The sequence below is a fragment of the Pelophylax lessonae genome, assembly GCF_965119305.1.
Source record: "Pelophylax lessonae genome assembly, chromosome: 8".
NCBI classification, from domain to species: Eukaryota; Metazoa; Chordata; class Amphibia; order Anura; family Ranidae; genus Pelophylax; species Pelophylax lessonae.
Window position 1 is genome coordinate 97,022,049 of NC_138775.1, and position 72,089 is coordinate 97,094,137.

The window sequence follows — 72,089 nt, forward strand, 5'->3', positions numbered from 1 at the left end:
AAGGGCTCTGTGACAGGCACAGAGAGATCGGGTTTTCAGCTTAGCTGAAGCTCATGATCGCTCTCTGCCTGTGTGACAAAGACCCGCCTGCTTTGTTTAAAAAAGCAGGTGGATATTTAGTCAGTTTCTGTGAAGAGCGCGGGAGGCCGGCGGTGATCAGCCGCTGCTCCTCCCATGGTCTGACTCCCGCTGTGTCTAATCACAGTGGGAGCACGTGCCGCCGAGACCACGTTCCCATAATCATGTAGATCTACGTGATTATGCGGAGCCGAGCCATCCTGCCACAGTAAATCTGCGTGTGGCGGTCAGCAAGTGGTTAATGTCTAAACTGCTGGCAACAAAAGTGAGTACATCCCCAAGTGAAATGTCCAAATTAAGCCCAAAGTGTCAATATTTTGTGTGGCCACCAATATTTTCTAGCACTGCCTTAATCGTCTTGGGCATGGAGTTCACCAGAGCTTCATAGGTTGCCACTGAAATCCTCTCCCATTCCTCCGTAATGACATCACGGAGCTGGTGGATGTTTGAGATCTTGCACTCCTCCACCTTCCATTTGAGGATGCCCCACAGATGCTCAATAGGGTTTAGGTCTGGATTCATGCTTGGCCAGTCCATCACCTTTACCCTCAGCTTTAGCAAGGCAGTGATAATCTTAGAGATGTGTTTGGGGTCGATATCATGTTGGAATACTGCCTGCAGCCCTGTCTACCGAAGGGAGGGGATCATGCTCGGCTTTAGTATGTCACAGTACATGTTGGCATTCATGGTTCTCTCAATGAACTGTAGCTCCCCAGTGCCGGCAGCACTCATGCAGCCCCAGACCATGCCACTCCCACCACTATGCTTGACTGTAGGCAAGACACACTTGTCTTTGTACTCCTCACCTGGTTGCCGCCACACGCTTGACACCATCTGAACCAAATAAGTTTATCTTGGTCTCATCAGATCACAGGACATGGTTGCAGTAATCCATGTCCTTAGTCTGCTTGTCCTCAGCAAACTGTTTGCGGGCTTTCTTGTGCATCATCTTTAGAAGAGGCTTCCTTCTTGGATGATAGACATGCAGACTAATTTGATGCAGTGTGCGGTGTATGGTTTGAGCACTGACAGGCTGACCTCCCACCCCTTCAACCTCTGCAGCAATGCTGGCAGCACTTATACGTCTATTTCCCAAAGAAAACCTCTGGATATAACGTTGAGCATGTGCACTCAACTTCTTTGGAAGACCATGGTGTGGCCTGTTCTGAGTTAAACCGCTGTATGGTCTTGGCCATCATGCTGAAGCTCAGTTTCAGGGTCTTGGCAATCTTCTTTTAGCCTAGGCCATCTTTATGTAGAGCAACAATTCTTTTTTTCAGATCCTCAGAGAGTTTTTTACCATGAGGTGCCATGTTGAATTTCCAGTGACCAGTATGAGAAAGTGAGAGTGATAACACCAAATTTAACACACCTGCTTCCCATTCACACCTGAGACCTTGTAACACTAATGAGTCACATGACATTGGGGAGGGAAAATGGCTAATTGGCCCAGTTTGGACATTTTCCCTTAGGGGTGTACTCACTTTTGTTGCCAGCAGTTTAGCCATTAATGGCTGTGTGTTGAGTTATTTTGAGGGGACAGCAAATTTACACTGTTATACAAGCTGTACACTCACTATTTTACATTGTAGCAAAGTGTCATCTCTGTGTAATTTTTTGTCACATGAAAAGATATAATATAATATTTACAAAAATGTGAGGGGTGTACTCACTTTTGTGAGATACTGTAGCTGTACAAGGGAATGTAAGAAATTCTTCTTCACATGATGTATAAAGTGATCGCAAATTCACTGGGCTAAGAGAAAAAAAAAACACTCCACAAGAAAATAAGCTCTAGCTATTTACCTATTAAAAATTACAACTTGCTCATTGCACTAAATCAACTTTGTTATGTGTGGGAAGCTTTTATTTATTTAACTTATTAAACTGAAATATGACTGCTTGCTTTGTATTCCTACTGTGCCCTGTCCTGCTTTTAGGCCCTGTTCACACCTGAGCATTTTTCAGCTTGTAAAACGCTTATCTTTCATTCATTTCAATGGCCCCTGTTCACATAGGAGTGTTTTGTTGCCCTGAAGCAAAATGCTTGAAGCTCAAAAAAGTACATGAGCTTTTTTTTGGCAGATTACAAGTGTTTTTGTTAGATGTCAATGCTTGCTTCCAATCACCTGCAAAAAACACCTGAAAAAATGCCTAAAAAACGCCCAAAGAAAAACGCCTGAAAACAATACGCTCAGGTGTGAATGGAGCCTTAAAGCTGAACTCCAGGCAGATAGAAAATTCACAAATTATTGCAGCTCTGTATTTTTATTAAAAAACATCCAATGTATTTTTTAAAGGCAAACAGTGTAAGTACCTGAACTTGACCTGGTAAAATAATTTGCACTGTACAGCAGAGCTAAGACTAGAAAAGGGAAATCAGTAAAGGAGTGTTCTGCAGTGCTTGTGTGCTTATAAGGGACATAATGACGGGGGGGGGGGGGAGCTGAAGAGCAGACAGAAGAGCCCATCAGGTTGCTACTTCTTCTTTCCCTGTCCAGTCCAGTCACAGGCTACGAGAGAGACAATATCTAAAATTAATATTTAACGGCATCAGAGAAAAATTAGCTCTCTTGCCTTGCCAGACAGGGCTATGTCAGAGTTAAATAAATCTCAAAACTGGATAGACAGAAATACAAATATTTTTGCAGGTAAGGCAGCCCTGTCTATTTCAAACTGTTTATTTAGCTTGTTTACCAGAAGTTCACCTTTAGTCCCCGTTCACACTAAGGCGACCTGTAAGGCGACCTGGTCGCCTCACAGGTCGCCGTAGGTCGCCTTCCATAGGGAAGCTGCGGACCCGTTCTAATAGGAGCGACACAAGTCGCTCCGACTTAGAAAAAGGGTCCGGAGCTTCTTTGGGGCGACCAGGAGGCGACCGCCATAGACTTCAATGTTATGAAGTCCGCGCCGGCCGCTCCGAGGTCGCCCCTGGAAGTAGCGTCGCTCGTATGTGAATGGGGCCTTAAATGTACCTGTATATAATTTGAGTTTCTTCAAAAACAAACCAAATCACAATAACTACATTGTTCAAAAATATGACAAAACTTACCAAGCAAAAAGACAAATAACATCAAATTGTAGTCTGAAGGTTGTGTTTCTGGACACCTTTTAAACTATCCCAGTTACAATAAAGGAATCAGCAAAACTAGCCATTGATTATTTAATATATATAGAGCATTTTATTTTGCAACAATTCCTACATAAATAAATGTTCAACAAATATACAAAAATAAAAGCAGACATCTGTTCAGGACACTTAATACACTCTCCGCATCTTTCTGGTCATTGTTTAAACCTCAATTCTCACCCTAATTTTCAGGCTGGATTGCACATGTATACACTTTAGTACCTTGTATTCTTAAAAAAAGGAACACGTAATGTGCGTGTTACTGAAACGCACAATACCACTCCTTGCAGTGCTGCCCCAATGCACTTAAGCAATGTGTCTGCACTAACCATGGAAGAGGCTCTTTTTTAGGGCCCTGTGTTGATGAGCTTTGACTTTTTGTCAATAGCATCAGTTTGAGACACTTCTGAACCCAGTCAGAACTCACTGGCAGGTTGATTTTGACCTGCCGTGAGCTCCTTCTGACCAGGATTTGACCTGCAGTGAGCTCCTTCTGACCAGGATTTGACCTGCAGTGAGCTCCTTCTGACCAGGATTTGACCTGCAGTGAGCTCCTTCTGACCAGGATTCGACCTGCTTCAAGCTAAGTTTGCATTTTGCAAAACCCATCTGACCAAACAAAAGCCTGTCCACAGGCCCTTAGTGATAAGTAGATTTCAATATCTTTGCTGCTGAAAAGTAAGCAGCCTGGACCTCCCACAACTTACAATATCAGTTAGCAAAGATTATATAACATAGGTAAGGTATAGTTTAGGTAAACATTAATTTTTCATGTTATATTAGGCATGTTTCTATCCACATGATTTTAGGACCCTTTTGTGATATATATTAGGGCTACGAGAACAACGTCCTCATCATTATTCCATGAAAAAATATAGCATTTTTCCTGGCTATATCAGTTATTGTAATATTTCTTTGGCTATTCTAGAGTAAATCTGACCAAATTTGCGGGGTTCCGATTATTCTGTATATAAATTATAAAACACTCTTACACACATTCCCACTATTACATCAGTCTGCTGATTTCTCTTTACTGTCTATGAAAAACTATTACTACTGCTATAATAGCAGAGATTAAATTTGGTGACAGTAAAGTTCCACAGCACACACGTTGGTACAATTTGGCCATCATTTTTGTAGAACTTATTGTGAAAAGTTACTCCACAATTCTGGAACACAAGCAAACATAAAACGAAGGGCCCTTTCACACGGGCGTTCCGCATGTCCGCAAATCATCCTATTTTTTTGCGGATGATATACGGACATAATGTATGTCAATGGCATTGCGGATGTCCGCTGACATCCGATTTTCATCCTTTCAGTTCTGTTCCGTTTTTTGGAACAGAACAGAAACCTATTTTTGTTCCGTTTAAAAAACGGAACGGATGCAAAATCGGATGTCAGCGGTGTCATCCGCTGACATCCGCAATGCCCATAGACATACATTATGTCTATATATCATCCGCAAACAGATGGGATGATATGCGGACATATGGAGCGGATGACACAAGTGTCGTCCGCTCCGTGAAAAAAAAAAGTGCCGGAGCGGATCGCAATGCGGTCCGCTCCGTGTGAAAGAGCCCTAAGGCAGGCCAATCACTGTTCGAATCTTGGCCGGTTCAGCAGGACGGACTGAATGTACCAAGTTGATCGATTGATTAACTTTGGTACAACCAGCATTCCAGGTTTTACCTGCAATTATCGTTAGCAGCTGCTATAGCCACTAGCAATAATCACTGTCTTCTCCCGATGGGGATGGCTTCCTGCATCAACACTGTCTCTGTTGATGGGGTAGTCGAACCTGTGGTTGCAGGAAAGACATTTGCTCCATGTATGGCCGGCATACATGGTTCAAATCTCTGCAGGTTCAGCAGGAACCGGCCAAGATTCGTTCCATTAATGGGCAGGCTGAATGTACCGTGTTGATCCATCGATCAACTTGAGTACAACCAGCCTGCTGGATTCTCTCGTGATCATTGCTAGCGGCTGCTATAGCCGATAGCCATAATCACTGCCTTTCCCGCCTCCCCCCTGCCAGGAGCAGACAATTACTTGGCAGAAAGGATTCCCCTGTCAGCACTGTATGTGTTGATGGGGGAACCGTGCAAATTTCTTTCCTGCAAAGAAATTTGTACCGTGTATGGCCTGCCTAAGTCACTATAAGATCTGCAGTTTACAAACTGCTGTACAATGCAAGCAATGTCAACATAGCCAGCTTGTACATCATAAATTTTTAATCCAACCTGAAAATCTCTCAAGAGTACATTCAGTTTGTCTATGTGACTGCTATGCATATTTATCTGTGCAATTAAAGCAAGAGAACCTCTCTACCAGCTTCCTCCACAACCTCAGGTAAACTCTTTAATGCCAGAGGAAAAATGATGTTGCATGCATTATTTTTAAGCAGCCGAGTGTTTTAAAGCAAGCTGCCTCCTTTTCAATCATCAACTTTAGAATGTTCTATTTAACTATGCATATTCTAATTTAGATGGTAACAAACATACAAAAATCTTCACCTTGCTACTAAGTCAGCAAATAACATGTAAAAACAACTATGTTGCTGGACAATTAACACAACATTCAATGCTGCTAAAATAGCGCTGAAGAGCTGAAAAAGAGCAAGTTTTATCATCATGTTTTAAATATGCAGCTACAAATAAAATTGTACAAAAAATAAGAAAACATTATGGATTCGTCACAGGCTCCTAGGTATACCTCTGTGTGACTCCTCCTGATTAACCCAATTTATTCTGAGTATTATATATTCATTTTGTAAGCAAATTTCTAATTCATGTAGGCACCAAGGAATATTTTAAAATCTTGCTTATACAAAACCAACTTTAGTGGACAACAATCTATAGTAAAATTATATAAAGGGATACTAGACAAATACATACATTATTACTTTTAAGCAAAGATGTGCAGCCTTTTTATAACAAGTAGCAATTTATACAATATAAAATAAAACAATCACATTTCATCAAAGGTAAAATTGAAATTCTGAGTCTGAGCCTGGGCAATAACACAGCATGCTGCTTTTAAACTACAAACTAAAATACATATTATATATATATATATATATATATATATATTTATATATATATATCTATATATATATATATATATATATAGATATAGATATATATATGTATAGATAGATAGATTTATATAGATATAGATATATATATCTATATCTTTTTCACTTACAGCTACCTGTTGAAACAGATGGCATGAAGGAAATCAGGTACATTAATCTCAGCACGTTTTCATGAAAAAATCCCATATTGCGAATAGGACATAAAGTACAAACAAACTGTAAACAACTACCGAGTAAAAAAATAAATCTCTCTTCATCTTTGAGATACTTTAAAGGGTTTGTTTGCTTTTTGCTAAAAGTGGACCCTCAATTGGTAACTATCCAAAGAACAAGATGGAAGTAGTCACCCCAGTGATAGCAGCAATGTGAACCCAAAATCTGGTTAAGCCTATGTTGGTATTACAGTGTTCTTGTAAGTGGAATCACCTGGATACACAGGCTTATTTACTAAGAAAATAGAGACTGTTTACTTAAAAATGTTTATGCTCACTTTAAAAATTAATGTTCCCTTAGCTTGCTAAAGAAGGCAAAACTGTGTTCACTGTGAATACCCAACACAATTGGATGATTGAAGTAAACAACTTATTTACCAAGTGAACATACACTACTTTAAGTAAATAGTCTATTTTCTTTTTAAAAAATAGGCCCATTTGTCCTCTACTCTGCCCTGCACAACATGGCTAACGTCATGTTGTTTAGATAGGAAGAAGGGAGATCCCTATATACTGCTACATGGAAAGGTCAGAATCATAGAGCCACAAATTATCGTGTGGAAAACACCTTTAAAACAGATACTCTTCTTGATTTTCTGTTTTATAAAGATTAAATAAACCAACGAGCTTATAACCATAACAAGCAATCATTTTGAAAACCCTCTGTATAAGCTACAGATGTTTGTTCAAATACATAAGTGCTATAACATTGCATTTCTGCAATGTCTACATTATTGTTCAAATATTTAATTGATAGAACATACATGATATATAAAATCAGAGCAATAGTGATAATCACCATATTTTATGATGTGTAGTTAAAGTGCAAGAGTCCTTTAGCAGGTAAATCTCACAGAAAAAACTGCCACTTATAGTGAGACCAGTGTTACTAGATATTTTTATCCTATTCTTGGTGCTGCTAAGAAAAAACAAGGCATTTGGGATAATTGAGAAGCTACCCAAAGTTCTTTTGTAAACTATAGTAATATAGACTTTGCTGGTACTGTAAGTTTTTAAACTAATGGAATCACCAGCATTTTACTCATAAAATATAAAAGGGAACACATGTCGGAAGACACAAGACTGAAGGAGTTTTTGGAATCAAAGTTAGATCGTGAATATATATTTAAATAAAGCAGAGCAAAAAATTACTTGAGTAGAGCAAAAACTGAAAACAAAGATCAGTAACTGATGGAAGTTTCAATGTGCTTATGTGCTGAATGACATTGTAAAAACCTGTAATCACCTTTAAATGGCATACAACTAAAAAAAACTAGTGTCTAGTTATAATAGGTTACTGTACATTTACACTTCTAAAAATAAATAACCCATGAGGATACAAAATGTAAAAACAATGTAAAGAAGAATATTTTATGGGATGAGGCAAGCAAGGATTGGAAAGAGAAGGCTGAAACTGAACAAAATACCCAATTTTCTAGAACATGCTTATTCTGCAATTTACCTCCAAATCTTCAAATATGAAAGAAACCACCAATGGGAACATGGAGTTTAGTAAATAAAAGAAAATCTTGTTGGTTGTAAAATATTGGTTAAAAAAAAAAACAATATATTTACAATAAAAGAAACAGTTACCTGAACTGTTATATGACCATTAATTCCAAACTATTACTAGCAATAAGTGTTTAAGCACAATTAGTTCCCAGAATATATTCTGGCTCATGCGTTGGCAGTGCCAATCCCTATGTTCAGAACTTCATACAACTGCCCTGTGTATACATTGGAGTTGGTTCACCAGTGCAGTGACACCAGTAGGACAAAACTGTATATTTTGAAGCTGGATAATATAGGGACAAATAATTACAGCCATATAAAGAAAGTGAGTGATTTACTGTAGGTTTTTGTTTGGTTATTGATTAGCAAATTTGTTTTCACTTTTAAGATTCAAACAGGTAAAGGAAGTTTGCGGTTAAAAAAGACCCATCTAATTCTGTCACCAACTCCCAATGAAACATTGGATTATCTGGAATGGGTGCTGTAGTTACACACACAAACGGTGTACAATCAGCAAAACTGGATAGTAGGGTTTAAGTATTTCACAGATAAGTGTCTTAGGATAGATCTTCATTGCTAAACTTTGTAAGTATACAAAAAAATTAGGTGTGATCACAAGTGATTTTTATACAATCATTCATGCAACCAATTGCTTTTTTTCACTGGCTCGATTATTGCTCAAAAACACAAAACTGTGAAAAAAGTGCCAGTAAGTGACTACATTTGAAAAATAATTGTCACCTATTCAGAAAATCACTACACTATCTGCAATGTGACTGAGCATTATTGTACCGTTTGCACATACAGATCGAATGACTGTGCAACTGAAAAATTATTAAGAAGAATAGATCAAACCAAAAAATGTATTTTTACCAAGACATGTATGTCCTACACAAAATCTTCTAAAAGTTCAGACGAAAGTAATGGGTCTCCACTGACCACTTCAAGGGTGACCAGATACAACTTTGTATTATCCAAAGTCTTACTCATAAACTTCTTTTGAAAACAGATAAAAGGAAAAAAGAGCGCACGGGCTCCTGGTGCAGTATCCTTTTAATATTTGAAAAAAAAAAACCCAACATACTTATTTTGGACTTGCATGGATCATTTTCTAAAGCATGACCATTTTGTAGCATCCTGCCCAGGAAAAATACATCAATGTGTAACTTAAGCCCTTGAGTAAGTGGAGAGGATGTCCAAAAATGTAAGAAAACAAGAAAGCACAAGGACAATAAAAGAGAAGAATGGATATAGTAGGTTGAACATGGCTTAAAATAAAGAGTTATTGATTTGTGGAAGCGTCCAAATTAACGGACATTATTCATAAAAAGGTTTAAGCAACTATGAGGAAATATTTTAAACCATGCAGAAAAAAGCCCAGATTGCTACAACTGGACACTCATAATTATTTAAACACTTTTTATACAGCCTGTACATGTACTAACGTGTGCAAAATATCATTTAAATAGATAGAATGCTAACACATAGATACTTAGTATAGGCAAGCTAGACAACTTATCCATTATTTGGTCCTAAGTGCTATCACATGAAGTTCACATACCATATGTATTTATACCAATATAATATGTATATAATGGTACAACTATGCTGCCTCTAAACTTCACTATATAGCAGCGCACTACATAAAACTAAGAGGATCAGTGAAGTATCTTGTCTAATCACGAACAGATTTTCGTTCGGAAGTCTAGTAGAACAGGAAAACGATATTTCGCTGTACACAAACACACAGGAAAACTGTTAATGATATAAGCTACATATCAATTCCCAGTATATACATCAGCATACTAGAACAAAGATATGAGATATCCAAGTCATTAACAACAAAGTCAGTTTTGTTAGGACAGCTTTGTAATGTGTAACAGGGTTCTAATTAATTTACTACTTTACAGAATCTTCATTTACTGGGGAAAGCAGAAATATAGATAGGGGAGGAAGGTTAAAGTGCTATGAGTTAATGATCAAATGCCATAAAATTGTAGACACCCTCTAAAAAAGTAGAAAAGCAAGAAAATATTAACTTAGTTTCCATGCATTATTTTAGGTTATATACTGTTTTAATTTTTTTTTTATCCACATGTAGGGACTGATAGGAAACCATCAAGTAAAAATAACATTTCTTAGGATCTAATGATATATAACTGCAATAGATTAGTGCACGGTGGCACTTTGTTATAAAGAAAAGCCTTATTTTTCAGGGACATTCTTCACAATTGGCCTCTCAAGAACTAAATGAACCTATACATACACATACATATATATATGTATACATACATATATATATATTTAGTGCGGTGTGTAATAAGTGCTGTAAATAGTTTGGCTTTCAAACAATAGAAATCATTTTAAAGTCATCTGTCATTTTCACAAGAATGTGCATTCAGGCACTTTAGGTAGGGACTTTTTTTTTTTAAATCAAATGATTCATAATAAAAATTGTTAACATTGCCCGTAGCAACATTTCAAATAAATGACTACTTTCTGACTGTAGTCCACCTTTGCATATGGATAAACAGCACTGATATCTACCAGCACTGTTTTATGCAGATTTTAAGGTGTCATGATAGAAAGCAGTGCCATCAAAGTATACTGGCACCAATAGTTATTGACCAGCAGTGATGTCAGAATTAAAGTGTCTGGAGTGGCAATGTAGGCCCTGGAGTTTTGGGTGCAAAAGACTTGGTACATTGTTTTTCGGCACTATGATTTTTATTTTTTTTTAGGTGGCATCTGCTAGTTTTTTTGACCATGCTGTTTCTGACACATCAATAACCTCTCAGCATGGTTCCTGAGCATTTCATTATAGTGTTCACATGGCTTTGTTTACCAACAAGCCTGTGCTAAACAGTTTCATCTGTTGTGCCTCACACATGAAGAAGCACTTTGGATGCTGCAGATGTTGTGATGTTATACTGTAAGAAAAAATTATTTTAAAAATTAGAAAAAAATATAAGCTGAGTAAATTGCATTTTTGTGTCAGATTTCTGCTTATTTGTCATCTTAAAATACAAATATCTCAATAGAGCTAAATTTACTAGAGGTATAAATCATGTTAACTTTGCAAAGTGTACCCAACTTCAGGCAAAGAGAAAAAAAAACAGGATTTTTGCTTCCACATGATTGGATAAGAGAAGGCATCACGGATAACCTCATTTACTAAGCTAAGTGGAAAATTCTCTGGTAAAGTGGAAAGTCACTTTACAAAGTGAACATGATTTACTCCTTTTGTAAATAGGCCACAGTGTAGGAAATCGAATTTATGTTCTTAAAAAAAAAAAAGGCATACTGACACTGTTAAATATGGCCTTTGCATCCCGGCATGAATGGTCTCTCATCCATAAAGGGTTATGGAACAGGTTAGAATTAATAGTTGGATTAAGGGTAATTTTAAGGGCTACGCTTAGGTAAATTAGATTTTCAATTTGATAATTCATTTTCTAAGCTTCTTTCATTTATGTGAACAGAAAAGTTTGTGTGTCCAAAAATCCAGTGCCTAACTGTGCCCACAAATAACAATCCACGGAGATTTGTAGCTGTGACTGTAGTCAGAAGAAGTGAGCATTGCATGCTTAGAAGTATGTAGACAAGCTCACCAAAACTAGTGTGCACAGGGCAAGTTCATTCAAATGTAATCAGTCAATGTAAAAAAAAAAAAACTACAAAAGTTTTTGCTTCCTTAGTCTGCATTAAAATAATACATGTGGACACAGAATCTGTGCACATTATGAAGCTTACTCTCAGAATATAGTTTACTGCTAGTTAAAAAGAATGTCTGCTCTCAATACATGTGGAACAAATGAATTTGTTTGTGAGTCTATATAAATTTGTCAAACACCTAGTACATATACAGTAATGGAAATGGGCATGACTGTACACTTATGGCAAACATTTAGGCCTTATACACAAAAGAACATTTGTGAACTATCTACTTTGCTTTCCTGCAATCTGTGTACAGGAATACTGCCTGCAGCATTTAGGCCATGCTTGACACTGCAGGCCCAATCCTTTACACTGTGACCACTAGCGGGCAAAGCTGAGTAGAATGCAGTCCAGAGCTATAAAGCTCCAGCGTTCATGTGTATGAGGTCTTAGAATAGCGTAGAAGCCTTAGACATATGCCACTATGACACTGTATTAAATATCTCAAATACAAGTGCATTTTTAATGTATATCTTATCCCCAAACCCTAGTGCAAAATAAAGTGCTTATCTTAACCAACCAAACATATGGCCTCATAAATACTTTACCCTGTGGCCATTGCATATTTTGGTTCTATTTAGAGGATCAAGTCTTTGAATTCATCATGATATAGATAAATATCTTTCTTATATCAACGTAATTCCTCTCTGGATGTAATACTGGGATCAATACCTAGGATATTAACCACTATGGGCAAAAGTAATTTTCTTGCTTTTCCTTCTAGGCCTGGAATCCAAAATATGATATATGCATGAGGGATATCCCAATACGTGAAGCACTAAAACATTTGTTGACGTATATACTGTATACCTCTGCATACTACAAATGGTGGCAAATAATCCCACAACACTTTGGGATTTATTTCCAATAATTAGTTCTTTGTGATTTCCAGTAATCTAGAAATCCAAAATTATGAATGCACAGTAACAATTTTCCACTTGCTGAGACAATGATATTTTTGCCAGCATAGAATTTCATGTATACATCACTGATTACTACAAGAGAGTGAGCAAGTTTTAGAAGTAAACCTGTAAAAGGTAAACTACACCATGTATACCATATGTGCAAATGGTTTTTCATTAAGATACAAGTAAAGCTTAATAGCACAGAAGCAGATAGCACATACAGCATTGCTAATACCATTATAAATATACATATTGCAGAATGAGAATAAACTGTAAAACTCAGGACCTTGTACATTAACTGACTGAACATCATTCAAGCATCAGAACATTACAGTGTGCTGTGAGTGCAAATACATAAATCGGATTACTACGATCTGTGGTGTGAGTGCAGTTAAAATGGTTACCTTGTCATACTGTACAGGGTGTTGTGTTAATATAATCTGCTATTACAAGACGCTGTCTTACTGTAGCTAAAACACCTACCATTAAAACAAAATTTGATGCAACTGTACATTGCCATATATTATGGCACCTTTTCTGTGCAGTATCTTTCACAATTTGCATCTCTTCCCATGCAAAACATTTTTGTATATTAGTTTTATGGAGAAAGTTAATAGCTTTTCATCCGGGAGAAATTTTTGAGAAAGTCAATTGTAGCTTGTGGAGCTGGCAATAAATAATGTAAGAATCGTTACACCCTTGCTTTTACAGAAACAATGTTCTGCACTTTTATACAGGCCAGTTAAAGGGGCAACACCCATTTGCTTGCAGTTGCTTTCTAGTCTTTAAACTTCAGTTCAGTAGAGGAAAGAAGAATATGAGAAAGATACAACAGAGGGGAACGGTGCAGTTAGCATTGGCTACTGCGGTCCCGGAAAAAGCCTTCTGCCGACCGGGATTCACGGAATGTCACTGTGACAGAATTTGAGGTGATGTCAGTAACAATGATCTCGGTAGGTGTGGGTACAGCAGGAAGCCAGAGAGGTGAAGTGGCTGTCTTTGTATCATCTGAAAATAAAATAGAAGCAAGTAGTGGTAAGCAACACATAAGACTGAGAAAACACAAAAATGTACAGACTGGTCGCAAGCAAATTAGGTTATACTGAATTTCACAGTTTAAGATGCAATGATCACAGCAAGAAGTGGTTGATAACTATGAGTTAACCTGTGCCCAGAATATGCACACTGAAGTACTGACTTATTGTGAACAAATGGTAAAAGCACTAAGGGCTCCTTCTCATAAGTAATCAACCCTGTGCAGCACGAAGAAGTTATCTTTTCTATCCCAACACTGAGCTGTGTGCGGGCAGCCTACATTAGTGGATATGCATTGGCTGTACGGACTCATCTGAGCTTGACAGGTACACAGGGACAAGTGCACAGACATTGATGCAGGAGAGTCTGGGTCAGGTTCCATGTATCCACTTCTGCATACCAGTCATACTCGGCTATGCTGGGTGCCTGTGTGAATGACCCTGAAAAACTGACTGTAGACTTGAATCACCTCTATGCATTTTCCATTGAAATCAGTTTAATGAGCTTTGCAATCTACCTTGTATGTCGTTGCACATCATAACACATAGAAATGTGCATCAATGCCATTACCAAATGACATGATGCAGTGCTGTGTGTTGTGGTGTGCATTTTACTGCTTGCATTGATATGTGTTTTGATGCATTCCAAATGATTTCAATGTAAAATGAATCAACCAAAAGCACAAAGGTGTAAAACCTGGGCTTTCAGTCTTTGTTGTGATCATTGATGATCATTGAAAATGAATTTCTTCACTTTACAAGCAGCTACATGCATTCTATGCATTAAGATAAAAAGCCTTCTGTGTGCAGCAGTCTTCCCAGCACCCCAATACTTCCTTTAGCTTCATCTCTGTCCAGCGATGTCCACGAGTCCCTTGGCCGTCTGAGACTCTCCCTCCTGACTGGCTGAGACACAGCAGCGGCGCCATTGGCTCCCACAGCTTTCAAAGTCAGTTAGCCAATCAGGAGAGAGATGGGGCGGGGCCAAATGGCAGGGGGAGGGGCAAGGAGCAGCAGAAAGAGGAGGATCTGGGCTTCCTTGTGCAAAAAAAACATTTTACATGGCAGGCAAGTATAACATTTTTGTTATAAAAAAAAAAACAAAAAAAAAACAAGATTTTACAATTACTTTAAAGGATCTTTTACACAATAATTAAATGTCCACTGCCTGGGCGCAGGTGCACCTTACTGTCATAATATTCTAAGTGCAGCATCCTCCTAGTTAGGTAATTAAATTCAATTTCCTTTTTTGGGCTCCTTCTGTAATCAAGAGAGCAGGGATTGTTTGGTTTGGCCTGTTCAGGGTTTAACAGGCTGGGTGTTTGATTGTTTCCCCCTGACTCTAGAAAAAGCTTTTAGAGCTTAAGGAGGGAGAATTCAAATAATCAGCCTGAATATTGATCAGGACCTAGCCAATCCCCGGAGAGGTGCACCCAGATGGTGGCTGGGCAGCTAATAAATAGTCTGAAGCCCTGGAGGGATTGTCTTTCCCCAGGAAGGAGGGTTCCCAGCGTCATTGGAGCTGTTGCCCCTGAGGCAGCTAAAATACTGGGTGGCTATTCTGCAAGGTTTCAAGGACTACAGTACTGGAACAAAAAGTAGCCTGGATCTAACTGCAAGTTTACTTTCAAGGGATCTGGTCTGGAGAAGGATTGTCTCCCTCACTGAATGGTGTCTGGAGGAAGCTGGAAGGAGGCAGCTGTCCTGGGGACTTGTGAGTAGAGACACTAAAAGTGATCCTTGTGACTGTGTAGTGTCCTGAAGATAGCAATGGGTACCAGCAAATATACATTGGAACAAGGTACCCAGATGCCAGTGTTTTGACCCCACCTCCAACCCTCCCCCATGGTCTTCAGCTGTGAGGGAATAGATTGTTTAGTTTTGCATTTACTTTGGGAGAAGATTGTTCTCTGTTTGATAATAGTTTTTAAAGTATCCCATGCCTTAATCCCTCTTCCCTCTTTTTGTTACAAGCAACACATTTTAAAAAGACAACCCCTAGACTGTTTACTGGAGCCAGAGTGAATGGACTGTGAATGGACTGTTATTTGGGTGACTGTTGGCTTCTGTACTGCTTGGGAAAGAACCAGTTACATTCAACAGCCTTTGCAGGGGTAGTGCTACATAAAGTGTCAATACTTTCTAAGCCATGGACTCAGAAGAAGTATACAGATTAGGATTTATGACTACACTTTGACTACACTCGGACTTTCTTGATCTCCATGCTTGTTTTGGGTCAGTGTCTCTAAGTATTGAAGGTAGATGTAGCAAGGCAACTGGCATTTTCAAAAAAGATAACATCAATGACAGCTTCTTATTTCTCCCACTGAAGGTTTTCTTTAAACCAGTGCTTGGCATCTGTTGTATTTCAATGTTTTTAAATAATTTAAATTAAGCCAGCTATTCATTTTTTCACATAAAAAAGTTTTATGATTGAATATCTCACCTTTATTTTCATCTTCGTGTTTTTCTTTCTCTTGTTCATGCTTGTCTTCCTCAGTAGATTTCTCTTCTTGCCAGTCAGGGATGGTCTGCGGATCTTCCTTTTCATCTTCCTTGGCAAAGAACTCTGACCTTCGGCTTAGAGACTCGTAGGTAGACACCCGTAGAAACTTCTTACGGGACAGGCACAGAAACTTTCTCCCCTTGCGCTGTTTGCTGAGTGGGAATTGCAGTGATTTGGCTTTCTCTGGCACTGAGGATGTAGCGGCAGGTTTGGTCCCCAGCCCACTGCTGAATCTCCGAGACAGAGAAAAGCAGAGTTTTCTCTCTTTTGATTTGTGTGCACTACGCAGGTCCATACCATACAGCCTCTGTAACAAAAGATGAGAAAAACAGTTGTACTTGAATAACCTCATATCAATTCATTCTTTTTTTTGAACAATTTAATTATTTAAATAAAACTCTACTCTGGGCATGGTCAGTTTCTTCATAAATTCCTGTCCTGGAGACACCCTGTCATACCCTTATGCACAGGCTGAATAAAGGACTTGGACCTCATCCAGAAAAATGCAGAAAGATATATTAGGCAATTACCACACAGCGGTAATTACCTCTAATTGACTACATAGACAATTCAACATCATACCAGTGTATGAACTTTATTGTTTCAACCTTGTGCATTGTTTTTTTTTTTTTTTTTTTTTGCATCGCATGTATCTTTGTGGTTTTCCCCCTTACTGGGGGTTATTCTCCATTTTTGAGAAATAGAGTTTTAAATTGTTAAATAAAACTTTTTTAATTTTATTTGATGTATTTTAAGATACGGGGGAATTCATGACATTGATGAGGTCTGTAAATCCCTGGATTGTATAGTATACAATCCAAGTTTGTATAAATAGGACAGGGATAGGCAATCTATGACATGTGCGCCAGCATTGGCACATGATGTCATTTTCAGAGGAACCTGGAACATCTTTATGTGGCATTTTTTGCATATTTAGGCTGGCCCCTTGGAGGATCCTCTGGTAGGTCCCTGCTCCCTACAAATACAGTGCTGCTGCCATAGGCTTTAACTGACAGCTCACTAGGCTGTCAATTACAAAGCCTGGCCTGCCCCTCTGCACTCACAGCCCATCCACTTCAATGGCATTTTAAAAACCCACTTGGCCTCACTGGTGTTCCGGTGCCAGCCCTCCTCCCAGTACCAGCATGGGCCTCCCTGAAGCTGGCAACTTTGTTACATAAAGGAGTCCATCTACTTAGCCTTTTCCTTCTCCTAGTGGAACCGCCACCTGCAGCAAATTTATATGTAACTCCTCCCACATTTCTGCAGAAATTTAGGCTAATCTGAGGTCTGAAGGTACAGGAATTGAAGCTTATCAGAGGTCTGAAGGTGCACAACCTGGGATGATTTTAAGTCAATAAGGTGCACTATTGTTCACTGGCAGGTTGGTTCACTAAAGCTTGTAAACTGACATTTACTGTGGAGAAGGTTGTTGACCCCTGGTATAGGACTCTTGGTTTGCACGTTTTCAATAATTTTGCACCTTCCTTGTGAAGAGTTTAGGTGGACAGATAGGTATTCTTCAAAGGGGAGATTCAACACAGATCCAGTGGTGGCTATTACTCTGACAGTAGAGTAAAGTTAAGATAAAAGCTGCAAAATGGCTGTGCAAAATCTGTCAACATTAACAGGCGTTTTCTGCAAAGTTATTTAAAAATGACCTTTATTAATATTATTACTACTATTATTGTTACTAGAAACAATGTGCCCATTTGGGCATGGAAGTATTCATGAATTCATATATTCAGTATTCATGAATGTAATCTGCAGGTGAGCCTGGGAACAGCAGACACTGGCAGTAGCATGCAATATATAACATATAACAAGGTGTATATTGCAGAGCTGTGTGGAGTATAAAATGTACACTGTACAATATAAATGTTTGCAGGAAGGAAGGTAGACAGTATAGTAGGCAGCACTGCCTACAGTGATTAGTGCAAAGCATTTAATGTATAGAGCGGAGCAGTGTAAAGTACATAATTACAACACAGTGTATAAGGTTGACTGGTAGGATGCACAGTGTAAAACAGGAATATGCAAACTGTGGCCCTACAGCTGTTTCAAAACTACAAGTCCCATCATGCCTCTACCTCTGGGTGTCATGCTTGAGGCTGCCAGAGTCTTGCTATGCCTCATGGGACTTGTAGTTCTGCAACATCTGGAGGGCCACAGTTTGCATATCCCTGGTGTAAAGTATTGTGTACAGATTGGAGTGGTGTGGAGCATATAATATGTAGCTGAAAAAACTTTATTTCCTAGTCCAGTGTTCAAGTCCATTTTTGCATAGTCCCATTCCTTTATTTGTGTATCGGATAATGTTTGAAGATGTTTGGGCACCTACAGAAGACAGAGGGGTTTATTTGCTAAAATTGGAAAGTGCAAAATCTGGTGCGGCTCTGCATTGAAACCAATCAGCTTCCAGGTTTTTTTTTTTTTTGTCAAAGCTTAATTAAACAAGCTGGAGTTAGAAGCTGATTGGCTACCATACACATCTGCACCAGATTTTGCATTTGCCAGTTTTAGTAAATGAACCCCAGAGTTTCTCCAAAAAATGGAAAATCACTCATATATTTCTCAAATGAGTATCAGTGTCTTCGATTTTTAGCTGCTGCCTTTTACACCTGTGGTTTCTCCAGTGTGAGCCCCTTAAAAAAGTTCATGCAAAAAAATGGTATTCTGATAATTGTAGGTCAAATTATAGTTTTTAGTATATGAATTAAGTTTTTTAATTTGCATTTTCCTTCTCATTTACACACAAGTCAAGATATCCAGCAAAATTGACAGTGACAGGGGTTGGAGAACATAAAGGGCTGCAAAACCTTTTTTTTTTTTTTTTCAAAAAGGATTTAAATCCTATGAATAAATAATGACCATGTGACCACTAGAAGCACCTCCAAGAGGGCTGTGCTAAGCCCTGTCACTGTATTTTTTGCTGAACAGCTGGGTCTTTATATATTTGTGGAGAAAATAAAAATAAAGGCAGATGGAATAGAAATGATCATTATTATAAATGAAAGTATTTCGAAGGAATAAAAGCCAATAAAACAACCACAAGCAGGGACATACAGGGACAACCACATAGTTAAAATCCCACTACCTGATACTAAGAATTACAGAGCTCTGTTTTTAACATATCAGTTTTCTGTGGTACTAGCTTCTGCCTTTGTTTTAATGTATTTTAATATAAGTGAATTAGTCCTGCATGCATTGTTATCTATTTTTTTTAGAAAAATTGATCAAGTAATAGTTCATACCTGCAGGAGGAGGCGTTTAGGTTTTGGCCCACGTTTTCTGCAGCCAGCAGCTCTTTCTTTTTCTTCTCTAAAAAAACAAATATGAGCAAAAAACATGAAGTTATCACTTTCAGAACACTTACATGTTAAGTGCAACAAGCAAATTTACATAAGGATAGAAAAATAATTGTTTTCATTATTTTTTTTTATCAAATTAAATATTTACATTGTGCAAAGGTCAGAGACTAGCTGGTTGCTAACTTACATTTCTTTAGTGATTTAAATATACATTACCAGGTAAAAGTTAAGGAACACCCAATTTTCTCAGGGTTATTTAAATTGCATGCAATTTTGTTTTTAAATGAACTTAAGATAAAATCATGGAATCGCTTTACTAAACAAAATTGTGCCTACATTTTTGGCTGATATATCAGCGCAACACACTTGTAGAATTCTTTCACTGATCGAAATCAAATATTGTTCAGAAAGTGTTTTCAAAAAATATTGCAAAAGTTCTCACAATAGGTTTTGCACTTGTGGGCTGCTTTGCTGTCACCTTTCTATTTCATTCCAAACCAGCTTGATGGCTAGCACAATTAAGAGATTGGCTGGCTTTTCCCTACAGTATTTTGTTCTTTTTTTTTTTTTTTTTTAGGGTAGTTCTGATAGCCTACGGGGGTATGTTTTTGAATATTACCTTGCTGACAAACCTGGTTTCAGACTAAAGGGTGTTGTGTGGTACAGCAAAATGCTATTTCTTTATCGTACATCATGGGACACAGAGCCATATTCATTACCATATGGGTTAAATGCCACCTATAGGTGAATGGACCCCCCCCCCCCCCCATATAACCCCTCCTAAAAAAGGAAGTACCTCCGTTTTTTCGCAAGTGTCTTAAAGGTGATGGTCACGGCGGAGACGCTCTCCACATTTTTATGTTTTTCAAAGAAAAAGAAAGAAGATTATGCTACAAACCCCGATCAAAGATCTCTAAATCTAAGGGGATTAGCAATCAGATCCATCCAAAAAAGTCAAAGATTAAAAGCATGGTACCTGAGCCTCGGGGAAGGAGATATGAGGTTTTGCCTGTAATGTTGTCCTTTTTAGACACTGGACCCTGGGATTCGGACCCTTGGTAAAACCAAACCCCAAAGGCGCTCTGGCAGGGTGCTCTACAGGTCCAAGGGAGTGGCCCCTCAAAAACAAGGGGATCCAGTCCTTGAAGGTCGGCAAGTGACAGAAACTCACCATGATGGGTGGAGATTGAATTCTTGCTACAAGACAGAATCCTTCGGCGGGACTAGAAAGTCCACTTTAAAAATATTTGTAAACATATATATTTTTTTGCACTGTTCCCTTTGAAAATAACAGATACAGAGTGCCATGTTGGTCTCTACAAGAGACAAGGTGTATTAGCTGTGTCAAAGCACACCTTGTTTGTTTAAACATTTTTGCTCTCCGTGTGCAAAACAGTAGGTGTATCAGCTGTGGCAAAGCACACCTTGTTTTTTTAAACATATTGCTTTTACCCTGTGTTGATCACCTGAAAGGTGTATCAGCTATGACAAAGCGCAGTTTCTTTGCCTAAACTGCTCTCACCCCATGTTGTTTGGCGTGCAGATTTTTGCCTTGGCACGAAAGCACCCACGCATTCGTCTCCTGGGAAAGCTCCAGATCAGGCAGTGCTTTCAGAAGCGTGTCTGTGGTGAAGGATCATGTGCGCGCGCGTGAATATTCGCCATTTAACCACATAACGACCGCCCACCGCAGATATACTGCGGCAGGCAGCCGCTGCTGGGCAAAGTGACGTAGGGGTACGTCACTAGCTCAGTCGCCTGTAGGGGGCGAGCACGCCCCGCCGGAGGCGCGCTCCCGCCCTCGCTCATTCACAGGCATCCCTGCGCATGAGACCGGCGGCTCCGATGTCCGCCGGTCACTCGCGATCTCCCGCAGGAGAGGGAGAAAGGCAGATGGCTGATGTAAACACAACCGTCTGTCATTCTCCCTGATGTAAGTGCAGAGACTATACGATCCTGCTATGTAGGATCGTATGTCTCTGTGGTTACATCACAAGCCATGCCCCCCCACAGTTAGAATCACGCCCCTAGGGACACACTTAACCCCTTGATCACCAATAAAGTTAACCCCTTCCCTGCCATAAATCTTTCCCGTAGTTAGTAAACGCAATAACTTTTGTGCAAACCAATCAAAATACGCTTATTGGGATTTTTTTTACCAAACATATGTAGCAGAAAACAAATTGGCCTAAAATGTTAAAAAATTTTGATTTTTACATTTTTTTGAGAATTTCATATAAAAAAAATGTGAAAAATATTATTTGTTCAAAATTGTCGCTCTTTTTTTGTTTATAGCGCAAAAAATGAAAATCGCACAGGTGATCAAATACCACCAAAAGAAAGCTCTAAAAAAAGGAAAAAAAGGGCATCAATTTTGTTTGGGTACAGCGTCGCACGACCGCGCAATTGTCCGTTAAAGTCACGCAGTGCCGAATCGCAAAATAGGGCCTGGTCTTTGAGCAGCCAAATCTTCCGGGGCTTAAGTGGTTAAGCACAAGCGTATGCATGGAGCCAGGAGGGGCGTGTCATGATGCATTGGCGTGCACGTGGGTGCGGGGTCCTTGGTTTGTAAAGTCAAACATACCTGCAGATCCTCTAAAAAGAAGATCTCTCTTTCTGGCTCTGGACCATTTAAGGTCCCAAAGAGTGATTACAGAGGTTGCGGAGGACGAAAGATTTAGGGGTTTTTACTCAAACCTTTTTGTAGTCCCCAAGTCAAATGGAGACGTGAGACCTATTCTGGATCTCAAAGCTCTGAACCAGTTTCTAAACATTCATACTTTCCAAATGGAGTCAATTCACTCAGTCATTGCCGGCCTGCAGGGGGAGGAATTTCTAGCATCCATAGACATCAAGGATGCATACCTTCACGTGCCTATTTTTCAGGCCCATCAAAGGTTTTTAAGCTTTGCAGTAGAATACCATCATTTTCAGTTTGTGGCTCTGCCCTTTAGGTTGGCCATGGCTCCAAGAGTGTTCACAAAAATCCTAGCTCCAGTATTGGCTGTTCTAAGGTCTCAAGGAATATCAGTGATAGGATATCTAGACGATATATTACTTATAGATAGATCGGCTTTGGCTCTAAGCTGGAATGTGTTCTGGTCAATTCAGTTCTTAGAATGTCTGGGTTGGATTCTGAACTTGGCAAAGTCAACATTTTAGCCGGTCCAGCGTCTGGAATATCTGGGTTTCCTTGTGAACACAAGACTGGCAAAGATATTCTTGCCATCAAGAAAGATCACAGACCTGAAGGATCTGGTTCAATCCATAAGAAGAAGAAATCATCCTTTTGTACGTCCTTGCATGAGGTTTATTAGGGAAGATGGTGTCCTCATTCGAAACAGTTCCCTATGCACAATTCCATGCCAGACCTTTACAGAACAACATTCTGTCATAATGGACTAGAATGGTCCAGTCCCTAGACTGGTGCATGTCTCTGGTACCAAGAGTATGTCAGAGTCTAAGTTGGTGGTTGATAACCAGAAATTTGGAAAAAGGGAAATCCTTTCTTCCAGTAGTCTGGAAAGTAGTGACTACAGATGCCAGTCTCTCCAGCTGGGGAGCAGTTCTGGAGGAAGCCACTGTCCAGGGAAAGTGGTCTTGGGTAAAAAAGAGTCTTCCCATCAATGTCTTGAAAATCCGAGCAGTTTGTCAGGCTTTAAAGTACTGGACGCCTAGACTTCGGGGTTATCCTGTCAGGGTACAATCTGACAATGTCACAGCTGTGGCTTATATAAACCATCAGGGTGGCACCAAAAGTCAGTCAGCCCAGAAGGAAGTGGATATCATCCTATCCTGGGCTGAAAAATGTTGTCCCATGCCTATCAGCAGTTTTCAATGCAGGAATAGAAAACTGGCATGCAGACTTTCTGAGTCGTCAACAGATATTTCTGGGGGAATGGTCCCTACACCCTGAGATCTTTGCATTGATTTGCCAACGCTGGGGGGTCCCAGATGTAGATCTATTGGCATCCAGGTTCAACAACAAGTTGAAGAGATTTGTGTTCAGGACCGGGGATCCATTCGCAGTCGGAGTAGGTGCCTTTGTGACTCCTTGGGAGGAGTTTTTCTTGATCTATGCCTTTCCTCCAGTTCATCTGCTGCCACATCTGCTACACAGAATCCAGGTAGAGGGGAAACCAGTAATCCTGGTAGCCCCAGCATGGCCAATGAGGTTTTGATATGCACAAATTCAAAAATTGGCAGTGACAAGGCCTTGGGTTCTTCCACTACGTCCAGACCTGCTCTCTCAAGGTCCGATATTCCACCCATTCTCTAAATTTGACAGCTTGGCTATTGAAGCCTTGATTTTGAAAGAGCGGGGTATATCTGGCCCTGCAGTTTCTACCCTGATAAATGCTAGAAAACCAGTCTCTAGAGGCATTTGTTACAGAGTCTGGAATTCCTACATTACCTGCTGTGAGGCCAGGAAATGGCATCTCTGCAAATATATCATCAGGAGAATTCTAGCCTTCTTGCAAGTAGGGGTAGATATGAAATGAGCCTGATGCATTATTAGGGTCAAATTTTAGCCTTGTCAGTTTTCTTTCCAGAGACTGATCGCTTCACATTCCTTGGTTCAAACCTTCGTTCAAGGGGTGCTACGTATGCTTCCACCACTGATGTCACCATTTGTGCTGCCAGAAGGGCCCAGGAAAGGGCAGGCAGCTTCTAAGTCTACAATTTCTCAATAGATTTACCGGGTTATTATTCAGGTGTATGGTCTAAAAGGGAAGGTTCCACCTTTTACTGTAAAGGCACACTCTACAAGAAGAGTAGGTGCCTCTTGGACAGTTCGCCATCAAGCTTCTATGGCTCAGATTTGCAAGGCCGTGACTTGGTCATCGGTGCATATGTTCACTAGATTCTATCAAGTGGATGTTAGTCTGCATTTGGCCGCAGTGTTCTGCAGGCAGCTATGTAGATCTTTTGCGGTCTGATGGTGGTATTTTATGGTGTCCCCCTCCCTTCAAGGGCATTCCTTTGAGTCGTTCCATATGTTAATAAATATGGCTATGTCCCGTAATGTACGATAAAGAGATATGGATTTTTATTGCTTGTTACAAAACTGAGGTACTTCCTGTGTAGGAGGGGTTATATGGAGGGAATTCCTGTCTCATTGGTTGCCAATGTTTATTCTCCCTTATAGGTGGCGTATAACCCATATGGTAATGAACATGGCTCTGTGTCCCGTGATGTACTCCAAGAAATGGATTTTACAGGTAAGCTGTAGGAAAAATCCAAATATTATACCATGATTCAAGGTGCCAGTGACTCAGGGATCCAGACCAATACGCATCTTTCTCCTTTTTTGTCAATTAGTGTCACAAGCTACAGAATTATACTTTATACAAAACATTAGCTAGACGAAATTTTCATGGAAGATGAAAATGATCAGAGATCAGAATAAACACCATACTAGATAGCCTTAAGACCCTTCATAATCGCATATTTAAAACGGATGGTGTTAAGAATGGTCTTCATACACTGTTATTGCATAACAGTACTGTATAACTGTATTAGGGTTGCCAGCTCTCCGGTATTTACCCAGACAGTCCAGGTTTTCAATCATGTGTATGGAGTTTCAGTGCACCTGAAACCCAGACACATTATTCAGACTGGACGGGGGGACGGGGGGACGGGGGGACGGGGGGGGGGGGGTTCTTATGATCCCTGGTCCCATCGTCGGCAGCATAAAAGGGCAAGTGATGCTGGAGCCTGTGGAGCAGCCCTGGGTTTTCATTGACTCTCGCTGGGGATCCAATGAGCACTTCTCATTGCTCCTGGTAGCTGTATGCACTGAAGAAAGAGGAAAACTGCCTCCTCAGTCTCGGCTTAGCCACGCCCCCCCCACCCCCACCATGTGTAGCAGAGAATGCCAAGAGTCTGCACTTAAGATCAGGAGGTCTGTTTCTATGTGTTCTAATGCAGATGCCTAATGTAAAGGGGGGGGGGGGGGGGGAGTGGCTGCATAAAAATGGCTGGGGGTCTGTAGTGCTGAGATATCTGCATGGGGTAGAGCTTTGTGGCATTGTTGCAATGATAAAGTTCCACCTTCTGCATGCAGTCACTATAGTGCTACAGCCTCTTAGCCCCCATCAATGTAGTCAGCTCAGGAATAGAATTCTGACTGACGTACCTTCTAGGAAGGGAGAGGAGGGGAACGGACACCAACAATGGGGTTTACTTTAGTGATAGCAGTGATGTTTTTTTTTAGTTGCTGATGACAAAGGTAGGACATATTTTACTGCAGAGTTGCATGGCAAGTCGCACTTCATGATTTCCTATCTCTTTATGGGGAGATCTGGGGTCAATAAGACCTCAGATCTCTCCTACAGGCTAGAAAGCCTTAAATTTAAAAAAAAAAATGATCTCAGCTGAATGCCGAGATCAGTGCAGTATTGAAAACTGTCAGGCCAGGCGTGACGTCATTACGTCGCACCCGGGACTCCAAGACTCATAGAGACTGCCAGGGACCATCTGGTCTTCGCAGTCTCTAGGGTATACTCTCCTGGTGGCCAATTCCTTCTCCGGCTCGACCTCCACTGTAACTCTAAACAGGTAACCTGTAAAAATGTTTAAAGCGTCGCCTATAGAGATTTTTAAGTACCGAACTTTAGCGTCATTCCACGAGTGTGCACAATTTTAAAGCGTGACATGTTAGGTATCTATTTACTCGGCGTAACATCATCTTTCACATTATACAAAAAAAATTGGGCTAACTTTAGTGTTTTATTTTAATTCAGAAAAGTTTTTTTTTTTTTTTAAAAACGCGTTTGAAAAATTTCTGCACAAATACCGTGTGACATAAAAAGTTGCAATGACAGCCATTTTATTCCCTAGGGTCTCTGCTAAAAAAAAAAAAAAATGTAATGTTTGGGGGTTCCGAGTAATTTTCTAGCAAAAAAAATATGATTTTACATGTAGGAACAGAGTGCCAGAAATTGCCCAGTATGGGAGTGGTTAACCTAAAAGTCGCACGATTTTGCTATAATTTTTTGCCGCAATTTTGACTGGACTTGAAGCAATGCCTATGTCTTTCAAAAGGCATCAAGGTCGGACCAAAGTAGTGCAGGGACTACTTTGAAGTCGTTGCAACCTGAAGTCGCACAGATATGAACGATACTCATTGGAGCTTACTAGAGGCCCAGGCTTTGCCCATCACAGTAGACATACCCCAAAGGGGTCTTCAGAGTCTGAGAACCATAGAAATGGACCATGGCTCTGTAGCTGTAAAGCACACTGCAGCTAACTACACTGTGCCAAGGTGCAAAATTCAGTGCGCAAACCACATACATTATATTACCAAAAGTATAGGGACGTCTGCCTTTACACGCACATGAACTTTAATGCCCTCCCAGTCTTAGTCCATAGAGTTTAATATTAAGTTTGCCCACCCTTTGCAGCTAGAACAGCTTTAACTCCTCTGGGAAGGCTGTCCACAAGGTTTAGGAGTGTGTCTATGGGAATGTTTGACCATTCTCCCAGAAGCGCATTTGTGGGGTCAGGCACTGATGTTGGAGAGAAGGCCTGGCTCACAGACTCTGCTCTAATTCATCCATAGGTCCATCACCTAAGCACACTAGCAAACAACTGCAGCCTCAGGTAGTGGGCAGGGGTATATGAGTGCATAATAGGGGTGACCCTAGCAAGTTTTCAGTGTCCAGTCACATGAAGGTAGTCTGCATGCAATTAATGGTCCTTGAATACAGGTCATGTGTCCTGCACTGTAACAATTTGTTAATGCTACTAGAGACATGAGACATAGAAACTCTATACTAAAGTGTGAGGAACTTCTTACTTTTCTTCATAAGCCAGTACAAGTCGTGGATCCAAGATATGTTCTTCTGGTTCCCAAGTACTGTATCTAGAATACAAATATACATAATTAATCCTCTGTATTTTTAGAGCAGACCTTTCTTTAAAATCATACATTTATCTTGTTCCTGCAGTAATACAATGCAAACAATTATGTTCTATGTAGAGAACTACTCAATTTGGTGAGAGAAAGCCCTTGTTTATGTATAAACAGTAGTGACATAGCATGTGTTGCTAGCACCCGGGGGCCATCTTCAACTGCACTGAGTGGCTCACTTCCACACACTTAGAGGCAGCATGCTTCTTGTTCTCCTCAATTTTGCCGACCTGACCTAGAACCACTCAGCTGGACCTTCCCACACAGTGAGAAAGGTGAGAGACAGTGGAGAGAGAGAGAAGGAGAGGAGACATAATGGAGAGAGAGAAGGGAGCATGCACCGACCAATCTCCTGCCTCTTCTCACCACAAATTCTCACTCATTTTGTGTTCCTAAGAATTTTACAACCAGGGAAACTGCCCCTGTAGCCCCACTTACGCTATGCCTGGGGTTGATAAACCCCAGGCATCAGGTCGCATTGGTGACTAGAATTAGCAGAAGAAATCCAAAATTTGAGACCGCACTCAAGGTATATGATGAAATCAAAAAGGTTTCTTTATTCCTCATGTATAAAGTAGACAGACAGTGTGCAAACAGACGTGCCTGGTTGACGGTGGTTATGAGTAAGCGACCTTTAGCGTTGTGAAACGCGTCAACCAGGCACATCTATTTGCACACTGTCTGTCTACTTTATACATGAGGAATAAAGAAACCTTTTTGATTTCATCATATACCTTGAGTGCGGTCTCAAATTTTGGATTTCTTCAGTTCTCGGATGACGGATCTGACCTGCACCAGGTTTGGAATACACACCTGAGCGGCTTTCCTCTTCTCATTGACTAGAATTAGCAGCCTGGTGCCTGGATTACACTGCATGAGGGGTCTTGTCGCCAGAAATCCCAAGTCTCCTGAGAGGTGCAGGAGTCTCCCACATGCAGGCTGCGGCTCCCTGACACCCGTAAGTGCCGTGCTCACATGCAAAAGACTCCCGCACCTTGCAGGAGACTTGGGATGTCAGGCAAAAGAACGGTGTCTGTCAGTTGTGACAGAACGGAGCCAATGCTTCCTGTGTAGTTCCTGGCTTCGTCCTGTCACAGGCAAAGGTATATCATATGCACTCCGCCTGTGACAGGAGAGATACAGGAAGCATTGGCTCTGTATGCTTCCTCCAGCGCCGCTCAGTGATCTCTGCCAGTATTTCCTGCCAGCAGTACCCACAGCAGTACTCACAAGCAGTACCAGCAAGCAGTACCCACAGCAGTACTCACCAGTAGTACCCACAGCAGTACCAGCCAGCAGTACCCACAGCAGTACCAGCAAGCAGGTCCCACAGCAGTACCAGCCAGCAGTAGCCAGAGCAGTACCCGCCAGCAGTACCAGCCAGGAGTACCCAAAGCAGTACCAGCCAGCAGTACCAACCAGCAGTACCAGCCAGCAGTACCCGCCATCAGTACCAGCCAGCAGTACCCACCAGCAGTACCCACCAGCAGTACCAGCCAGCAGTAACCGCCAGCAATACCCGCCAGCAGTAAATCACATGTGCTAGGGGTGCAACTAGCCCCCAGCACATAATTGTAAATATCCCAGCATGTGCAGTGTTTCTGACTCCTACCACCATGACCACAAATCAAGTGGTCATGGTGGTTGGAGTGTTTCTTTAATATCTCTCAGAAGAAGTAACAGCAGCCAGTTCAATTAAAACTGGTCGCCATTGGGCCCGTGTGTATGGCAGTCGGTCTGACAGAAGCCCGCCATTCGGCATGCGCAAAAAAAAAAAACTGGCTCCTAACTCTTTTAGCTGGCTCCTAGATTTTAAGCAAATTTGTCAAGCCCTGTGCTATGCTACTGATGAACAGTAAAGCATGGCACACCCCTGCAGCTCTGCAAGAGCAGTAGAATATGGGCAGACGTGGGGTAGCCGTTTCTGTTCCTGCTACTCTGCAGCTCTACACATATTTTGTTCAGATTGTGACATCAGCACCCTGATTCTTTACCTCGTCCAATCAGAGAATGCTTTGCACTGAAAATTGAGAAAATGAAAAGTGTTTCCTGAATACTGCCTGTGCCAAGCGAATAATTTCCTGTGTTCACAAAGCATAAGACCCATAAGCTAGTGGAGTTCACTGTAGTAGTGGTGCCTACTACAGGTATTTCCAGCTTCCATAGGGGTCCACAAATATATCACATAGATACTTACGTTGGTCCAACCTGGACTATGTAAAAATTGTCATACCTAAACTTAGGCTTTAACCACTTTACCACTAGAGGATTTTGCTGTCTTACGTCTGGGCCACTTTTTGCGATTCGGCACTGTGCGACTTTAACTGACAATTGCGCGGTCATGCGACGCCATACCCAAACAAAATTTACGTCCTTTTTTTCCCACAAACAGAGCTTTATTTTGGTGGTATTTGATCACCTGTGCGATTTTTACTTTTTGCGCTATAAACAAAAAAAGAGCGTTTATTTTGAAAAAATAACAATATTTTTCACATTTTTTTATATGAAATTACCCCCCAAAAAAATGTAAAAATCAAATTTTTTTTAAATTTTTGGCCAATTTGTTTTCTGCTACCTATGTTTGGTAAAAAAATCACAATAAGCGTATTTTGATTGGTTTGCGCAAAAGTTATTGCGTTTACTAACAAAGGGAAAGACTTCTGTCATTTTTGGTGTTTTTTTTTAACGCGTAATGGCGGCGATCTGCGATTTTTTTTGCGGGACTGCGACATTGCGGCGGACAGATCGGACCCTTGACTGACATTTTTACACTTTTGGGGGTACCAGTGACATTACTGCAGTAATCAGTGCTATATATATATGCACTGTTACTGTAAAAATGACACTGGCAGGGAAGGGGTTAATTTTATTGGAGAGGGAGGGGTTAATGTATGCCTGGTGCTTACTAACATGTGTGGGGGGAGGTGACTGTGTGACACAAGGACAGATCGAGGGTTCAACTATGCTGAACCCTGCAATCTGACCCTGCCTGTCACTTAGGAGATCCGCCCGCTTGTGTTTACACAGGCGGGCGGATCTCCACACTCGATTCCCCGACAATCGGGGAAGAGCGGCGGCGATCGCCGCTGCTCCTCCCCTGGCCTGACTCCCGCTGTGACTGAATACAGCGGGAGCGAGCCTCCGGCGGCGCGCGCGCGCCGCTGAGAAAGGGGAGTGTCTGGCGACGTAGGTCTACGTCACCAGACGATAACGAACCACTTTGCCGCAGTAGGCTCAACATGAGCAGACGGCAAGTGGTTAAAGTGGTTGTAAAACCTTACATTAACTCAATGAAGTAAATGGCCTCAGGGGATACACAGAGATGAAACAAATCTTACATAATTTGTACCAGACATCTCTGTAGAAAAAAAAAAAATATATATATATATATAATAATAATAAATGAAGCAGTCTCCAACTGGGAGCCCTGATGTCTTCCTAGACCTTCATTATAAGGGCTGTGTGCACCTGACTCTGAGCACACACCCTGCTGGTCATCAACAAAACATGGACACAGAGTTGGAGATTCCGTCCCTCCCAAGACACTTTGAAATCTCCAAACTACAGAGCCCCTTTCAGGTAAACCAAAACCTGGAGAAAGCTGAAACAGCAGTCTTCTCCACTGCACATCTATGCGCTGTAGTCTTGCACAGAGCCAATGTGCACACTCTGTGTCCTTTAAATGACCACTTTAAATGACAGAGTCTCCCCCTGTCACAATATATATATATATGTATATATATATATATACTGTGTATATATATATATATATACTGTGTATATATATATATATATATATATATATATATATATATATATATATATATATATATCAAATTATATTTTCGCTAAAATGCCAAAGGTGCAGTGCTGTGCTTTGCAGCCATGGCAGTACAGGAATGCTGATTGTGCTGCCTCATCAGTGGCCCTGACTGTGTGACCTTGCCCAAAGCCTCACAGTCTGGCTTCAAAAAGCATCCTTGCCAGGTCCCCCTAACCCTGCGTGTTTGAGCCATGGAGCTCTTCATTCCTATAAAGGAGTTGTACTCATGGTGGCCTCCAGTGGTCCTACAGAGTACAGTCCTCCTCATAGGCATAGATATGTGGAAATGTAGAGGAAAAAGCAAAGCAATTATACTCTAATGAGTTGATTATACCTTCTTGCTATAAATAGAGGAAAAGCAGAAATCCAGGAAACATATAGGTGCATCTCAAAAAATATGAAAATCATCAAAAAGTTGATTTATTTCAGTAAGTGAAAATCATATATTATATAGATTCATTACACACGAAGTGATATATTTCAAGCATTTCTTTCTTTTAATTTTGATTATTATGGCTTACAGCTAGTGAAAACTCAAAAAAGTAGAATATTGTAAAAAAGTTCAATATTGTAGACTCATGGTGTCACAGTATAATCAGATAATTGACTCAAAACACTTGTAAAGGTTTCCTGAGCCTTTAAATGGTCTCTCAGTTTGGATCAGTAGGTCACACAATCATGAGAAAGACTGCTGACTTCACAGTTGTCCAGAAGACAGTCATTGACACCCCACTACACACGTACCGAATGTCGGCCGAACGATCGGCCGTCTTTTGTCCGGTGCTGTCCTGTCGGCTGAAAACTGCAAAAGACTGCACATGAATTTTGTCAGCCAACAACAGCCGACTGCAGAAGTGATGTCATGTGATGGTTAAATTTCCGTGTGTTTTTTCTTTTCTGAGCATGCCCAGTCTTGCTAATCGGCTGTTTGTCGGCCGAATTCTGTACTGACTGGCGAACAATCGGCCGTTCTGGTGTCGGCCAACAAAAATTTTAATGCCTGCACACTCGATTCTGTTCGGCCGAAAAGTCGCTGTCGGTTGTCGGAAGCATCATACTAACAAGCCGACAATCGGTCGATCGTTCGGCGGCCGAATATTTACGGCCGACAATCGCTACATGTGTACGGGGCTTTAGTCACAAAAGGTCATTGCTAAAGAAGCTGGCTGTTCACAGAGTGCTGTATCCAAGCATATTCATGGAAAGTTGAGTGGAAGGAAAAAGTGTGGTAGAAAAATGTGCACAAGCAACAGGAATAACCGCAGCTTTGAGAGGATTGTGAAGCATAGGCCATTCAAGAATTTAGGACAGAAGCGTCTAACCAATATTGGTTGAGCCAGATGGACTTGTGTCTTTTTTCAACCTGACTAACTACCTGATGTAACTACCTGGGCTAAGGAGAAAAAGGACTGGACTGCTGCTCAGTGGGCCAAAGTCCTCTTTTGGGATGAAAGTAAATTTTGCATTTAATTTGGAAATCAAGGTCCCAGAGTCTGGAGGAAGAGTGGAGAGGCATATAATACAAGTTGCATGAGATCCAGTGTAAAGTTTCCACAGTCAGTGATGATTTGGGGAGCCATGTCATCTGCTGGTGTTGGTCCACTGTGTTTTATCAAGTCCAAAGTCAGTGCAGTCCTCTAGCAGGAAATTCTAGAGCACTTCATGCTTCCCTCTGCTGACCATCTTCATGGAGATGCTGATTTCATTTTCCAACAGGACTTTGCACCTGCCCACACTGCCAAAAGTACCAATACCTGGTTTACTGATCATTAGAAACCATAAAAAAGATCCAAGTTCAGTGTAAAAAAAGAGTCAAAGACTCACTGCCACATCTCTAGAAATGTAGAAACAAAGAGAGGGACTCCCCTATGGGACTTTGAAAGCAGCAAACAGAGTATAAAAGTCAAAAAAGTTCATTAGGTACGAAACCGTAGAAAGGTGATAAACATCACAGTATAATTAAGAACAATGAGTAGGTCATACAGTATATAGTGCTAAATGACATCCACTAGAGTCAGAACCAGACTGGATCTCAAATTGGAGAGACCTACAGGGTAGTATGGTTCACAACAAATCCCAACATGTTTCAGAATAAAACATTCCTTCTTCACTGGGGAGTAGGATAAAGACACTATTTTAATCTATAAATAACAATAGGTGTGTTAATATACATAATATTATAGTAACAGATTAAAATCCACAGGTATATTCAATAAATCATGAAAAACATATACTCACATTGTATGATATTGCTCAATGACACAAGACACAAGACACAATGGCACCTGGGTAGCACGTGCCCCTTCACATCAAAAACTTCCCAGGGCCATCCAAAGATTGGGGCCAAAGGTAAATATGGGAAGTGAGTGGTAGCCGAGTGTTCCTCTGAAAGCCACACATGAAGGCTCACAAGGATCTAGGAGAAGCAAGGACCTTTCCTATTATAGTAAAGGAAATACTTGTATCAGGATCTGCAAAAAGTGTGTGTGTAATATAAAATATATAATAAATGAGGACCAATGTCCTTCCCCATTTAGAAAAACCCCACACAGAGATGTGGGGGAAGGACAAAGGACTCATGTCTGATAGGCCAATAAGGCTGTCAGCATGAATATAGTACCCAAGTAGTAAATAGTAATGATAAGTACCTACAGTAGATCAGTAGTTACACAAGAGGGACAGTAGCATAGTTCATAGGTGGCTTGATCCCAATACAACCTGTGATAGAGCTCTCTATAAGTATGTAATGGCAAATTGGTAAATGTAAACTATGGCCAGAAAGTGTAGAGGAACAGGATACATCCAGTATCAGGAAGCCGGGCATAATAATTTTGGCAGCCTATACGGCCGCACAGTGGCAAGCCTCCACCATCCGTGGACATCCATCCACAGATTAGTCCGTGCTGACAGGATCCCCCAGTGCTGGGGCCGAGTCGGACGTTATAGGACCGCCAACATGGAAGTAAAAAGGCTGAAAAACATCCAATGGAATGGAACGAGGTGCGCATGGAGAAGTCAATTGGCTGAGTGGATCTCACAGACCTAGAAAATAGGCCCAAAGCGTGCGAGCACGCCAAGGGCCTAGCCGTGCCGGGGAGCGCCTTAAATAGGCCACAGCGACACCCAGTAACCAAGGAGGAAGATGCAAAGGGGCACGCAGTTCACATGCAAGAGAGTTATCATTATTTTTGGAAATGGTCACATCCAAAAAAGTCACACTAGACACATTGTAGGACATGGTAAATCTTAGATTAAAGTTGTTGTGGTTTAGTGCTCCGAGACATGCCTTAAGGAGATTCTCGGGACAGTCCCATAGGGTAAAAATGTTGTCTATGTAGCAATACCACATAAGAATGTGGCTCGCGCATACATAGAAAAGTCATCATCAATAAACAGTAGTCGTTCCCACTCCCCCAGGTACAAGTTGGCATAGGCCGGGGCACAAGTCCCCACAGCGACACCCTGCACCTGGAGGAAATGGGAACCACCAAAGGTGAATATATTGTGTGGAAGAAAATACTCGAGTGACATGATGAACTCATTAAATGAGTACTCATGGTGGCTGGTTTGTGATAATATTCTGCTTATAACTGACAGTCACTTATCATTGGGTATAGAGCTATAGAGGGTCTCCACCTCTATGGTGGCAAGAATGGTGCCACCAGAGATGTGGACCCCCTCAAGCATTTGTAATAAGTGGATGGTATCCTGAATATAAGAGGGTAAGCCCGTAACAAAAGATCGCAAATGTTCATCCACAAATTTACTGAGATTTTCTGATATTGCCCCTTTACCTGAAATAACAGGTCTCCCTGGGGGATGTGTGGTATTTTTATGTATTTTTGGTAATGCGTAAAAAGTGGCTGTCCTAGGGAAGGTGGTTCTAACAAATTCCCACATTTGTTTAGAAATAGTATTGTTGTAATATGCCCCGTCAACCAATCGATAGAATCTGCGGTGAAAGAGCTCAACCGCTGACCTATCGATTGGCCGATACAAATCTGTTTTGTTGAGTATTTGGACGCACACTTGTTCATATTGATCATTGTCCATGTGTACAATGTTGCCCCACTTATCTGAGGATTTGATGGTAATTGAATAGTAATTGAATAGTTGTGGACTAATTGTTGTAGTGCTTGTTTCTCCTGAAACGTGAGGTAGACGTAGACGTCATGTCATTCTTAACCACTTCCATACCGAGTCATGTAAAATGACGTCGGCAAAGTGGTTGTCTAGATCCGGGCCGCCGTCATATGACGTAGGCCCGTTCTAGCAGCCAGTGCGCGCCCCCGGCGGCGCGCAGCGGTGCGATCAGGGATGAGGCTCGTCCCTCGGACATAGCCCATCCCTGATCAAGGTAAACAGCCAATAGAAATTGGCTGTTTACCACGTGATCGGCTGTGTCAATCACAGCCGATCACATGAGCGGCTCCAGCACGAGCCGCTCGTTCTCTCTGCAATGCGCGCCCCCGGGGGCGCGCAGAGCAGCGATCGGGGACGAGGCTCGTCCCTCGGACAGAGTCGATCCCCGATCTAGGTAAAGAGCCAATGAAATTGGCTCTTTACCACGTGACCAGCTGTGTCCAATCACAGCCGGTCACAAATGTCAACAGAGAACACGGTAACTAGCTGTCACCGTGTTCTCCTCCTCACACACTGATCCTGTGTGAGGAGGAGATTGTGGTAACAGCTAGTTACCAATTACAGTGCACCCTAAACACACTGATTGCCCCCCCCCCCCCCAATAAAGAGCACCTGTCACTAGCCCATCAAAGCACCTGTCACTAGCCCATCAAAGCACCTGTCACTAGCCCATCAAAGTACCCGAGTACCTGTCACCAGCCCATCAGGCCATCAGGCACTCAGATGACAGGTACTTGGGTACTCTGATGGGCTGGTGACAGGTATTCGGGTACTCTGATGACAGGTACTCGGGTACTCTGATGACGGATACTCTGATGACAGGTACTCGGGTACTCTGATGACAGGTACTCGGGTACTCTGATGACGGGTACTCGGGTACTCTGATGACGGGTACTCGGGTACTCTGATGACGGGTACTCGGATACTCTGATGACAGGTACTCGGGTACTCTGATGACAGGTACTCGGGTACTCTGATGACGGGTACGCAGGTACTCTGATGACGGGTACTCGGATACTCTGATGACGGGTACTCGGGTACTCTGATGACAGGTACTCGGGTACTCTGATGACGGGTACTCGGGTACTCTGATGACAGGTACTCGGGTACTCTGATGACAGGTACTCGGGTACTCTGATGACAGGTACTCAGGTACTTTGAGTACCTGTCAACGGAGTACCCGTCATCAGAGTACCTGAGTACCTGTCACCTACCCATCAGAGTACCCGAGTACCTTCCACCTGCTCATCAGAGTACCTGACGCCTGAAGTACCCGAGTACTTGCCGCCTGCTCATCAGTACCCATCACTACTCATCAGTACTCATCAGTACCTATCACGTATCAGTACTGATCATCAGTACCCATCAGTACAGTATCACCTATCAGTATCAGTACTACTCATCAGTACCTATCACCTGCCTGTCACCTGCCCATCAGAGTACCCGAGTACCTGTCACCTGCCTATCGGAGTACCCGAGTACCTGCCACCTGCCCAACAAAGTACCCGAGTACCTGTCACCCTTCATACAGCCACCATGTCCAAGTCCAAAAAGGTTTATATACGTCCTCCGTTTAAACCTAAATACCGGTGTTATGGCAGCAGATAGCTGCCATAACCCTGGTATTTTTTTAAACGGTGGACGGTTGGCTTTCCGATAAGGGTGGTCCCAGCGGCGGATTCGCCGTGGGATCACCCTTCCGGGATGGCGGAAGAGGCGCCCCCCCCCCTCCCGCCGCGTTCCGGTCCTTTTCCCCGCTTACCGGACCCGCCGGCAGCGGGGAAAACGATCCGGTCCCGGATCCTCACAGACAGGATGTCGAGTGAGGGCAAGCTTGCCCTCACTTGACTCTATGGTCTTGGAGGACCGAAGCTACGGAAAATGTTGTTGCCTAGCAACCGGTTTAAAGGTCCTTTTTTTTTTTTTCATTTTATATAATAATTTTTTTTTCTATCTTTTAGTGTACTTGTGAGATCTGAGGACTTTTTGACCCCAGATCTCACAAAAAAGAGGTCCTGTCGTGCCTATTTCTATTACGAGGAATATTTACATTTCTTTAAATAGAAATAAAAATGATCAATTTTTTTTTTTTTAAACGGTGTAAAAATAAAAAATAATAAATAAAATAAATAGTAAAAAAAAAAAAAAAAAAAATTAAAGCGCCCTGTCCCCGTGAGCTCGCGCGCAGAAGCGAACGCATATGTAAACGGTGTTCAAACCACACATGTGAGGTATCGCCGCAGATCGTTAGAGCAAGGGGAATAATTTGAGCCCTAGACCTCCTCTGTAACTCAAAGATGGCAACCTGTAGAAATTTTTAAATTGTCGCCTATGGGGATTTTTAAGTACCAAAGTTTGTCGCCATTCCGTGAGCGTGCACAATTTTGAAACATGACATGTTGGGTATCTATTTACTCGGCGTAACATTATCTTTCACATTATGGAAAAAAATTGGGCTAACTTTACTGGTTTCTTATTTTTTAATTAAAAAAAGTGAATTTTTTCCAAAAAAATTGCGTTTGGAAGACCGCTGCGCAAATACGGTGTGATAAAAAATATTGCAATAATCTCCATTTTATTCTCTAGGGTCTCTGCTAAAAAAAATATATATAATGTTTGGGGGTTCTAAGCAGTTTTCTAGCAAAACAACTGATTTTAGCTTGTAAACACCAAATGTCAAAAATAGGCCTAGGCAAGTGGCTAGGATGCACGATGATGCTCCTTGGATGTTAGGCCCCTCTATATGGCTAGGCTGTGAAAAAGTCTCACACATGTGGTATTGCCATACTCAGGAGGAGTGGCAGAATGTATTTTGGGGTGTCATTTTTGCTGTGTACATGCTATGTGTTAGGAATATCCTATAAATTGACAACTTTGTGTAAAAAAAAAAAAGTTTTCATTTTTTTCCCACATTTTCCAAAAACCTGTGGAAAAAAATGATATGTTCAAACGACCCATAATGCCTCATAGAATATACGTTGGAGTGTTTGCTTTCCAAAATGGGGTCATTTTGTGGACTTTTCCATTGTATTGGTGCTCTAGGGCCTTGAAAAGTGTGATAGGTAGTAAGAAAGCTTTATGTGTATTTATGCTCCTAGAACGCCTGAATGTGCTTCTTGGACGTGGAGTCTCTTTTTGTGGCCAGGCTGTGTAAAAGTCTCACACATGTGGTATCGCCATTCTCGGAAGGAGTAGCAGAATGTATTTTTGGGTGTAATTTTTGCTGTGTACATGCTATGTGTTAGAAATAGCTTATAAATTGACAACTTTGTGGGAAAAAAAAGAAAAAAAATTTTTTTCTTCATTTTCCCAAGAATTGTGGGAAAAATTTACAACTTCAAAAAACCCACCATGCCTCTTACTAAATACCTTGGACTGTCTACTTTACAAAAAGGGGTCATTTGGTCGGTATTTGTACTGTCCTGACATTTCAGGGCCTCAAGAAAGGAGATAGGCCGTCAGTACATCTGGTGTGATCAATTTTCAGTAATTGGTACCATAGCTTCTAGACTCAATAACTTTCACACAGACTAAATAATATACACTAATTTGGGTTAATTTTACCAGAGACATGTAGCAGTATACATTTTGGCTCAAATGTATGAAGAAAAATAAATTTTTTGCAAAATTTTATAATTGAAACTAAAAAAAAGTGTTTTTTTTTCAAAATTTTTGCTCTTTTTTTGCATATATCACGAAAAAAAAAAAACCCCAGTTGTGATCAAATACCACCAAAAGAAAGCTCTATTTGTGTGAAAAAAATGATAAAAATTTTGTTTGGTTACAGTGTAGCATGACTGAGCAATTGTCATTCAAAGTGTGAGAGTGCTGAAAGCTGAAAATTGGTCTGGGCAGGACGGGTGTCTAACTGCTCTGTATGGAAGCGGTTAAGGTACTAAATATCTCCTTCAGGCATGCCTCGGAGCACTAAACCACAACAAATTCAGTCTAAGATTTACCATGTTCCACAATGTGTCTAGTGTGACTTTTTTTGGATGTGACCATTTCCAAAAATAGCGATAACTCTCTGTGAACTGTTTCGCAAACCGACAGCAGGCAAAAACATCCTGCATGCGATGAGTTTCCATCTGAAACCGTTGGTGGCATCTATCCCTTACAGCCAGTATTTACGCATCAGAATAAACTGCTCGACAGAGGAGACCTACTTAAGGGAGGCTAACTCGCTGCAGAATCGCCTACTTGCCAGAGGTTACAGCCACAAATTCTTGAAAAAAAGCATTTAAAAGGGCTAATTGCAACTCGAGACATGATCTTCTATTCTCTAAGAAAAAAATGAGCAACCTACTACTCTGAGAATCATTACTAAATACTCCACGAAACATAGGGTGTTAAAAGGGATCCTTAATAGATACTGGCATTTATTTACATCGGACCCCTCGATGGGGCCATTTGTTCCCCCCATCCCATTGGTCACCTATAGACCAGTTTGTTCAGTGGGTGACCAATTGACACAGAGCGAGTACCGAGGAGACCAACGGGGAGACAGATGTAAATTATTCGGCACATTTCTGTGTGGTGCATGCTCCTATTGCCAGTTCATTGACAGAAGAGATATAGTATGCCTACTGGATGGCTGGCCTTTCCACCCTAGACTTTTTGCCAATTGCCAGACTACAGGAGTTGTTTACCTGTTAAGCTGTAAATATGGCTGTTTTTATGTAGGAAAGACTGTTCAAAAATTCTGGATATGTATGTACCAACACGATTTGAGCATGCGGAAAAGTGACCCCCAAACTTCCCCTGGTAGACATGTGGCATCTGTCCATGTGGGTCAGTTCCCATCAATATCCTTTTTAGTATTGGACTGAATCCACCTTTGCTCCCGAGGGGGAGACTTTAATAAGACCCTCCCCAACATGAGCTACGTTGGATTTCAGACCTCAATGCCACCTCACCCCTGGCTTGAATGAAGCATTTAACCTCAAGCCGTTCCTCCAAGGATTTACCTCTGGAGGGTTTGAGCTGGATCTTTGAAATCTGTTGTCCATTCACTGACTACAATGGTTTGTTTTGCCCAAGGACTCTACTGTAGACAATACTATCATTTATGTCTACATTCTTTCCCTTTGCTATACTTTACACAGCTACAATTTGGCCTTTATTATTTGTGTCCCCTCCTTTTTCCTTCCCTTATTTATTCCCTCTCTCCCCCCTCCCCCCTTTTTTACTTCTTATTGACCCTTTTCCTTCTCCTGGTTAGTCACATTTATGTAACTTATTGATCTCAATTACTGTTGGTGACCCCTCTGTCACCTATATACAATGTCATTGCATGTATTATCTGTATTTTTTTGCAGCGTGCCCCCTTGCATCTTCCTCCTTGGTCACTGGGTGTCGCTGTGGCTTATTTTGGGTGCTCCCCAGCATGGCTAGGCCCTTGGCATGCTCGCAAGCTTTGGGCCTATTTTCTAGGTCTGCAAGGTCTGCCCAGCCAACCACCTTCTCCGGTTTGCGCATGCGCACCTGGTCCCATTCCATCAGATGTTTTTGTAGCCTTTTTACTTCCGTGTCTATGGTCCTGGCACATGCGTGGACACCGGGGGATCACGTCAGTGTGGACTAATCTGTGGACGGATTTCCACGGATGATGGAGGCTTGTCACTTTGTGGCAGTATAAGCTGCCAATGTTATTAAGCCCGGCTTGATACTGGATGTATCCTGTTCCTCTACACTTCATGGCCAAAGTTTACATTTAAACAATTTGCCAATACATACTTATAGAGGGCTCTATCACAGGTTGGATTCGGATCAACCAACCTGTGAACTATGCTACTGTCCCTACTGATCTACTGTAAGTACTTACCATCACTATTTACTACTTGTGTACTATATTAATTCTGACAGCCTTATTGGCCTATTAGTCATGAGTCCTTTGTCCTCCTTCCCCCACGTCTCTTTGTGGAGTTTTTCTAAATGAGGAAGGACATTGGTCCTCATCCATTATATCTTTTATATTACACACACACTTTTTGCTGATCCTTATACTAATATTTCCTTTACTATAATATGAAAAGGTCCTTGCTTCTCCTGGATCCTTGTGAGCCCTCATGTGTGGCTTTCAGCTCAACACCCAGCTACCACTCACTTCCCATATTTACCTTCTGCCCCAATCTTTTGGATGGCCCTGGGAAGTTTTTGATGCAAAGCCGAAGTGGCACGTTCTACTGAGGTGTTTGCCATCTTTTGTCATTGAGCAATATTATACAATGTGAGTATATGTTTTTCACGCTTTAATGAATATACCTGTGGATTTTAATCTGTTACTATAATATTATGTATATTAACACACCTATTGTTATTTATAGATTAAAATAGTGTCTTCATCCTACTCCCCAGTGAAGAAGGAATATTTTATTCAGAAACATCTTGGGATTTGTTGTGAACCCTACTACCCTGTAGGTCTCTCCAATTTGAGATCCATTCGGGTTCTGACTCTAGTGGATGCCATTTAGCACTATATGCTGTATGCAGAGGCGTAACTAGAACCTTCAGGGCCCCGATGCAAGAAACCATAAAGGGCCCCCCAGACCCCTGGCCGGGGCCCTTCCCTTCAAGCCCGGGGCTCTTCCCACTAATCCTGGGGCTCTTTAATCTCATTGCATGGCCTTGTATTATGGTCCCGCATCAGGATCCTTTCACAAGTTCTGCAGTGGGCCCCCTTCCTGCAATCTTGGGGCCTCCCCACAGTGGTGAAATGCCAGGGCCCGGTCGCAAGTGTGACCTTTGAGATCCTAGAAGTTCACCCACTGGTTTGCTACCGGGCCCCCTGGAGCATGGGGCCCGGTAGCGATTGCAACCCCTGCAACCCCTGTAGTTACACCCCTGGCTGTATGACCTACTCATTGTTCTTCATTATACTGTGATATTTATCACCTTTTTATGGTTTTGTACATAAAACGTTTTTTTTACTTTTTTACTCTTTCAAAGTTCCATGGGGGAGTCCCTCTCTTGGTTTAATGATCATGGTATCACTGTGCTTGATTGGCCAGCAAAGTCGCCTGACCTAAACTCTATAGATAATCTGTGGGGTATTGTCAAGAGCAAGATGAGAAACACCAAACCCAACAATGCAGATGAGCTAAAGGCTGCTATCAAAACACCTCAGCAGTGCCACAGGCTGATCACCTCCATGCCATACCACATTGATGCAGTAATTCATGCAAAACAAGTATTGAGTGCATACTATAGTGTACATGGACATACTTTTCAGTAAGCCAACATTTCTGTATTAAAAATACTTTTTTTTTTGGTCTTATGTAATATTCTATTTTTCTGAGATACTGAATTTTGGGTTTTCATCATCAAAATTAAAAGAAAGACATGATTGGAATATATCACTCTGTGTGTAATCAATCTATAGTATATGAGTTTTACTTTTTGAATTGAAATACTGAATTAAATTAACTTTTTGATGATATTCACATTTTTTGGAGATGCGCCTGTACTATAATACAAGTCATACTACAAGACTTGCTTAAATATTTTGTTCTTTCTCCTCTACCGCTACCACTAGACTAAAGAGATCATTATCAGTGCCAGATGTGACTCAGTTCTGTTTTAGTAGGCACCAATTACAATTCTACATGTTATTACTGACAGTTTATATTATTAAAAAACATTGTATTTGGCACCAGATGTACTTCAGCATCAAGCATAGCTATTGGATTCCCTAGTTACCACAGATATAATTCAACACATCACTTTTTTAAATAGCTATCTTGAATTCGAAGTTTAGCTCACATCAGAATTGGTTAATTCATTATTTGTTTATTTGTATTGGCTCTGGCTCTCATTGTTTTAACTTACTGGAGGAGAATGTCTTGCTGGGGTCAAAAGCAACATATTCCTAAGGGAGTATACAAGGGATCAAACTGTGCTCCAAACCACCCATAACCAAAAAAGTTAGGTAATATTTCACTTTAAAATACAAACTGAAAGTGGTTCTAAAGCCTTAAGGTTTTTTACCTTAGTGCCTCTCTTCTGTTGCAGAGGATCCACCTTTAACTCCCCTTATACTTACCTTAGCCCGATCCCGATCCAGCATTGTGCATAAGAGCTGTGGCTCTCCCAGCTCTGTCCCTCCTCACTGTCCTGTCAATTAAATCCTATGACGAGGGAGCAGAGGGCAGGGCCGAAACCTGTTGTCTGTGTCAACAGACACAAACAGGGCATCTCAGAAGTGAGCCCACACAAGTGAAAGAGGCTTTCTATGGGGGCACTTGGCAGGAAGGCAGAGCCAGGAGATCCGGAGGAGGACCGGGGTTGTTCTGTGCAAAACTAGTGCACAGAGCAGGTAAGTATAAACCTGTTTGTTATTTTTATTAAAAATGAAAACTTTCATATCACTTGAAGCTTTTTTAGTTTTATTCGGGGAAATGGACCATCTGATCAGATGCCAAAAACAGTAGTACTTATTTTTAATGCTGCTGCTGTCACACACTAGTTTTCAGCAGAACAACTTGCTCTGGTTTCTGCAAGGTCTGAAAGACTTAAAAGACTTTGAAAGTAGCAGCCTTCATCATCAAAAACAATCACAGCTGTGACATAATTGCCCTTGAATATCCCAGTTTCATAGACACACATAGAACTGTTTCCTGGCCAAACTGATCTTACTAGTGCTCCTCTTACACCACATGGAAAAAAGACAAGAATAAAAAAGTCCATCAAAGTCAACCTCTCCCAAGCATTTCCATTTTAACTGTGGATACCACAAACACAATTACTGTAGCCCGTAGCATAGAAGCTATTTTACTAAATAAGCCCAGCAGTTCTTATTTTTGTTGCAAGACACAATTTAGCTGCCCACCTCTGATCCCTTTATAAGGGATAATCCAACGCCCTTCTTACATGGTGCTACCCAAGCTGTGCCACACATTATTATTATACAAGACTTATACAGCATTAGGCTGTTTTATTTAAAAGGAGACAGTACAGTTACAATACAATTTAATGAAGGAGGATTAGGTGTGCCTTGCTCGTGAAAGCTTACAATCTAAAGGTATGGACAAGTGACAAAAAGGTATTAATTGTGAGGGATATGCTGATGAAGAAAGAACATTACAGTTTTTGGGTTGAGACGAGATAGGCTTCCCTGGAGAGCTGAGTTTTCAAAGATTGCTTAAAGATGGACAAATCAGGAGATAGAAAGAAAGATTTGTGTACAGAGTTCTAGAGGAAGGGAGCGTCTCTGGAGGGAAGGAGGGGGCTAGACAGTAAGAGGTCTTGGAAGAAGCAGAAAGAGTGGTTTGGGTGATATTTTGAGATTAAGTTGGTGATCTAGCTTGGGCAAGGATGTGGATGGCTTTGTGTGTTATTTTTAGTACTTATGCATTGGGCGATCTGAAGACAGTGGTGCGATTGGCAGTTCTCACCGACTAGTTGGTAAGGTAAATAAATCTAGCAGCAGCATTCATGATTGACTGAAGGGGGGATAGCCTGTTTAAAGGTAGGCCAATGAGGAGGATGTTGCAGTAGTCAAGGTAAGAGATGACAAGGGGCTGAAAAAGAAGTTCAGTGGTGCAATTTTGGAAATGTTGTAGAGGTTAACCACTTACAGACCGCCCACCGTTCATGATAAAAAAAAAATATTTCTTTTTTTCTTTTTTAGTGTAGATGTGAGAGCTGAGGTCTTTTTGACCCCAGATCTCACATTAAAGAGGTCCGAAATGTTTAAAATGTTGATTTTTAAAGCGGTTGTATCCCCCCCCTCAAAAAAAAAAAAAACCCTGCAGGACAATGGCATAATGTGCTAGTATGTGTCGCATACTAGCACATTATGAAATACTTACCTTAGAATGAAGCCCCAACACCATCGTCTGGACACCGCTGAGGGAGCAGACATGTTCTTTCGGCATCTCTTCCGGGTTCGGCGGCTCCGGCGTTGTGAGTGTCACTCCCGCACATGCGCGCGGGAGTTCACTTTACGGGAGGAGCCAGCAAGGACCTCTGAAGGTCCCGCAAGATACGCCGGACCTTCAGAGCGCATGCGCCGCTGATGTCAGCGGCTGCATGCAGGGTGAATATCTCCTAAACCGTGCAGGTTTAGGAGATATTAATTTTACCTATGGGTAAGCCTTTTTATAGGGCTTTATAAAGTTAAAAAGCAGTGTATAATACCGCTTTAAGTACCAATGTTTGTCGCCTTTCCAAGAGCGTGCGCAATTTTGAAGCATGACATGTTGGGTATCTATTTACTCGGCGTAACAATTATCTTTCACATTATAGAAAAAAAATGGGCTAACTTTACGGCTGGGCAAATACGGCTGGGCAAATACGGTGTGAAAAAAAATATTACATCTCCATTTTATTCTCTAGGGTCTCTGCTAAAAAAATATATAATGTTTGGGGGTTCTAAGTAATTTTCTAGCAAAAAAATGATTTTAACTTGTAAATAACAAGTGTCAGAAAAAGGCCCGGTCCAAAAGTGGTTAAGGTCAAGATTTGGAAAGGAGACGTCAGAATCGAGAATTACACCTAGTACTCCAGCCTGTGTTGTTGTTAATAATAAAGAAGTTTGAGAAATGTACATGGTTGGTGGGGGAATATTATGAGCTTTGTTTTTGACAGACTTTGAGGAAGTGGTGTGACATCCATGTTGACATGTCAGTGAGTAAGTTATGGCGCTTTTCCACTGCATGGAACCGAACGGTTCGGCTCGCTTTTGCGCTTTTCCACTGCATGGTACCGCATGGTACAGTGTTGGAACGGTTCGGTACAGTACGGTACGGCGGCGCTTTTCCACTACATGGAACCGAACCGTACAGCTCGCTTAAACAATACCACCTCGGTTGTGGTTCCAAGAGGGCCGTACCGATACCATATACCATAATCCTTTGCATGCAGCCTTGACTTTTTGTCACTACTAGCCACTGATTGGTCAGAGAATCGTTGTTATCCCACCCACTTACTACTTTAGTGGAAAAGCAAACCGTACCAAACCGTTCCAACACTGTACCATGCGGTACCATGCAGTGGAAAACCAAACCGAGCCAAGTGGGGCCAAGTGGAGCCGAGAAAGTACTTGCAGTGGAAAAGTGCCATTAGTGATGTGCGAGGAGATAAAAGGGGTGAGCTGAGGAGTAGAGCAATAGATTTGCATTTCATCAATATAGACATGGTACTGAAAGCTGTGGGAGCTTATCAACTGCCTGAAGGAGGAGGTATAGATGGAGAATAGATGAGGATTACCAGGCAAGAGAAGAAGAGGAAACTGAGTTGTTGGTGATACTGGAGGTGTGCTGATATAGGTAGGAAGAGAACCATGAAAGAGCAGAGTCTTGGAGACCAAGTTTTTTGAGGAGAAGAGGGTGGTCAACTGTTTTAAAGGCAGCAAAAATATGTAAGAGAATGAGTACAGAGTAGTGGCCATTGGTTTTAGCAGTTAGTAAATTAAGATATTATTCCCTAGGCCTAGATAATGTTCAATAGAATTTATTTAACCGGTTGCCGACTGCGCACAGTATATTTACTGCGGCAGTCAGCCCCGGCCAGGCAGAGTGACGTAGACCTACGTCGCTCGCCTGTCACTGGGATTGGAGCCAATAGCGGGCAAGCGTGCGCCCGCTGAGGCTCGTTCAGGGAGGAGTGCGGGCGTGTGACCGGCGGACCCGATGTCCGCCGGTCACTCGCCGATCGTCGGTACAGCGGGAGAAAGGCAGAGCGGCTTATGTAAACAAGCCGTCTGTCATTCTCCCGTGTAAAAATGGAGATCAGACGGTTCTACTATGTAGAACCGTTGATCTTTGTTTTTACACCAATAGCCCACTACAGTTAGAATCACGCCCCTAGGACACACTTAACCCCTCCCTGTCCAATACAGTTAACCCCTTCCCTGCCAGTGTCATTTTTGCAGTAACAGTGCATATATATAGCACTGATTACTGCAGTAATGTCACTGGTACCCCCAAAAGTGTCAAAAATGTCAGTCAAGGGTCCGATCTGTCGGCCGCAATGTCGCAGTACCGCAAAAAAAAAATCGCAGATCGCCGCCATTACTCGTTACAACAAAAATGACAAAAATCTTTCCCTATGTTAGTAAACACGATAACTTTTGCGCAAACCAATCAAAATACGCTTTTTGCGATTTTTTTTTACCAAACATATGTAGCATAAAACAATTTGGCCGAAAATGTTAAAAAATTTTGATTTTTACATTTTTTTGGGGGGAATTTCATATAAAAAAAAGTGAAAAAACGGAAAATTCCTATCATACTTACCGTAATTTTCCTTTCCTGATAGTCTCCATGGCAGCCTACGTGTGGGTTAACCCCGCCTCCACTCCAAGGGTATAGGACCCCCCTCCCATAAATTTCAGCTCTCAGGTACAGCAGGTGTTCCATATCTTAGCCGAATCCAAGACGAGAGGGTGGGTACTCCGGCTGCCATGGAGACTATCAGGAAAGGAAAATTACGGTAAGTATGATAGGAATTTTCCGTTTTCCTGTCTGTCTCCATGGCAGCCTACGTGTGGGAAATAACTAGCTCACTCCACACGGGTGGGAATGCTTTAGCAAAGAAAATTTTAATTCATGCTATTTGCAGACAAAACAGTCAAACCAAAATTAACTGAGGACAGAGAAGCAGGCTCTACACAATAGTGGGTCATAAAAGTATTGACTGATGACCACGAAGCCGCTCTGCAAATCACATCTGGAGCCACGTGCCGCGAAGCCGCCCAGGAAGTAGAGATACTCCTTGTAGAGTGCGCCGTCACCGCCTCCGGAGGAGCCAGCCCCTCAGCTCTATAGGCCTGTTGGATAGCTGCCACTATCCATGAAGCGATAGTCCTAGATGAAGCAGGTTTACCTCTGTTCTTTCCCCAGAACAGGACAAAGAGGTTGTCAGACTGCCTGAATGGTGCAGTTGCTTGAAGATAGGCTTTTAAGGATTCTCCTACATCCAACGGATGAGGATTGGACTCATTAGATGAACGGAAAGTAGGCAGGACAATCTCCTGATTCTGGTGAAACACTGAGGTGACTTTCGGATTTGAATTCAGCCTGGGTATCAGTACTACCCGATCCGGAAAAAAAGTCAAGAATGGTTCTTTACATCCGAGAGAACTTAATTCAGAGACCCTTTTAGCCGAAGTAATGGCTACCAGGAAGACAGTTCGGATGGTCAGGTCCTTGATAGAAGAAGAGGAACCTATGCCCGATTTGGAGAGGGCATTTAGGACAAGAGGTAGATCCCATTTCGGGAACCTAGGTCTTCTCTGAGGATTGAGCCTGATTGCTCCTTTGAAAAATTGTTGAATTAGTGGGTGTTGGGCCCACATGACCCCGGAGAAGGCCGATAAAGCCGAAACTTGAACTCTAAGAGTTGCCACTGAAAGGGGCATATCCAGACCAGCCTGAAGAAAACTTAGTATTTCTTGAATCCCAGGGACTGAGGAAGACATACCTTCAGGATATGCAGACTCCATGAATCTTGCCCAGATTCTACAGTATACTTTATTAGTACTTGGTCGTCTAGCATTCATCAAGGTGGAAATGGCTGTAGATGGGCAGCCGAGCGATTCCAACCTTTCCCTCTCAAGAACCAGACCGTCAACCGGAGAATTGCAGGACAGGGGTGCACTGATGTTCCCTGAAGAAGCAAGTCTGGTCTGAGGGGAAGAGGGACCGGGTCCCGGTAACTCAGTTGTAGGAGTAGCGGAAACCATGGCCTGTTCGGCCAGAAAGGCGCCACCATCACTATCTCCACATCTTCCGCTTGAAGTCTTTGCAGGAATTTGAGAATGATGGGTACTGGAGGAAAGGCGTAAGCCCTGCTGAACTCCCACCTGTCGGTTAGTGCATCTGTCCCGTAAGCTTGAGGACACTTGCCTCTCGTGACATACTTCTCCAACTTGTGGTTGCAAGGGGAGGCGAACAGATCGACTTCGGGAGATACTCCCAACGACAGAATCCATTTGAACGACTCCACATGGAGCGACCATTCGTTGTGGTTCAACTGGACCCTGGACAGAAAATCCGCTTGAACATTCTGTGAACCTGGGATGTAAACTGCCGAGATGTTTACTAGGTGAGCCTGGGCCCAGGACATGATCGGGTCTAATTCTCGTAGCAGAGAGAGACTCCGTGTCCCACCTTGTCTCTTCACATAAGACACTGCCGTGGTGTTGTCCATCCGAATCATTACAGATTTCCCCTCTAGCAGGTGTTGGAAAGATCGAAGACCCTGGTAGGCTGCTCGGAGTTCCAGTATATTGGAGACTGGAGTGTGTCCCTGAAAAGACCATCTCCCCTGTGTCATCTCTGTCAGACAATGAGCCCCCCAACCTGAGTTGCTGGCGTCTGTTGTGATTATAGTCCATGAGACTGGAACCAGAGAATGACAGTTGAGCAGATTCCTGCGTTGCAGCCACCAAAGAAGACTGTATCTCATGCTGGAGGAGATATGAATGTACTGATCTTTCTCTTCTGTGTTCCATTGTTGTAGGAACCCTTTTTGGAAGGGCCTCATATGCCAGAGAGCCCATTTGACCATTGGAGCCGTGGACACCATGGTGCCAATGATTTTGAGGCACTGAGAGGCTTTCAGCCGAGGAGAGGAAAGAGCCGGAAGGATTCTCTCCCTCACTACCGGTATCTTCTCTAATGGGAGAGAGATTGAATTTTCGACGGTGTCGAATTGCGCCCCAAGATAGACTAGGCGCTGAGTGGGCTCCAGCTGACTCTTTTGTAGGTTTAGCAGCCAGCCAAACTCTTTGAGGGTCGATATGACCTGATCTCTGTGTGCCAATAACTGATCCTTTTCTTGAGACAGAAGCAGAAGATCGTCTAAGTAATGATGTAGACGTATACCTTTCAATCTTATGAAGGCTACCACTGCTAGAAGAACTTTGGTGAATACTCTGGGTGAGGTAGACAGGCCGAAGGGTAGGCAAATGAATTGCAGATGCTGATTCCGAACACAGAAGCGAAGATATTTGTGGAAGTCGGTTGTCACAGGTACATGAAAATACGCATCCTTTAAATCTATTGAGGCGAGCCAATCTCCCGGCAGTACTGCCCTTTGAATAGTTGAGAGTGTTTCCATCTTGAATTTTTCGTTCTTTATGAACTTGTTCAGGTATGTGAGATCTATAACAGGTCTCCAGGCCCCGTTCTTCTTCTGGACTAAGAAGAGGGGTGAGTAAACCCCTTGAAATTTTTCTTGTTCCGGAACCGGAGCTACCGCTCCTTGAGCCACCAAAGCGTCTACATAGGCGAGCAAGACTTCTCTTCTCTCTTCTAGACAGGGTAAATGAGTTGAGATGAATCTTGGAACTGGATCTGCCAGAAATGACCATTTGTGGCCTGTAGAGACCGTCCTGACGGTCCAAAAGTCCGTGATTGAGGCCGCCCAGACATGCTGAAAATGGAGAAGACGTGCCCCCACCTGACATGCCTGGACGGGCCCAATCTCAAAAAGATTTAGTGGAATCTTGTCCAGCAGGCGCTGGATTTTTTGATGACCTCCGAGTAGAGGATTGACCACCTCTCCAGTTTCTTCGGAAATCTCTATTAGGCTTGTAAGAGCGTGCATCTCTTGATCTCTCCGTGTATTGCCTCCTAGGTTGAGGCTTCTTCTGACCAAATAGTCGTCTGTCTTGCGGGAGGAAACCTGACTTTCCGCCAGTAGCCTTGGCAATGGCGCTGTCTAGTTTGTTTCCAAAAAGGGAAGTACCCTCAAAAGGGATCTTACACCATGCCTGTTTAGAAGCTGGATCTGCAATCCACGGGCGAAGCCACAAGGCCCTCTTTGCTGTTACTGAGGATAGCATCGATCTGGACAGAAGACGCAGAACATCAATAGATGCTTCTCCTAAAAACACTGAAGCCAGCTTGAGTTCGTGAATAGGGGAACTTTCTACGGCTTCTTCCGAGAGACTTCCAAGTTTGGATTCTATATCGGAAACCCAGACTTCCATGGCTTTAGACATTGTTGCTAATGCCATCACAGGTTTGCAGGCCGCACCGGCCGTCACAAAGATCCTCTTTAGGTCCAGATCTATCTTCCTATCCAAAGGGTCTTTGAAAGAGACCGCGTCATCTAGTGGCAAAGTGACATGCTTTGCTAATCTTGTAACTGCCGCATCCACAAGAGGAGCAGATTCCAGACGGGCGACATCTTCAGGTTTAAAGGGATATAATTTCCCAAGTTTGGAGGATAAGGAAGACTTACTATCCCCTTTACTCCATTCTTCAGTAATCACCTCTTGTAATTCAGAGAGGGAAGGGAAGTTGATACGCTCCTTACCAAGGTGCTTGAAGAACTTCCGCTGCTTTTTCTGAGGAGACACAGGATCCTCCCATCTGAGAGCTTCTTTAATGGCTCTGATCAGGGGTGAAACTAGGGCGAACTCAAAGCCGCCTACAGCCCCTTCTTCTTCCGAATCACTGTCAGATGACTTTGCAGAAGTAATACTCGGTTGAGAGGGGCCTTGATCTACCTGCACTTCCCCTGGAGAACTGGATGTGGTGGGACCAAGTGGTGGGACTGTACCCCATTCTTTCAGGGACTGTTGTACTATTCTCTTCACTAGAGATTCCAATCTTTGATCCTTTTGCCCCCTCTCACCGGCTGCATGAGCAAAACATGGCTCACATAGGGACTTGTCCTCCGGGACATGCGCCCCACAACCCCAACAGGCTCTCTGGTGTGTGCGGTGACTCTGGTATCGTGTATGGTGTCTGGGGGAGGAATTAGAGCGTCTCCCTTGCTGCCTACTCCCTGATGGAGATTCACGGCGTTTAGATCTGGAGGATGAACTCCCACGAGGTCTGACAGGGTCTCTTTCTTGTGGTAAATCAGGCCTGGGAGAGCTGATGGAAAAAAGAGAAAATCGGGGAGACACTGGATTTAGCCATGACCTAGGGACCAGCAAGCCCTCCCCGCCCCCCCCTCTGAAAAATGCCAGCACCCACCTGTTGTGAGAGGGCTGGCCACAGGAGGGCGGTGACGCAGGATCCATACTTCAGGCCAAACAACCAGACTGATAAAGAAAGGTAATACATATCAGACACCATGTCAGTGATACATTGTGAGGTGACAACCCTCCTCCCCCCCCCCCCCTCTGCAGTCAAGTCTCCATTGCACATACCTGTAGCAAGGAATCCAGAGACACTGGGAAGCTGCCGCAACGCCCACAGTACATTCCCAAAGTACAGGGGAATCGTCAGCTGTTTAAATCTCCCGCCGGAATGACGTCAGCGGTGATGCGGCCGCGATCGCTAATGCGCATGTGCGAACCAAGCCTCGACTTCGCTCGCGGCGCACTGCGCATGCGCGGGACCACGAAGCGTCTACCGATTGGACGCTAGAAGCAGAGGAGGAAGAGGAAGGGTTTGTTGGAACGCAGGAAGGGTTTGCTGGAACGCAGGAAGCGTTCCAGCGCCATTGGGCCAAACAAACAAATTGTACAGCGATAAGAAAAGAGACAAACAAAGTGTACATAAATAACAAATACCGCTGCCATGAAGGGAAGCAATGCGAATCTTCAGACCCATGTCAGAGAATGCCAATCAAGCTTCAGTCAACCGCAGAGAGCAGGGGATTTTAAATGTCACTCACCCGCCCGTGGCTGGGCTCTGGACATGCAGACACCATCCAAAGTATCCTAAGGTAAGCTGGACGTAGTAAGACATCAGAAGTGTAGGTCCTTGGAGGAGGACAAAAAATGAACACCTGCTGTACCTGAGAGCTGAAATTTATGGGAGGGGGGTCCTATACCCTTGGAGTGGAGGCGGGGTTAACCCACACGTAGGCTGCCATGGAGACAGACAGGAAATATTGTTATTTTTGCAAAAATTACGCACTTTTTTTGTTTATAGCACATGATCAAAAAATCGCACAGGTGATCAAATACCACCAAAAGAAAGCTCTGTTTGTGGGAAAAAAAGGACGTGAAATACGTTTAGGTACAACGTCGCATGACCGCGCAATTGTCCGTTAAAGTCACGCAGTAAAAAATGGCAAAAACCCCCTGGTCAGGAAGGGGGTAAAATCTTCCGGGGCTTAAGTGGTTAAAGTCCAAAGTCCAAAATTCCCATACAAATAAGGGAGGCTTGGTAATCCAAACACAAAAAAGATTGTGTGTATAGTCTCAACTAATTGTATTAAACTTGGAGCTTTTTCTTTTTGTTTTTAATCTACGAAGCCTGGTGACTTCTTCTAGTTTGTGCTCTGTGGATATACACCATTAAATAGCACTTGAACCAAGTGAAATTATAATTATCACTCTGGTGAATCCTTTCCCGTGGGTATGTCTCTGCTGTCAGATGTAACTACACTTAGATTTAATATCCTTTTACCCACTAGCGAATGAAGATCTCCATGAATGCATTTTTAAATCCATAGAAGGAGGATAATTAGAACCCAAGCGTGTTTGCTGTGATACACATTTTGTTTTCTCGACCACCTGCCATAGTTAGCACTCCTAGAAGTGCTCAATTTCTCTTGTTTTTTTTCCACCTGATGGTCTAAGGAGCTTTTCCCAAGAGTATTGTATTTTTACTATAATCTCACTCATTTATGATCCCTTTAATGTGCATCAGAATCTTCTCTGTGACTTTTTTCTATAGTGTACTTTTTCCTATAGTGTGCTATTTCCTAGCGGCTAAAGGCTGAGGATCCAGCTGAATCACTGCAGAGACTGGACTTTCCTCTAAATGTTTGATGACAGAGATATGGAACGACCAATCCTTTACCAGAAGATCAGCCAGTTATTCCGCAATGTATATACCCCAAGAAAGGAGCTGAACAAAGACTAGGATAAGCACTTTGGTCAAAACCTAGGTGGCTGTAGACAGGCCGAAAAGAAGGACAACACATTGGTAATGCTGAGAGCTCACAGCAAAATTCAGATAGCATTGGCGAGGAGAAATGTCCACTGTGGCCAGAAAGTCCCCCAGAAGGAGGGAAGCAATAGCCAATCTGGCCAATTCCAATCTGAATCTGCAGGGACAAGTTGTGAGTTTTTAGATCCAGAATGGGTCAAACTCCTCCATTTTGCTTGGAAACTGTGAACAGGTTAAAAAAAAAACCCTTACAAGGTGTACAGTATTGGATTTTGGTCAAAATCTTACTTTTAAAAATGCTGTCTGAGCGCGGCCATCTTGGATGTGGGCATCTGAAGCTGCAGTGTAATCTGCTGTGTCCTTCTTCCTGATTCCAGGGAGTGTTCTGGGAGCTCTTCCTAATTCCAGCCTCCTGGGAGTAATGACAAACAGCTCCCAGGATGCAATGCAAAGGCGGAAGTGATGTTGGTGTCTGTGGCCACAGAGGGGGGAAAAGGAGGAAGTACAATCAAAAATGCCCTGAAAATAAGGTAAGGGAACCCCCGAAAAAAATTGAAAATGCCTAATTGTTGATCAGCATAGCGAGCACTCCAGGAATCACTAAAGTTGCAAAATAAGCCGGAACTCCACTTTAAAGTCAAGTAAGGGCCTGTGTCAATTGGTTTTGGGCTTGTGTTGATAGCATCCGTTTAAGACACTTCTGGGATCATTCAGAATTCATAGATAGGAGCATTCGACCTGCAGTTGACCTCCTTTTGGCCTGTATTTGACCTGCTTAAGCAAGCCTTGCATTTCACTGACACCTGTTCAACCTCAAATGCATCTCCAAATCACCAAAATCTGCCGAGGTCTTCTCGCCACTCAGTCAACGCAGTGCTCACATGGTAACATTCTATTTCCTTTTCTCCATGGAAATGGGGAAAAGCAAGACCTACTTGCAATAGCTGAAGAATAACTGTGTACAATAATAAGTAGTTTCAATGGTCAAAAGCACCGATTACCCTTGCTCAGTTTCACTATAACTGCTTGAACAGGCTAGCCTGCATTGCCTAAGGAGAATTAACTTGTATTGCCATTTTTAACAGAAATAAACCATGACATGCAGACATATATTCTATGCTAAAACATAAATGTGAACACCTTTCTTCTAGAACATCTTAATATGCATCAATTCTTACACCACAACAGCGTCAATGTGAAGAGATGAAAACACAAACTGAATGTCATTTCACTAAAGGTTTATCCATACCAACTATTGGGGATTTATTTTCTGTATTACATAATGTCTGAGGTTGAGATTTAACATAAGGTCTGCAATAATTAGCATCTTTATGTAAAATAAACTGTAGACTGCAGTCACACATGGCACGCTGGACTCAAGACAAACAAAGGGTTACGCTGTGCACACCTTTCCTTTGCTGTTCTTGCGCACACTGCAGCACAGGCTGAAGTAAACAAGTGAACATATGACTCATGCGTCACTCTCTCGGCTCCCCCTCCTCTGAGTTCTCACTCCCCCAGTCAGATTAGAGGTGATAAACAAGACGTATTCAATAGGCAGTCCTTATCTAGGAGCAGGCAGTGCCATGCCAAGAGAACACACAGCTCTCTGCTGGCTCTCTGCATATAAAGCATACATCCCTGAAAAGCACCTTAATCACGCACCCATTCATTCTGTTTTCCGGATTCCAACATCCTTTCTATTTCACACTGAATAAAACATATTTTAGGTTTTAATCGAAGAATCAATTTATGTTTAAGCTACATTTTTGGAAGATACTATTTTTGGGGAAAATAGTAGGGGTGTTGCCTCCAGCAACCAATCAGCTGCCACCTGTCAGCTTTTGTAGTGCAGCCATAAAGATAAGATAATCTGATTGGTCTTCATGTACAACACCTCCATTTTCCTTTCTTCCTTCTTTATAAAACACCCATCTGCAACATCAAGGTTTGTTATCCTGAATGAGCAGCCAATGTATTATATCCCCATGAATGAAGACAGATCAGCCAAAATAATTCTAGAGAATACAGTATCCATCCTGCTGTCATTCTTAAGAACACATTTTCTTTGCCATTAAGTAATTGCTAAAGTTAACAAAGTAATGTTAATACTATGATTTTCCCCATTCACCAGTAAATCATATATTTCAAAAGCTCCTAAATAACACAGATGCATGTTTACCTATGCTCTCTATTACCTGTGGACTGAAAGACCAGGTTCCTAAAACCAGTGGGGAAAGTCAGAAAAAGTAACTTAATATTTAGATTTTCAGGTATCCTTGATAACAGAATCCATGCATACCTTACAATGCCGTATGTCCTATATACTCTCGAATGTATATTTTCTTTCCCCGTGAACTAAAAGGTTCTATTTAGGTTTGTGGTATATGCATAATTATTAATTGAGATGCTATTTAAATGAAAAGGTCAGTCTTTGTGGTTATACAACGAAAATATGCATTTTTGTACAAATTAAAATACACTGGAAGTAGAATTGATGATACTTGTTGATAATTGCTTAACTGGATGCACAAAGCAATCTAATTTGAGATATGAATACCATTGAGGAGAAAAAAACCCAAATTTTTATGGTCTGTCAAGCCACTTCCCTTGAACGGCACACATGATCCAAAGGCGGGAGAATTCAAAAGATGCTTCTGGTTGGAACCAAGCATGTGCTCTTCGGTAATCACGTGCTTTACACAACATTTGTTTATCTCGAGCTGAATTACAGCTTGTAAGAATAAGTTAAAGATTAAACTGTAGAGTTAGAACTGTTGAGTTGTGTTAAATAAGCAGGGACTGAGAACGTCTGCCAATGACCAATGATGGAACTTTAATTCACACAGATAAGGAATATAAATATACAATACACACAGACAAACACACACATATCTATATAGATACATATATTTATATGTACAAGTAATTTAAGCTTACTTGGGGGGCCAGCCCTTCCACTTCACAAGATATTCCACTTTTCCCTGGAAAGAAAGTGACAGAGATAGTACTCATCACAAAGGACACATTACAATGTCTTTACTAGGCTACATTGTATCAAAAAGCAAGGAAATTATTAAATACTGGCCAATAGTAATATATCAGCCCTAAAAAAAAAAACAACTAGTTCCTAGTTCTATAGATGGTATATGTTAGCATTGATCACTTTTATATTAAAACACCCAAAAAATATAGGTGATAGATGATATGTAGTATTTTCTAGATCTGTTACAAATGAGTCATCTTAAGCAGTTAAGATGAACAAGAATGCTGTACATACAACGCTGTCATTTTGCAGAACTGTAGCTTTATGACTTTAACTGACACAAAACATTCAATAACAAAAGGTCACACTTCCGTTCTCACCCTTTTCGATATTGGGCACTTTGGATAATAAATCCTTACTAGACCAAATCTCGCTCTATACTACAGTATAATACACATTTGTACGGTGAGTCATCTGTGTGAGTCACAACTTGGTTTAGTCACCTATAGAACGATTAGCTCAACAAGTGAGTCACCTGTAGCGTAAAAGTGGCATCTCTATTGGAGTCGATCAGTTCCCATTCTTTATGCATTCGAAAAAGAATATTAGAAAAAAAATGATGGTGTTTATATGACTGTATTCAGAACAATTCCATTTCTGTAATGGTCCCTGATAGACCGCTGGAAAGGGCAATGATTCAGACACTGGTTGCAATAACTGCATTAAAATGATTTTCAAGGTTAATGGATTTCAGCCTGACATTCAAGTATTTATTTTAACATAATTTAAGCATAGATCACTTCATGACAAATGGATTACATGTAAAGTGGCAAGCTATGCCGTTTATCGAAGATGTAATATTTGTTAGTAAATACGCTCATGTACAAGTAAAACTTGCTTAGAAATCAGTGAATCTGACATTTTCTGTTGGTATGTGTTTTAAATTACAGTGATTGATTCACCACCTGTGAATAATTGGTGAAAGTCATATTCACTGGCTTATAAATAAACCCCTTAAAGTGGACACCGTTGTCTCCCCAAAAAACCAGTTGCGACTCGAATCAGGTCAACCCACGATAGTGATCAAATAGTCCATAGCAGTCTAGCAAATGGCTTGTATACATGACCACATGTGGGACTATTCCTGGTTACCAAGTAATAGTCATCCTTTTACTATGTGATATTATTCTACAAATTACAACACAACAACCCGTCTACAAAGGCAGAGCGGCAGAGAAAAGCAATTCGGTTTACAGATCCCTGGTGTAGTATTTAATATTTTGCTAGGCTGATTGTAAATACCATATGGCCAGTCAGATTTCTGCCACCAATATTGTGCATACAAAGTGACACTATTTTCTCACCGCCAGGTGTAAATACTGATGAGTAAATCTAACATGCCATGACACTTTGAAAGTTATGGCAGTTGGAGAGGAGGCACAGAATGACAAAACTGGAGGAAAATGATCATGTAGCTCTTACCTTTCGTATTCTCTTCTTTCGGATGCTCTCTACTGCAAACACTTGTTCCCCAATAGCGGAGAGCTCCATGCCAGTCAATGGGCTGTCTCCCTGTGCCCACGGCTATCCAGTCCTCTTGTAGACTCTTGTAGACGGAAACCCCTACTCAGAGCAGATTGGGCTTTTTTATGTTAGTGCCCCTACTCAGTGCAGATGGGGCTTCTTAATGTTAGTGCCCCTACTCGGTGCATATGGTGCTTTTTCTCTATGTTAGTGCCCCTACTCAGTGCAGATGGGGCTTTTTTATGTTAGTGCCCCTACTCAGTGCAGATGGGTCTTTTTTATGTTAGTGCCCCTACTCAGTGCAGATGGGTCTTTTTTATGTTAGTGCCCCTACTCAGTGCAGATGGGTCTTTTTTATGTTAGTGCCCCTACTCAGTGCAGATGGGTCTTTTTTATGTTAGTGCCCCTACTCAGTGCAGATGGGTCTTTTTTATGTTAGTGCCCCTACTCAGTGCAGATGGGTCTTTTTCTCTATGCTAGCAACCCTACTCAGTGCAGATGGGGCTTTTTTATGTTAGCGCCCCTGCTCGGTGCATATGGTGCTTTTTCTCTATGTTAGTGCCCCTACTCAGTGCAGATGGGGCTTGTTCTCTATGTTAGAGCCCCTACTCAGTGCAGATGGGGCTTTTCCCTGTGTTAGAGCCCCTACTCAGTGCAGATGGGGCTCGTTCTCTATGTTAGAGCCTGTACCCAATGCAGATGGGTCTCTGCTATGTTAGAGAAGCACAGTGACACACCCCCTCTGCAATGCCTGGCTGCTCTACTACTACTACTATTACTACTCTGCCTCTGCACAGACACCACTTCTCATTGACATCTAATGCCCTGTGTGCCCTGACAGTGCCTGTCTCTGGCTATGGGTGGCTGTCATCCAGCTGCCCTGGTAGTAGTGTGTGCATGGGATCTCCACACTCCTCACCCTCTGACAGATCTGCACAGGTTGTAGAGACTTCTCTCTTCCTGCACCGATCCTGAGTATTTACAAGCCTGTGCAGGTGACAATTCTTCCTATGGCACTGCTCCCCTCCTCCTCCTTAAACTGGATGGCTGCCTCTTCTTGCAGCTCTGCCACCGTGCCAAAGGCTGCTGCAAAATCCTCCATCTATGTGTGACACCCCTCCTCCTCCTTCTGCTGCTCCTGCAGGTGTTGTGTCCTCAAGTCCAGCTGCTGCACTCAGTTCCAATGGAGAAGATGGCTGGACGGCAGATGACTGAACGCTCTTCCCTCTCGCCTTTCCATTACAACCTGCGCAACATTTTCAGGGAGCGCGCAGCATCATCTCGGGAACGGCACTTACTAGTAGATTCTAATGGGAGAAGTAGCCTTGGTGACGTCACCTGGTCATGTGGCCCGGGCCAGGGGGCGGGGCTCAGTAAATGAGAGATGCAGATACGGGAGAGTGAGGAGTGATCGCGGCGTGTATAGTGCGGGATGGATGAGGGTGACATCCAGTGTAGTCTGCAGGACTCCAACCCTGCTAGAACTACAAGTACAAGCGTGCACATAGTTTATAGCCGAGAAATCATCTACAATTCTCCAACATTATAGAAGGGATTCACATTTTACACTGAACCCCTGATTGTCTGCATTGCAAGCTATAAAATATGAAAAGAAATGACACACTTTAGGGAAAAAAATCAAAAATTGTAAAAATAAAAAAAGAGATGTGTACAAGAACATGCAAACTCCATGCAGATAGTGTGAGTTATTAACCACTTTCAGACCGGAAGGATTTGCCCCCTTAATTACGCTTTTTTCAACTTATCACTATACACAAAAAAATCGACATTCTGAAAAAAAATCAACATTTTTCACATTCTGCTATATAACATTCCCAAAAAAAAAAAAAACATTTAAAAATCAAATTTTTTTACATTTTAGGTCAATTTGTTTTCTGCTACATATTTTTGGTAAAAAAAATCTCAATAAGCGTATTTTGATTGGTTTGCGCAAAAGTTATTGCGTTTACTAACTACGGGAAGGATTTATGTCATTTTAATTGTTTGGGTTTTTTTTTTTTCCTAGTAATGGCGGCAGAGCCGGTGCTAGACTATTTTGCACCCTAGGCAAAACCAGCTCTTTGCACCCCCCCCCCCCAAAAAAAAAAAAAACTGTACACCCCCCCCTTCCTGTACATAATGCCTCCCCTTTCCCCCTTTTAACTCCACTCTCCCCCCGTCCTGTATACACTGCCCCCTTTAATCCTACACCCCCCCCTTCCTGCGCACACTGCCCTTCTTTAATGCTACACCCCCTTTCCTGCACACACTGCCCCCTTTAACCCTACACCCCCTCATATACACATTGCGCCCCTTTAATCCTACACCCCCCTCATATACACACTGCCCCCCTTTAATCCTACACCCCCTCATATACACACTGCCCCCCTTTAATCCTACACCCCCTTCATTTACACACTGCTCCCCTTTTAACCCTACACCCCCTTCATATGCACACTGCCCCCTTTAACCCTACACATCCCTTCATATACAAAGTGCCCCCCATTTAACCCTACACATCCCTTCTTGTACACACTGCCCCTTCCCCCTTCCTTTACACACTGCCCTTATTTAATGCTACACCCCCTTTCTGCACACACTGCCCCCCTTTAACCCTACACCCCCCTTCCTGCACACACTGCCCCTCTTTAACCCTGCACACCCCTTCATATACAAAGTGCCCCCCTTTCTAGAGGGGACCTCCCCTGGGGATGAGGAGGTGACAGGAGAGGAATGGGGCACTGGCCATGGCTGCGCCCTAGGGGTTTTTATTGTTTTTTTTTTTTACTAGTAATGGCAGCAATCTGCGATTTTTTTTGCAGGACTGCGACAGTGCGGCTGACAGATCGGACCCCTAACTGACATTTTTGACACTTTTGGGGGGACCAGTGACATTGCTACAGTAATCAGTGCTAAAAATATGCAATATGCAAAATATGCACTGTTACTGTAATAATGACATTGGCAGGGAAGGGGGTTAACCCTGTGGGTGATCAAGGGTTCAATGTGAGCCTAGGGGAGTGATTCTAACTGTGGGGGGGGGGGGGGGGGGGCGTGGCTTCTGAAATGACCATAGAGACATGTGATCCTAAATAGAAGGATTACATGGGCTCTATGATCATTCCAGGGAGAAGAACGGTCGGCTATGTTTACAACAGCTGACCGTTCTTCTCTCTCAGCGCGGAGCGATCGCGGGTGTCAGGCGGCAATCAGAGCCGCCTGACCCGTGCATCGGCTTCCCCGCTGCTGAGTGGGGGTGGGAGCGCGCTCGCCCCCTAGCTTCCTGCACGCAACCGACATAGGTCTACGTCGGTTTGCACAGGAGAGCCACACTGCCGCATTAAAAAGGCGGTGGGTGGTCGGGAAGTTGTTAATACAACATAAATAAATGCACACTAAATGTGTCCGTGTGATGTAGGTCTTTTCATTCAGAATGGCGCCCCAATCAGGGGTGTGTTTTGGTTTTGTGCTGCCCTAGGCAAGACTAAAATTTGTCCCACCCCAGCTGCAGTATACCATTTTTGTCTCGGGGTCTGATGAGCAAGCTACAGCCATTCACAGTGAACAGTTGCAGCTTCCTCATCAGACCCTGAGACATGATTCGTCTCAGGACACATATGTGGTCAATGGAGCAGAGGATGGGGTCAGCGGGGAAGAGATTGAGGCTGCACTGGTGGACACTGATAAGGAGGAACCTGTAGGCACTAATTGGCAGCACTGATGGGCTCTAATAGGCAGCACTGATAGGATGCATGGATGGGCACTAATTGGCAGCACTGGTGGGCATTAATAGGCAGCACTCATTGACAGCACTGATTGGTAACACTGATGGGCACTGATTTCGCAGTACTGATGATTCTTGCAAACTTCCCTCTGCCAGAGTCTTACAGGAAGTAGTCTAGAATAGACTTTAAAGAGGAAGTAAAGCTTCCTCTGTAACTTGTGACTATAGGTGAGCCCATGATAACGCCTACTTATAGGTACTGTAAATATCTCCTAAACATGCACCGACGCATTCGCTCTGAAGGAATGGCCACCCGTGACGTTCCTTCAGAGCCCTGTGCCGTGAACGGCGGCTCCCATGTGCATGCGCGGAAGTGACGTCATTGTGGCTCCGACCAATCAGATGGCTGGAGGATGCGAACCCGGAAGGAAGATGGGTTAACATGTCGGCTGTGTCAGTGGTGAGCGGGCGCCGCTGCGGGGGCTTCGTTCTAAGGTATTTTATAATGAGCTAGTATGCAATGCATGTCTTTCGGGTTTTTATTTTTTTATTTTTTATTTTTTTTGGGAGGTTTACTACCTCTTTAAAGGGAAAAAAGGAAGTGTGAGCTAACTTGTTCAGCTTGCTTGCTCTTGGGGAACATGCTGCGGCCTGTAGTCCTTCACTTTTGGGGGAGTCACATCCCCCAAAAGTGTTGGACTACAATTCCCAGTATGAACCTCTATACTTTGCATGGGTCTCTGGCTTTGCTCCCTCATGACAATGCACATACGGTTCCAGCCTCCAGTTGAATCCTCCTCCGGTTTGAATGCTGGGGCCTTGGCCCCCCTCTGCATTAGCGCAGGGACATGATGTGACGTCACTGGTTGCTAGACACCAGGCGGTGTGGCCCTAGCAACCAGTGGGCAGTAGAGGCAGCGGTGGAGCAAGCTACGAGTCTCAGCGGCCTCTGTGGCGGCCTTTTTTGGGACATGTTATCTCTCTAGTGTTCATTATGCCTGGGGTGGGGGGTGGCCTCCTGTAAAATGTCACCCATGGCAAACGCACCTTGAAATGAATGTGTGTTGCAGAGCAACAATTTGTGTTTAAATGAATGTCATCACACTAATACATGTAAAGTGCACGTTCCCACGTGCAAGATTGTGTAAATGGGCCCTTAAAGCGGTGTTCCAGCCGTTTTTGTGTTTAATAAAAGTCAGCAGCTACAAAAAGTGTAGCTGCTGACTTTTATTAAACACACACCACACTCACCTGTCCCACGGTCCAGCGATGCAGCCACCCGAACCCTTCGGTTCTCTCCCTCGGCTCTCCCTGGCGCCAGCTTTACTAGTGTGGGCAACCAGCTGTGACAGCTTGCGGCTTCACAGCCGGGTGCGCACTGCGCATGCACGAGTCGCACTACGCGTCCTGAATGGCCGGGCAATCTTCTGGGACCTGTGACTTGTCCTAGAAGATTGCAGGGAGGGAGCAGGAGAGGAGAACTTTCGATCGAGCTGCCTAGGCGCGCCGGGGTCAGGTGTCCTTTAAAGCGGAAGTTCCAATTTAATATTAACTTACACTATCTGCATTAAGTTTGCGTGTTCCTTGGGGTACTCCGGTTTCCTCCCCCACACTATAAAGACATGCTGGTAAGTTAACAAGATGCTGACAGGGTTGCCAATCATCAGTAAATGTAAGGATAGTTTGAAAAAATCTGTGATTTTTTTTTTTTTTTACAACTGTCTGTAAATATCAGGAGTTGATAATTTGTCATGTTGTGTTGATTTTGTATGTGTAATCCAGGCAAATTACTTGTTATGATATGGTCAGTGTTTCCATATTGTGTTTATACTGTATAATAACCACTTCAGCTTCTGAAGATTTACCCTTCTTCCTGACCAGGCCATTTTTTGCTATACGGTAATGCGTTTAATTTAAAAGTTAATTGCACAGTCGTGCAACGCTGTACCCAAATAAAATCTTTGTCCCTTTTTTCCCACATATAGAGCTTTCTTTTGGTGGTATTTGATCACCTCTTCATTTTTTATTTTTTGCGCTATTAACAGAAAAGACAGACAATTTTGAAAAAAAGCTATTTTTTTACATTCTTCTATAAAACATATCCAATAAAAACATTTTAAAGAATCCAAATTATTCTTTAATTTAGGCCAATAGGTATTCTGCTACATATTTTTGGTAAAAAAAATCCCAATAAGTGTATATTCATTGGGTTGCGCATAAGTTATAACGTCTACAAACTTTGGGATATATTTATGAAATTTTTATTTATTTATTTTTTACTAGTAATGGTAGCGATCAGTGACTTTTAGCGGGACTGCGATATTGCCACTGACAAATTGGACATGGACACTTTTTGGGGAACTAGTGACACCAATACAGTGATCAATGCTAAAAATATGCACTGTCACTGTACTAACGACACTGACTGGGAAGGGGTTAACATCAGGGGCAATCAAGGGGTTACCTGTGTGCCTAGCTAGACCCACTGTTCAGCTCCCACTGTGTAGAATCACAGCGGGAACGAACCACTGGAGGGGCCCATTCGCTCCTGATACCTGGAAGTGCATGATCATATATATATATATATATATATATATATATATATATACCTGATCCTGCACAGCAGGGCCGCCTTGTAGCAGTAAAACTGCTATAGGGAGGTCGGCAAGTGGTTAAATATCGGTTGTATTCTTTTTTAATATGAGTTCTGTAATTTTTCAGGTTGTCAGATAAAAAATGTTTTCTGTCGGTAAATTTTCCATGTAAGTAAAAAAAAAATGCTCTGTCAGCACATTTTCCACATTTTGTCAGTAAAAAATGTGTTCTGTCAGTAATTCTTCCATGTTTTGTCAGTAAATAAATGTGCTCTGTCAGTAAATTTTCCATGTTTTGTCAGTAAAAAACACTGCGGTAGGTTGGCAACACCGGCACTAGTATGTGTGTGAGTTAGTTACCTTAAATTGTAAGCAATTTGAGGGCAGGAACTGATGTTATTGTACAATTTGTAAAAGAGCTGTGTAAATTGTTGGTGCTACCTGTAATAAAGAAAATAAATATGTTAATATACTCTGTAGAGGATAGAAAAAACATAATACAAAATGGTGACAAAAGATAATGGCTAGTGCTGATTTTATATTCACCATGTGTATGTGGTCACATCTTTTCAACTACCAATTTTTAACCACTTTACCTCTGCTCACAGTAATATTACTGCGGCAGAGTGGCTCGTTATCGTCTGACGACGTAGTACTACGTCGTCAGACACTCCCCCTTCTGGGCGGCGCTTGCGCGCCGCCGGAGGCTCGCTCCCGCTGTTTTCATTCACAGCGGGAGTCGGGCCAGGGGAGGAGCAGCGGCGATCGTCGGGGATCGAGTCTGGAGATTTACACACAGCGGGCGGATCTCCATAGTGACAGGGAGTGACAGATCGGACTGTTCAGCATAGCTGGACATCCGATCTGTCCATGACTCACTCAGTCACCTCCCCCCCCTACACGTCAGTAAGCACCAGGCATACATTAACCCCTCCCTCTCCAATAAAATTAACCCCTTCCCTGCCAGTGTCATTTTTACAGTAACAGTGCATATATATAGCACTGATTACTGCAGTAATGTCAATGTAAATTTCGTTTGGGTACGGCGTCGCACGACCGCGCAATTGTCAGTTGAAGTCGCACAGCGCCGAATCGCAAAAAGTGGCCTGGACGGAAGACAGCAAAATCCTCCGGTGGTAAAGTGGTTAAGGTAAGTTATGCTGTCCATACACGTACAGAATTTTGGCCGTTTGCAGACTGAACGATTATTCTTGGTCGAAAGTGAATTGGCCACTAACTTACAGAATAAACTCTTTTACAAAATCGTTTTCATGATCATAATGATCGTTTGATAACATGCACAATATGAGTCAGAATATTATTTTCGTTGAAATTTTACCATACACATAAAAACTTTCGTAGAAACGATAAAAGTTTTCGCTATGGATCCATCGACATTAGCCGGGCACACGATCGAAATCGTCGGTAAACTTGTGTTCACTAACGGCCCGATTTTCGAACGATCTTTCCTAAAACGACCATTTTTGGCCGAAATTCTGTGCGTGTATGGCCAGCATTAGGCTCCTTTCCCTCAAAGGGTCCAATCAGATCTCTTTCAGTTTTTCAGGCAGACCTGATCGGATGGTACATTTACTCCTAAGGGCCAAGGGATATAAATGGTCTTGTGTCCGTTTACAGCCGCTTACCTGCGATCTAATCCGGTCCACTAAAAAAAAAAAAAAAAAAACGCAAGGGGATCCACCCTCCTCCGTCTAGGATTGGATTGGAGTGAAAGGCAGTCAGGTGTAAAGGGACAGTGGAGACGTTTACACCTGGCCACTCATAGAGCAGAACGGGCTCTGTCCGTGTCTGTTCTGTTTAAACTGAGCAGACACGGACCTGTAATTGCCTGCTCTGCTCAGCAGTGGATCAGCAAACAGATCCCCTACTGAACAAAACAGAGTCCCTTCTGTGGGAAAGGGGCCTTAAAGTGATTGTAAAGTATGTTTTTTTTTTTTTTTTTAGTAAAAATAACAAACATATTCTACTTACCTGCTCTGTACAGTGGTTTTGCACAGAGCAGCCCAGATCCTCCTCTTCAACGCTCCTGGCCCCTCCCTCCTGTTATTTGCCCCCACAGCATGTAGCTTGCTATGGGGGCACCCGAGCCAAGCCGCAGCTCCCTATGTCCATTCAGATATGGAACTGCGGCCCAGCCCCACCCCCTATCTCTCCTCATTGGCTCACTGAATTTGATTAACAGCAGCGGGAGCTAATAGCGTCGCACTGCTGTTTCAGCCAGTGAGGAAGGAGAGTCTTGGGCAGTCGAAACACTCCTGCAACATGGATAGAGATGGGCTCAGGTAAGTATTAGAGGGGCTGAGGGGGGCTGCTGCACACAGAAGGCCTTTTATGTTAATGCATAGAATACATTAAGATAAAAAAACCTTCTGACTTTACAACCACTTTAAGATCAGCGTGTGAAACAGTCCCCCAACATTCCCCACCATCCCTAAACACATAAATTTCCTAAAAGCAGACACCAGGGAGAAGCTAAAAATCTTGCTGCTTTTTATTACAGTCTCTATTAGTATACCACAATTTTAGCACAAATTTGGAGTTTTGCCAAAAAGTCCTTACACAGCACATACTGTATTGTAAGGGTCAACCGTTGTGCCTGCTTTCTGGGACTGACCACACATTAACAGCCATCATACCCTAAAAACATTGATGGGAATTCTGTAGAGCTACGACACCACTTTTCTGGCATTAGTTGCTCTTGTTATTGTGTTGCGCCTAATTAAAAAACCATCTACGTCAGTTTTGGTTCTGACAGACACTCGTGCGTCAAATTCAGGTAGCTCTAATTTGCGCCACCTTCACATTGTGGTGCAACACCTGCGCAAAATCCAAAATAAAATACAGACAGTTCATATCTTACAAAAGTAGAGCTTATTAAGATCAACTCTATTTAGGTGTACAGAGACAGATTTTGTCAAAGTGTTTCACATGCGTTCTAAACGTGGTGCAGCGTTAGACAAATTCAAGTAGAAGTTCTAGAGGGGTACATGAATTTGGAACACACTGCACCATTTCTAGAACATGTGAGACAATTTTACAAAATCTATATGCGCCAATTTTTATGAATTCCTGGGATTGTGTTTTGGGAGTGGACATTGACTCGATTCACACTAGAGCGACTTGTCAGGCGACTTGTCAGCCTGACAAGTCGCGGTCCCTCGCAAGTCCATTGACTGCTACAGGACCCGTTCTAATAGGAGCGACACAAGTCGCTCCGTCTTAGAAAAAGGGTCCTGTACTACTTCAGGGTGACCTCGGAGCGACTTGCATAGACTTCTATTATGTGAAGTCCATGCAAGTCACGTCGAAGTCACGGTGCACGGGACTGCTCAAGTCGCCCTCGAAGTAGTACAGAGTCGTGCCGCCCCAGTGAGAACTGAAGGTGCGCAGAAACTACACAGTGTGAAATAAAATCGTACAAAGTTTACTAATACAGAATATAAACAAATATATGAAAAAACAGAATTATTTAGGCAGGAGTGTAAGATTCCGTCCTATTATAAAAACCCCTTTAGTATCCTACACTTTCAGTGTGAATGTTTCACATACAAATACCATTAGGTTAGAGTCAGGACTTATACCTCAATACTAGACCAATGAATTGGAAAATCCAAAGCGAGCTGGAACCCTCAGCACAGTCGAGACGGCGTCCACTCCATCACACTATGCAGTGAGATCATTGGACCATAGTTCTGTGAACTTTTAGCTCTCTTGGATCTCGGCGTTCAGGTGGAATTTTTCCATTGCATTGTGGATGATATAGCTACCAAATTCTGGGATCTTTTTACTTGCTTCACTTGAGAAGGCAATTTCCTTTCTTGGTTGGATGACATTTCTGATGCCTGTATTGAGGTTTTCAAGTCAAGGTTGAGGCTATCAGCCTTTTTTCTTAATATATCCTTTATTGTATCCCATGTGGTATATTCATCCATACATATATATATATATATATATATTATCATCTATATTAGGGTTTTTGCCTATGAAAATATTATACCACCATCCTTATGATCCACATATATAGGTCTCCCGGCGCCTGCAGAGGAGATACTCTTTCATCTTGTCCGTCCTATTTTGAGTGCAGTACCTATTTGGTCTTTGCAATGCCCTGATGAAGCAATGAATGCGAAACGCGTTGGCTTATCCAGGGACCAATAGTCTGCTAACATATATTGGGATCCAGTGGTGTGGTATTTTGGTACACAGTTATCATACACACACTGGCCTATATATTTTTATGTACTGTATGTCTTGTTGTCATGTTTTTTATATTTTTTTTGTAATCAAATGAATATATTTTTTATACATATATGAGTGTTGTGTTTGTACTCCTGCAACCACTAGTTATGCCGGTATAGTCCCGCTTTCTTGGGTCCTCTCTTGGCCCCTACTACCCCTTTTTGTCCTAGTTTCTTGGGGATGATGGCATACATTTCACGGAATTCATCTTTTGTCTAATCTAATCTTAAGGCGATATTAAACCAAAAAACAAAAATGTAATATATTGCAGCTTACCAATAATTCGAATGGCGGCTGTATTAGTTTTCTTTTATTAGGCCTTTTACCCCCTGTTTTCACCTGGTGATCTGTACAGTAACACACCTCCTGCATAAGAATGCCTCCACATTGAATGAAGGAGCACAGGGGGCACAACAGTCAACAGCAGTATTAATCTGTAGGGTGGGGTGGGAGGGTATTAGCTCTACTAGTAGATTTAAATACACTAAGAAATTAAAGCCAAACTCCAGCTCACACTGCAGTTACACAAACAGTTACAGCAACAGTTTTTTTTTTTTTTTTTTTTTTTTTTAGGATAAAGGTTTTACTTGAATAAATAAAAGCTGATCATTATAATCACCAATGTCAGTGGTAAATGGTTTGTCTCAACATTCTTAACTGATATATATGCAGGACAGCTTATTCTCTTGAAAAACAACAGACTTATGTGTCAGATCCCATGGTGAAAAAAAAATAGAAAGAAAGCCTAAAAAAAGAAAAAGAATGCAGCCATCATATCTAAGAATTGGTAAGCCGCAATGTAATAAATGTTTGCTTTTGGGTTTATTACTGTTTAAAGATAGAGATAAATGAAATAGATAGGATAGCAATCCTATCTTAAAGTGGCATTAAACCTAAAATCAAAAATGTATTTTCTCTCTTGTTCATTGACACTGCTTCTTATTCTTCTCATTCTTGACCCCGGGGTTTATAGCATCACCTACAAAAGTAGGACAGTAGGGAGAAAAGAAACTCTAAACTGTCTATGGGCAGTCCTGGCTGGTATAAATCCCCTTTCTGTTATAGGCAAACCTGTTATTTCTGCCTAGAGGGTGTTTCTCACAGCTGGGCATGTGTTTTCTTGTTGCGCTCCTGTTGGCCTATTTTGGTTCTTGTTTTTCCCCAGTTCGCTTTATGGCACTACTTTGGGACATCTCTGTGGTCAAGAATGAGATGAATAAGAAGCTGTGTCTGACAATGAATGGAAGAGAAAATGGGATTTTTTTTTTGTTACTCACTGGAAAATCCCTTTCTCCGATTTCATTGCCGAACACTGCACCCGACCCCTCATTGTTTATTTTGTTTGTACTGCTTCATACTAACTGGTTTGCCTGGGGGTTTATACCAGGCAAGACTGCCTATAGGCAGTGCCCAGTTTCTTTTCTGCCTAGTGTCCTACTCCTGTAGGTGGCACCAGCGGCAAAGCTAGACATTCTTTCACCCGGAGCAAAGACTCTGTTCGGTACCCCCTGCCCCAGAGAGAAGTTCTCCCTCTACTCACTCCCAGCTCCCTGCCCAGAGAGGGAAGTGTAATATATACATAAATAAGCCAAAGAATGGTAATAATATATATATATATATATATATATATATATTAGTAATTTCAAAGTTTTGGTAGTAGTGATTTCAAGCCTCACTTCTGTAGTAGATTAGAAGGGTCGCCCCTAGGAAAAAAGAAGTGACTGTAGAAGTGGGTCTTTATGAAGGCCTGCTTCTATGTCACTTACCAGAAGCACTAAGGCCTCTGAGGACCTATAGTGCAGGTAGAGCTTATAGACCTAATCTACATTGACATGTAGGCGGCGCTGAGAGAAACCGGAAGTGTGTGTACGTGCGGCAAGGGAGCGAGGAGGAAGAGGAGCTGCGGAGACACGTGCGGGGGGAGCCGCACAAGGGGTGCGGGTGCACCGTGCAGGGGGCCGGTAACCATCAACTGAGCGGCGGTGGAGGACGGGAGCCGCTAGAAGAGCAGAGGGAGCGGCAGCAGGGACGTGAACAACCGCACCAGGATACCGGGTGCAGGGACCGAGGCAGAGCGCGGCGGTGGAGGTCGGAAACTGCCTCCCTCCCTTAGTGCCTGGAAGAAGAGGAGGAGGACCGTCCGTGACCAGTGAGGAGGAGGAGACATCCGTCCCAGTGTGTGTGGCAGCAGCTGCAAACAGGGAGAAAGCTGTGTGACTGAGCTATGTGAGAAATCAATAGCTGTTTGACAGTGCTGCGACTGACTGCTGTGTGACTGTCTCTGCAACTGAGTACCTGGGAAGTCTGGTGAGTATCCTTGCGACTGGTAAGTATCTTGCGACTGGTGGGTATCCTTGCGACTGGTGAGTATCCTTGCGACTGGTGTGTATCCTTGCGACTGGTGAGTATCTTTGCGACTGGTGAGTATCCTTGCGACTGGTGAGTATCCTGCGACTGGTGAGTATCCTTGCGACTGGTGAGTATCTTTGCGACTGGTGAGTATCCTTGCGACTGGTGAGTATCTTGCGACTGGAGAGTATCTTTGTGACTGGTGGGTATCCTTGCGACTGGTGAGTATCTTTGCGACTGGTGAGTATCTTTGCGACTGGTGAGTATCCTTGCGACTGGTGAGTATCTTTGCGACTGGTGAGTATCCTGCGACTGGTGAGTATCTTTGCGACTGATGAGTATCCTTGCGACTGGTGAGTATCCTTGCGACTGGTGAGTATCTTGCGACTGGTGAGTATCTTGCGACTGGGAGTATCTTTGCGTCTGTTGGATCTTTGCGACTGGTGAGTATCTTTGCGTCTGT

General features: G+C 42.5%; 1 protein-coding gene across 1 annotated transcript; it reads right to left on the reverse strand.

Annotated features, from left to right (window-relative positions):
- Positions 1-13,184: 13,184 nt before the first annotated feature.
- On the reverse strand, positions 13,185-58,775 carry CBX7 (chromobox 7). The gene is made up of 6 exons (XM_082266180.1): positions 58,658-58,775; positions 57,130-57,173; positions 27,304-27,369; positions 19,446-19,512; positions 16,132-16,498; positions 13,185-13,659 (listed from the first exon to the last, which is right to left on the reverse strand). Exons 1-6 carry the CDS (start codon positions 58,724-58,726, stop codon positions 13,502-13,504), a joined length of 771 nt encoding a protein of 256 aa, XP_082122306.1. The 5' UTR covers positions 58,727-58,775; the 3' UTR covers positions 13,185-13,501.
- Between the last annotated feature and the right edge of the window lie 13,314 nt (positions 58,776-72,089).

Coding starts and splice junctions, on each gene's coding strand:
- CBX7 (XM_082266180.1), bottom strand. CDS start 58,726: ATGGAGCTCTCCGCTATTGGGGAACAAGTGTTTGCAGTAGAGAGCATC. Junction 19,513..27,303: donor GTACTGGCTTATGAAGAAAA/GTAAGAAGTTCC, acceptor TTGTTTTTTTAG/AGAAGAAAAAGAAAGAGCTG. Junction 13,660..16,131: donor ACACGAAGATGAAAATAAAG/GTGAGATATTCA, acceptor TTTTATTTTCAG/ATGATACAAAGACAGCCACT.